This window comes from Gossypium hirsutum, chromosome D09 (genome assembly GCF_007990345.1).
Source record: "Gossypium hirsutum isolate 1008001.06 chromosome D09, Gossypium_hirsutum_v2.1, whole genome shotgun sequence".
Lineage (NCBI taxonomy): Eukaryota > Viridiplantae > Streptophyta > Magnoliopsida > Malvales > Malvaceae > Gossypium > Gossypium hirsutum.
In genome coordinates, this window is record NC_053445.1 from 39060475 (window position 1) to 39132563 (window position 72089).

Genomic DNA, 72089 nt, shown 5'->3' on the forward strand with positions numbered 1-72089 from the left:
TTCAAGAATTTAGTTTTTCTACTTTTTAGATTTGAAAATCAAATCAAATTGTTAAAAATGTTAAATTTTTTTATCAAATTTTTTAATGTTACATTTTTAAGTAAAAAATATTTGGTATTTATGTAACTAAAAAATAACGTTATAACGAAGATGAATTTAACAAAATATTTTAAAAAATGCTAGCAACTGAACCTGAATTTTGATATATAAAAAGTAGTACTAGCCCAAAATAAAAATGCATGGACTAAATTTCAAATTTACGAAGAGTATAAAAACTTATGACATATTTTAACCTAGTATAAAAATATGTATTATTTAATTAAATAAATATGAGTATTTGTTTAAATAATGCTTAGCTTCATTTATCTCTTACAACTTTAATATGTCAATATATGCTCTCATATATGTAATATATATAATTTAAATTAGGTTTTAATTAAGCATTATTTATTATTAAGTTTATATATGACATTGATTATTACAAAAGATTTTCTTATTATAAAATAAATTTTGATTGTTAAAAAGAAATTGCAATATAATATTTTATAACAAATATATTTATGTCGTATTTATTTCCAAAGAACAATGTAAAATATAAATTTATAGATATAAAATAAACTCAATTAAACAATGAAAACATAAGAAAATCTCAAATGTATATTTTTTTAATTGAAAACAACTTTTATGAAATATTTTCAGGAAATCTGTCAAACAATAGAAAATATTTTACATAAATTCATCTAAACAACAAAAAATATTAATTTTTCCAAAAAAAGTAAGTTATTTTTCATAAATTATTTTTCGAAAATCATTTTCGATAATTGCCAGTGGCTTATGGCTAAACTATAGTTTGTCATGAAAGTTAGAGGAGAAAGGGTGTATTAATGCAAAAGCGAAACGGGTTACTTTAAAAAATGAAATTCAATCTATATAATTAGCATGTAAGCTAGTGTTTCACTACTCTACCATTGTTTAAACTAGAGAAGAAATTGTGAAATATGTGTTTGTCTCCTCTTTTCATGAGTGCTGTTAAAGTCAAGCCCTTAAGCTCCTAAAACTGACCACACTTCACACTCATATAGGAAGATCTCATCGAAAGTATTCCCGTAATTATAACACTCTAACATATTTATGTTTTGAGTCCATAAAGAGAACATTACTCATCATTCTCTTATCATTACGAGTACCAAACACTCCAATCCTAGGATGAATTTATTTATAGTGCTAGCAGTCACATACTAATGATGTACTTTGTCTCATTGAACTCAAGACTTAATGTTATACCAAGCATTGAGTCGAGTTTCCATCATGTGTGACTTTAATTGATGGGCTTGGGTCTCATCCCTTTTGAGGTCTTGTTGACTACATCTCTAACAAGACTTTTTGTCAATGGATTCACCAAGTTTTCACTTAATCTCACATAATTAATAGTGATCACCCCATCGGAGATTAATTATCGGACATGGTTATGTCTTAATCATTTGTCTAGACTTTCCATTATATACTTGGCAATATGCATTTGTTAGATTAGTCTCACCATCATAACAAATAGAAATAGGTGAAATTGGTTTAGGCTATAGAGGTGTATCATAAAGCAAATTTCTTAACCATTTTGCTTTTTTAGATCTAGCAGCTAATACAATAAATTCAGCTGCCATGGTGGAATCAATAATACATGTTTGCTTCTTAGAACTCCAATAAATAACACCTCCACTAAGAATGAAGATTCATCCACTAGTAGAAGATGATCTTCCAAACTTGTAATCCAACTATCATTTGAATACCCTTATAAAATTGAAGGATATCCATTATAGCACAATCTATAGTACCTAAGTACTCTATTCAAAGCTTGCCAATGTAAACTACTTGGATTACTTGTGTACCTATTCAAAGCTTGCCAATGTAAACTACTTGGATTATTTGTGTACCTATTCAATGTCCCAACAACATATGCAATATCTGGCATTGTACAAGTCATTATGTACATAAGACAACCAATTAGACTTGCATATTTCAATGGATCAATTTTCCTACCAACATTAGATAATAATTTTATTTGAGGATCCATGGGTGTAGATGTTAAATTTGATTGCCTAAGTGTAGCATTTTTGTCTATGTTCACTTGTAATTTTTCAAACAGATTGGTTAATAAAACAAATTCATTGATTACATTAATATATTTTGTATAATTATCCTCATATGATTTTTGCGCGCAAAGAAAAATAAAAGCAAATGTTGTTCACTGGTTGTCTAATGTTTAACTAATACTAAGCGGTATTATGTGGTCAGATTATAATACGAAAAGACAACTTATATTAGTAGACGAATCTAAACATGCCATTAGTCTAATAAAAAATGAGTAAGCCGATTAAAAGACTAATATGTCATCTATCAATTCCAATTGGGGAGATGCTTTGTCTTGGACATCGGAGCAGATGACTCCCAGAAGATAGAGACATATATGTAACTGGCTGGACTGACAGTACATCAGACAGGACCCAAGAAGAATAGATTTGTTTATAGATTTATTCACATGTAACGTTCATAGTGTGACATGCTTAAACCCTGGGTGGATGACGGACTATGTATGCATGACTCGTATATTTTAATGTAAGTAAAAGCTTGAGTTTAAATAGATAAGGAACCGAAAGTTGGTGCGTTAGCTTTTGTAGTATGTAGCGTCATTCGCAATAGTGACATTCATAACTAGAGACATGGGTAAATGATATCCTCTCATTGATATTACATGATTGATGAAAAGTAAACGTGGTCACTGGTCGTTCGTTTTTATGATGAATGACTTTATTACTATTTGATAGTAATTGACTTTTTATGAAAGAAGATATAATGATTACCATGAGATAAATTAGGATTATATTGGGAGCACAAATATTATTCCAAAAAGATTAAGGAAGTCCTATGAGGGTAACACACTTATGACAATGTCATTGGACGAGCACTAACCGAGTTACTTTCGTAATGGTATGTCGTTAGGGAGAGCTCAATCACGATACTATAGTGGAATGACTTCGTGACTAAATGAGTTTATAATTAATAGGTGAAAAGCTGAAACTTAATTATAAATCATTTGAGCCTTAATTGCATATATCCAATCAATCCCTTTGTTAACTCGTTGAAAACAGAAATGAATTGCATGTTAAAAGAAATGAATAGAAATGAATAGAATTAGTGAAAAATGGAGAAATGGGAAATCATTTGGAAATGATTATGTCTTTCTCCAAAATGAAAATGGAAACGGAGAAATAGAAACATTTGAAAATGATTATGGTTTTCTCCAAAATGAAAATGAAAATAGAGAAATGAAATTATTTGGAAATGAATATGGTTTTCTATAAAATGAAAAAGAAAAATAAATTTATGTTTTTCGAATAAAATAAAATTCAAAACTGGAAATAAATCATTTGGTTATAGTGAACAATTGAATACAGAAAAATTAAATATATTTTCTCATAGATTCTTTGATTGGAAATATATTGAGACGTTTATTTTGGGAAATAGAAAAACAAATATTGGGTTGGATCAAATTATAAAGTATTAGGTTAAAAGTTTGGGAAGTACTTGTATTTAGACCCGATATAGAAGAGACCCAAAAGCCCCTCATGTTAAAGGGGTAGACGGAAAACCCTAGTAATATTAACTAGGGTTACTGCCACTTATACTTCTAGTTGACTAAGAGTCCATTTTTCTAGTTGAAATAAACTTCTACAATTCAATAAGGGTTCTACCTTTTCTCCTTATAAATAGATGGAACCGGTAGAGCTATTTACACAACTTTAAGATATGTTACTCTGCCCGAAAATAGAAAGAATTTATTTCTCCTTATAAATAGATGGAACCGGTAGAGCTATTTACACAACTTTAAGATATGTTACTCTGCCCGAAAATAGAAAGAATTTATTCTCAACTATTGAATCTATTTTCTAGAATAACAATTCTGTCGGCTTTTATTTGAGAAGATATTTTTTGTTTTCACATTTAAAGAAAAGAAAAGTATTATTTTTAGTTCTGCGTTTTGATTCGAATCGTTCGAGCTCACACTCGAAACAGTTCGTGGTACGAGAATAGCGGAAAAGATTGTTTGGTTGAAAGTCGTGAACGACAAGGATCCGCCTATTTAAAAACACAGGTGCAAATTCGGTCTAGGGTTTATTGCTATAAATATCACAAATTAGATCGGTTTTTAAAATATTATTTTCCGCAACTGTTTTTGAATTGTATTTTTTCCAACAGTGCATGCTGGCATACAATTGAAAAGATCAAACTTTTTAAGCACATTTTCAATGTAATGTGATTGTGATAAACCTATAATACTTTCCTCTCAGATTATTTTAATCCCGAGAATAGTATCTGCTACACTCATATCTTTCGTAGTAAAGTTGCTTGACAAGAACTTCTATATTTTCTATTTGTTCCAAATTTGTGCCAAATATGAGCATGTCACTACATATAATTAAGCAAATTATGACACCTTTTTTATTTTCAAATTTGCTATATATGCACTTATTAGATTCATTTATTTTATAGTCATTAGCTAGAACAATCTTGTCAAACTTTTGGTATCATTACTTTGGTGCTTGTTTAAGCCTATATAAAGATTTAACAAGCTTACATACATTATGCTCCTGTCCTGGAACACCAAATCCTTCCGATTGTTCCATGTACACTTTCTCTTCTAATTCACCATTTAAAAAAATCCAATTTTAACATCCATTTGACGAACAACCAAATTATATAGTGAGATAAGTGATATTAAGAGTATAATCATAACAACCTTTTCTACTAGAGCATAAGTATCAAAGTAATAAATATCTAGTTTTTGTGTAAAAGCTTTGGCTACCAATCTTACTTTAAATTTATCAATGGTTCAGTCAACCTTCATTTTCTTTTTGAAGATCCATTTACAACCTATTGGTTTGGAACCCGGTAAAAGATAAACTAAGGTGCAAGTTTGATTTCCTATTATTGAATCCATCTCATCATTTATAGCTTCTTTCCAAAATGTAGAGTCTTGAGATTTAATCGTTTCTTCAAATTAATAGGATCAGATTTTGTATTATAGCAATAAGGTATCTTATTGCCTATACTTTCACCTTTACCTTCTACGAGGAACATAATGAAATCTGGTCCAAGATCTTTGACCTTTTTAATCCTTTTACTTCTTCTTAATTCTTGACAAGGTTCATCATTATTATCAATTTGTTCCAATGGAATCTCATTCTCATTTGAAGAATGAATTAATTGTTGTGATTGTAATTGTCTTGAAATAAAACAAAATATATTTTCATCAAAAATAGCAAATTTTGATTCAATGGCAATATTAATTGAAATTGAACCAGTTGATTCAATTACCATGAACTCATATGCCTTGCTATTATGTGTATATCCTATAAATATGCATTCATCTCTTTCACCTAACTTTTTACGTTTAGGTGTTGAAACTTTGACAATAATTCTATAGCCCTAAACCTTCAAATAATTAAGATTTGATTTCATTTTCTTCCATTGTTTATAAATGGTTATTTTAGTTTCCTTATTAAGAACTCTATTCAATATGTGACAAGCTGTTAGAATAGCTTCTCCCCAAAAACCTTGTCCAAGACCTGAATATGATAACATTGAATTTACCATTTCAGTTAAGACTATATTTTTCCTTTTAGCTGCACCATTTTGTTGTGGTATGTAGGGGTGAGCATTCAGTCGAATTGAATGAAAAAATTTCGAGTTAATCGAGTTGACGAATCCTATTTTATCATCCTAACTCGATTTGAAATTTTCTCGAATCAAGTCAATTGAGATGGAATTCGAATCAAATATATTTGTTCGAGTTAAATTTACAAAAAAAACTTTGGGTCCTTGTAACTACTATTACCCACCATAATCAAATTTATTATTAACTGTCATCACCTCATAATTTATTTATTAATATTTTATATATGGGTTAGTTTCTTTGCTTGCTAGTTGCTTCAATTATCTTCTGATTCTTGTCACTATGTATTTTGAAATTAAAAAATATATTAAATGTAAAAATGTGATTTTTTAAATAAAATTTATTTTAAAGATAAAATGTGAAATTGATACCAACATAAAATTTTAACACGAATATTTTATGGCATCATTAATAATTCAATTCAATTTTAATATAAAGATTTAATATGATTAAAAATTCAATAATATAAATAATACAAAATGTGAAATTTAATTTAATAATATAAATAGTAAATATAAATAAAATTAAAACTATTTAGGTTTAGAGATTTTTTTGGATAATTTTGATTTTTTTTTGGGTAAAGGGTGAGAAGTAAAAATTTAGGAAGAAAATAAAAAGTTTTTGAGAGAATAAAATTTTGGGGAAAAATAAATGGGGGGAGAAATTTTGGAAGGACAATATTCAAAAAAATTTTGTGGGGGGGGGGAATAAGTTTGGGGTAGATGGGGGGTAGGATGGGATAGATGGGGAAATGGTTTTGGAGAAAAAATATTAAAAAAAATTAGGGGAAATGGTTTTGGGACAGATGGGGGTGGGATAGGAAGAAAGTAAAAGTTTTGTAGGGAAAGTGAGAATGAGTAAAAATTTTGGAGGAAAAGTAAAAATACTTGAGGATTTGGTGTAAAAATGTAAAATATTATAGTTTGATATTTGGTTTATTAAAATTATTCAAATTCAAAAACTCAACTCTATTTGAACTTGAAATTCGAAAAAAAAATTGAGTTGACTTGAATAACTCAATTCGTTTAACTTGAAATTCAATTTTTTTTCGATTTTTTCTAGTTGAATCGAGTTTTGCTCACCCCTAGTGGTATTTAAGGGGCTGAAACGTATAATCCCAGTGGATTCAAAATAACTTGGGTTATAGTATTATTCACTTCTATTCGTTTTTAAGCATTTGATAAATGATTCACACTGAAGTTCAACTTCATATTTAAAAAATTTAAATTTACCAAGCGCTTCATCTTTTGAATGGAATAAATATACATAACAATATCTAGAACAATGATAAATAAAAAATAACAAAATATTTCTTTCCACCTAATGTAAGAGTATTATGCATGCCACATAAAGTACTATGCATTAAATCAAACATTTTTGTTTTCCTTTTAACCTTAGAGAAAATGTTTCCGGTAATTTTGGTCAACATACATGTATTGTATTTTTTAATAATATTATTAAAAACAGGAATTAAACCTAAGTTATGCATGTTATTCAATTTTCTATAATTCAAATGACCTAATCTATAAAGCCATAAACAAAAATATTCAATCATACAAGCAAAAACAATATCTTTATTTTTATTAATAATATTGAGTTTGAACATACCCTCATGCATATACCATTTCCCTCCACAAATTCATCATTTGGACAAAATAAACTTATCTATCTCAAAAATAAGTTTAAAACCAAATTTATTCAACAGACTTCCAGACACAATTCTTCCTAACTTTTGGTACATAATATACATCATTCAAGGTTAAAACCTTTCCAGAAGTGAACTGTAGTTCAACAAACCCTTTGCCTTTGATTGTTGCGGTAGAAGAATTTCTCATGTACAAGTCATTTCTATATTCACATTGTGTGAACTTTGTGAACGTGCTTTTATCTTTGCACACATGTTTGGTTGCTCTAGTATCAATCCACCATGCATTATCATCTTGTGCCATATTAATTTTAGAAATTATAACAACAAACTTTTCGTTATTATCAACCTTATAAGAAGATTTCTTCTTTAAAAATCGACATTCATTCTTGAAATGTCTCGGCTTACCACAATAGTAGCATGAGCCCTTTTATTATTATTATTTTTTTGAACTTAAGTGCTCTAATAGTCTATTTGAATTTTCTCTTGGATGGTTTAGTAGTCTGTACTTCCTCCATAACATGCACTTTGACATTTTCAGAATTTAGGTTTTGATCTTGCTTTGGGTATTCTTCTTTAATACGAAGATGATTTGCCAAAGCCTCAAGAGATATTTCTCTTTCTTTTGTTTGAGACTTGTTTTAATGCCCTTTTAAGATAGAAGAAGTTTGTCTATAATGACATTAATTATTTTATAACTACTAAAACGACTAATAAGAATTTCTTACTTGTAGCATATTTGGTCATGTATCTTGTCTCCAATTTGTCCCATAGTTCTTTAGCGGTGACCTCATTTTGGTAGGTGTCGAATAAACCATTCAATATGTGGTCTATGTACATGTAATCAACATTTTCCCATTTTTGCCTTTCTCAAGTCATAGGAACATATTCGTTTTCATTCTCTTCCAGTCTTAAAGTATCCAAAACAAAAACAATCTTCAAAATTAATAGTAAGAAGTGCATATTTTTCTGCCATCTTTAGAAATTGCCACCATCAAACCGATCAAACTTGACAAAGTTGGAAGACAACTCCTTTAGTGTTCCACTTTCATGTGTTGTAGTAGCCATCATGAAAATAATAGAACCTTAAAATTGTTAGTGCGGAACTTGGTGAGGAAAATCTCGAACACACGAATGAACACGAACAACTTGAACAAAAAACGAAGCAATAAGACAAGGCTCCAAGGTGTGTATTAAGCCATTATCTTTAAGGTTCTATTCACTCTCATTTATACTCGGTGTGTAAATGAGTTTCAAGCCAATGAACCTCGAGGATACAATGAAGTTCGGTGACTATTTGTGTTTTGCGCTGATGAAAATAATCCACTAGACACTGAGCAAAATATAACAAGAACAATCTAATAATAGTAGAAGATGAAGGAATGATAGAAAGAACTTTTGAAACTTTTTAGTATGTTTTCCAAATGAAATCTCACTCTTATTTATAGGAAATCTTTTGTATCTTCGTAGAGATATAACTTTCAATAGTTATATTTTCTAAATAATCACTCTTTAAAGGAGATAATTATTCAACTAATATCTCATAACTATTCAAGTAATATTACTTGTATAGTTATATTTTTTTGTCAAAAATCAAGTAATATAACTCTTGATCAATAACCAAAAGACATTACATCATTTCATTTATAATTATTAAAACACTATAAATATTTAAAAATGTTTCAACATAAAATAGTTTTGAGTTGAGATTGATAGGAGACAAATAAACTGAAACCTACAAAAACTCCATCAAACTCATTCCAGACATAATGGAAATGATGGAGAAAAAAAGTTTGACGATTGCCTTTTGGGACCTTCACCTCGTAGAGGAAGTAAGGAGCTTTCTAATGCAGCTTCTTCTGCAACCAATTAGAGGTTGTATTGTATGCATGCTATGTCTTTGAATGACAAGGCAACTTTAGTTCCACTTGAGAAGATCGCTTTGGATCCAAACATTAATATTCTCTTATCTTAATTTGTTATATAGAGTTAAACGTAATTATAACATTTTTTTTTCATATTTCACTTACCATAAATTTTAATCTCAATCTCTTTCTTGGTTTTTAATCTCAATCATGTAACTGGTTCAGACTCTCTTACCACGAATCGACGTAATTCATATATTCTTATATTTAAATTCTATAAAAAAATAGATACTTTGAAATTTTAGGTAATTAAGTTTGTTTCTGTATTAAGGGTCTGTTTGATAGGGGGAAAATATTTTCCGGAATTGATTTTCCCTATTTTCCAGTGTTTGATTGGAGGAAAATATTTTCCTTTTGGAAAATCAATTACAAAACACGGGAAAATGCCTTACAATTTTTGGGAAATTGTCTTACCGATTCAATCTCCGTAAGACATTTTCCTAAAGCTCTCAGGCATTCTTCTCCCTTCATCCAGTAAGCTCCCTTCATCCATTCTTCTCCCTTCCTTCATTCCTTCAAATTTCTGTTATTGAAAGCTTCATTTTGGTTCAGAACTGGAAACCGCTGCTGGTACGTTGCAATTCCATTTCCATTTTTCGACGGTTACTTCATTTATTTTTCATTTCTTTTTGGCTTTTATGCTCCGTTTATTTTTCATTTCTTTTTGGCTGCTACTGCCGTTGCCATTTCTGCTTTCAAATGATGGGTAAGCTTCCTTCTTCTTTTATTCTTCATTCGGTTGTTAATGCTGGAAGCCATCTTTCTAATTTCCACTCTTTCTTCTTCTTCTAACACTATTGCTACCCACATCGACTGCCTAAGTAAGAAACCAATGTCCATGCCTGTTAGAGGAAAGGGAAAAACAGACCACCACTTCGATAATGTTGATCATGCTTTGAGTTTGTTCACTTCTTTTTTTTTGTCTCTGGTTTTCTGAGATTTTGTTTAGTTTTTGTGTTTTTTTTAATGTGATGGGAAATTGGGTTGGAATTGAAGTTGAGGGTCCTTTTGCAACTTTCAATTCTAAAGAAGGGGAAAAAATTGCTTGCAAGTTTTAGATATGGACTGACGGTATCTTTTAGAAGTTGTTTATGTAGGAAGTTCTTATTTGATGATTCAACTGCAGTTCCCAATTGATCTTCTATAGGATTATCCTTGGATCATGCTAAAGGATATATCAATCTGTGATTTATTTTGATTCTATTGGAAATTTGTGTCTGATATGATTGATACTATTTAAGGTTATTATTAGATTTGTTCTTCCTTGTTCATTTAGCAGCAATAGGAATTCTCAATATGAAATGTCATGGTTTGCTTTGTCTATAGTAGGGGTGTAAAGGTGCTTGCAAACTACTTGAAGAAAGACTCGAACTCGGTCGAGCTATCAATTGAGTCAAATTTGAGCTTTGTTAAATAATGGCATGTCTGGAAATCATGGACTGGGTAATGAAGTTAGTTGCTTTGTTAATTTATGGATTAATGGTTTTATAGGAACTTAAGTTAGTTTCTTTGTTAATTTGGGTAATGAACTTTGTCTGGAAATCAAGGACTGGTTAATGAAGTTAGTTGATTTGTAGCTTTATTTTTGTTTTTGTATGGTCTAATGCAAATCCTTTTTTTTATTATGCCATGTCGTCGTTGATAATCGCGAGTTGTGTAATTTTATGTTGTTCTTTCTCCTCCTCCTTCAGATTGGAAAAATTGGGAGCCTTAAAATGGGACAAGGTAGTGCATGGCAATCAAACGTGGAGGCTTATCACTTGCATCTGGCTGCACACTGGTGTTATTCATCTTCTTGCAAACATGTTGAGCTTGATCTTCATTGGAATTCGCCTTGAACAACAATTTGGATTCAGTACGTTATCTGTTCCCTTTTGCAGTGGTAGCGTACTATCGTCTCTTTTCATTCAACGTAGCATTTCTGTTGGTGCCTCTGGTGCTTTATTTGGCCTTCTTGGAGCAATGTTGTCAGAGCTGCTGACTAATTGGACTATCTATACAAATAAGGTAATATTAGTTGCCTCGGGTTCCTATCTACTTAGAAATACAATGAAGGGAAACCAGAGTTATATGTGATTTCTTTTTTCATGTGGCTTGAAAAGTAATAGAGGATATTGATTTTTTACCTTAATTTGTAGGCTGCAGCTCTGATCACACTCACGGTCATCATTGTCATTAACTTAGCAGTGAGGATTCTTCCTCACGTCGACAACTTTGCGCATATTGGAGGTTTCTTAACCGGTTTTCTCCTCGGGTTCGTTTTGCTGCTTCGTCCCCAATTCGGGTGGGTGGGACGTAAACATCTTCCTGCCAGTGCTCGTGTAACATCTAAGCATAAAGCATACCAATACCTATTTTTGGTGATAGCTATGGTTTTACTCATTGTTGGGTAAGTTCTCTCAACCCTACATTACTAGTTTAGCAGCTCGTGTTTATAATTTTGGTCCCGTTTGTTTAATTTCCTCTGTTTTCCTTTTTCGAATGATGACAGTTTCACAATGGGGTTGGTAATGCTGTTTAGAGGAGAGAATGGACATGACCATTGCAGCTGGTGCCATTACCTGAGCTGTGTTCCTACATCAAAATGGCACTGTGGGAACTAAGCAGACCTTTATTACATATCGTTCCCTGATTCTTTTCTAGTTTCCTTTACATTTTTTACATTTTTTAATTTCTTGGTGTTGTTACGTGCCTATGTGTATATATATACATACATACATACGTACATGGTTAGTTTTTAGACTTCGAGTTATTTTATTCACTGTTGTTATGTGATTTGACATTTTATACACAAGTTGGTCTAAATATATATAATAAGCGATTTTACTTGAAGAAAATACGAGAATATCTTTCAGTTTTTCCCTATAGTTTTAGCTAAAGGTTTTGGCTTTGCATTTTTGTGTGCTGAGATCAATATTTACTTTCCCTGAGGTCGTATCTATAATCTAACTTTGTCTCTTTGGACATTAAAGGATGAAAGTTTAATTATTAGAGAATTAAGCTTTGCCTTTGCAAGTAATCAATATTAAACATATAAATACCTTGTTTATGATATATTAAAATGGAATTAAGTAGACATTAAGCATTAAGATTCTCAAAACTATTTATTATATGTTACTCATCAATTCACTAATAAATTTCACTTACCATTTCATTTTAGCCCAAATATAGATTTATAGGACATAACGATATGTGGATAGAACACTGAATCACTAGAACAAATGTAAAAACAACTTTTCCGGAAAATATTTTCAGGAAATCTGTCAAACAGTAGAAAATATTTTACACAGATTCAATCAAACACTAGAAAATATTTTCCAGTAAATCATTTTACAGAAAAGTAAAACATTTTCCAGAAATCATTTTACGGAAAACATTTTACTGGCAATCAAACAGACCCTTAATTTGACTTGATAAATAGACAGAATTAGTTGAGCTACTTGCTAGTTGCCACAAACCTAGCAAGCAAGAAAATATCATTTCCCTTAAATTGCAGTAATATATAAACTCTAATCCAACCTGCTATGCTTTAAATGTTATAAATAATTTTGTGAGATTTGAACTTAACTAGTTTTCTTTCCGAAAGAAAAAAAAGTCTAACAAATGAACAACAACAAAAAAACGACTAAACATACGTAAGTACTGTACATATCTTCCATATTAATTGTGTACATATATCAACTCAAAACAACATTTAAGTATTTCAAACCTATATTAAATATCTTATATTCATATTGTATTATCGTATTATTATGAGATATTTGTATTTGTTGGTATAATCGTACCGATAGACAAAAGAAAGTGACACCATTTTAGTTTCACTAGGAACTGCCTAATTTATAGAAAAGGCAAAGGAAAGTTATTGTAAGAGGCAAATGAAGTTATTTTTAGAATTCTCAGTATAATATACCAAAGGCAAAAATTAAATGAATTCTATAATAATGTGATTTAATCATTACAATAAAAATTTGACAAAAGCCTATTAGCTTCAAAATCCATGTAGTCTTTGTGTGTGTAAAAAATTCTTATAAATCTAAACCCTTCCCACCACTTCTCAAATGAAAAAACCAAATGAAATTCAGAGAAAGCTATATATACGAAAATAATGAAGCAGAGCTCTTCTTTACAACTAGCTCTAACTAATAAGACTCTCTCCCTCTTATCCACCCACCCACCCACCTAACCAACCAACTCATTTCTCCTATTTTGAAGAAATGAAGTTAAAAAAAGAAAAACTACACTACTTCATATGACCTATTAGTATCAGCATTATATCAATTCATTTGAAAAGAAAATGCGTGCGAGGATTCCACATTCCTATGTCAAATTTGTGTAGCACAAAAAGCTGGGTTGAGAGGAGCAAACCTTAAGCCTGCTGAATTGTTACGTCTGCGCCTTTTTCTTTTAGTAGCTTCCATCTCAAAATAATGTCCTCTCCATCTTGCAAACTTGATCAAAAACAGAAATGCAGGATTAGGGGTTAACTAATCGTCGTCCTCTGTTATCAACGCAAACGAGAAAGGTTTGAACTTGTATCCATCACCATGGTAGAACTTATTTTGAAATTCTACCCAGTGAAGACGCAAGGCGTGTAGGAAGGCACTAAGGGTCTCCATCATGAGTAGTATGAAAGCAGTTGCAAACGCAAAAACTGCTAGCCCAGTTAATCGAATCACAACGTTGTCATACCTGTAAAACTAAACATGCGTCAGATAAGAGAATAGTGAATATGCTTATACACGTTAGGCAACTCAAAACATAGATACGTAATAACATATTGGCAGTATTAATCTTGCTTCTAGGATTCTTAAAAGAAAATTATGCACGAAGTATTCAATGCCGTGCAAGATATTTTTGTTGTCCATTAACATACTGACCAAAGTTCCAACTAGAGAATTTATTTTGAAGTTATTCTGCGTTAGCATTTATAATTCTAATTAGTACTGAAAATTCTCAATTCAAAATCAAACTCAAGCATAAATAATTAAATTTGAAGTCAAGTATAGGAGTTGAACTTATTTTTTACTAGATAAACTATTAATCGAGCCTAAATGAGAAAGCTCGAATGGTTTGATTTTAATCTCAAATAGGGCTTGAGTTTTAAAAAATGAAACTTGATCGAGTTTGAGCTGAGCTTAGAGCATCGATTATTCAGCCAATCTCAAGCTTCTTACAACTTGAGCCTTTGCTCATCTGGATTACACCCCTACTTTATAGTGGTTTATTATGATTTTCTTTTTCTTTTTTCTTTGTGAAAGAGGGTTACAATGGAGTAATTTAATTTTCATGCATCCAACAGTTACATACATTACAAACCATAAACTAGAAAGAGAACAGGGAAGGATGGGAAGGAGTTGGAATATACACAAGACTAGCAGGCAACTTTTTAGAACACTAAATGAACTCACCCCCAGGCAAGTAGTAAGACTTTCTCGTAGAAAACTGTCGATAATTCAGAGTGTGCCAAGCTGTAATGTATTAGAAGCAGACATTAACATAACATTTATTTAAGAAGCAGTGGAGAACATTCTAACTGAGAAAACTATAGGTCTACCTTAAAGCCCAAAGCCGAAGATATGATGCAGTGTTTGAGATAGCACCTAGAACAAACTCGATGGAATGTATCATTTGGTGTACAAAAACCTCACTAAAGTTGAACTCCTCATGATGTTCCCGTGCTGAATCTGGTTCCACATCAGGATCAAACTCAGAGGAGACAAGCATGCCGTAGTTGCGACCTTGAAATCTCTAAAACACAGTGAAGGAAAAATATCACATAAGTAACAAGACATTCATATGAGCTCTTCTAAATTTATTCTAATAATTGGGGAAAAAAGAGAGAAAAACTAATGATTCTAGACAATTATAGTAATGGCCTAGAAAATGTTCCAAAGGGTAACCGAAGTGTGCAGTAGTTCAAATAATAACTTTCCAAGAAATTTCTTGAATAATTATATGCTTATCCCTTCAGTCATTGGAATTGCACCTTACTTCACAGGGACTAAAAGAGCATTTGAGATCAAGCAAGATTATGGATTGCTGACTATTACGCTTTTTGTATTTCCACTTTACCATGAAAATTTGAAATAACTAAAGGTCGTCTAGTGCAATAACTAAGCACAAAAAGCATCCAAAAACCGTTCAAATGTGCAATAAGGAATCTAAGAATTCTTAGTTGTCATTATACAGCCCTAAGTTAGAAGCCTGCCATTATACCTTGGAGAAGAGGAAGGATCAGAAACACCAATTATCTAATAGAACATCCAGAAACTAAGACACAATTATGGGTTCCCATGTTATGCTCCCAATTTTAAAACAAGGTACTCGGTTATCCAAAACCCCACATCATAGCCTCATAGGCAACACTTATCAAAGTAAGTGAAGTGAGAGTTGTCCAAGTAATTGCTTTTCTGAAATATACAGTTTGTGTAGTTATAATTTTTAAAGCAATTAATGTTCGACCAGATGCTAGCAAAATCTGGAAAGGGTTGTGGTAATCCAAATACTTGGAACCAAAAATTATGATCTGAGGAGCATATCCAATGCTTGTTTTATACCGTACGCAATTTATAGTCCTGCATACAGATTGCAGTGGAGAGGAATGGGCATGCCCCCACATAGATGAAAATGTTTACAGTTTGATTACCATGCATAGACACAATTCTTCACTCATTATCTAGGGGAGGAGGGACGTATTGAGAAATAACAAAGTACTACAGGATGAGAAGACAAGTCAACAAGATTTACATGAGAGGTCAGCCATTCAGTTAGACAAATCTGGTTGGCTCAATTTTTTAGGGTTTTTTTTAGCACAATGAAATCTTCGAAGTATACTGGTTAAATATAAGAAATAGCAAATGTTAGACAGAAGCTATAAAAAATAGCAAAATTGCTTTAAGAAGGAAAGAAATTTCAGCAACATAGTACCTCAGAATGAAGCTTCTTCAAAATAAAAGGCTTAGGAAACAACATCCATGGAACAGCAACTAATGCCAATAGAAGCAATACAATCTGCACAAGTTAAGCAATTACTGCTGTGAAGACTTGAAACATAACATGGCAAATAACAGTCTGCAACAGTAACCAGAAGAGAGAAAATCACACCTGAAGCGGTCTCTGGCCCCAGAACAACTCATTTTCACCAAGATCATCAGTGGGACTCAGAAACATATAGATCATCACATGATAAAGGTCCGCTTGAGAACCAATGCACCACTTGATTATAATGAGAAGTGAAAGATAGCCAAAAAGGGAGTTAAGAAATATCATCTGTGGTACAAACTGATACCTAACAATAAGATGCGAAGTAAATTTCAGTTCCATCACTTAAAGAAAGCAAGTGGAAAACAGGGTATAAGTCGGAGGAAGAAAGAGGAAGAAAGAGGAAGAACAGACCTAATATCCAGGGAGCTGCGGAAAAAGCGTGCATTGAAATAACTTAATATGATTCCTAGGTTCATCTGGGCCACACCCAGTAAAATTGACATCTTCATTTTAAGAGAGTTAAGAAAAGGCAACTCTGAACGACTTCCACGCCAACTTGGATCTACACCAAATGGGTATGGATCACGAAATTTGATTAAACCAGCAGAGTGTGCATCACTGAAACAAAACATATAACAGTGGAGTAACAAAATTAAGTGAAGAATTCTGCTTTTCAGTATGTAAGAAATTGTTAATCTACCCCACTATTGCAAATCTGAATCTCTAACATTTGCTCAAAACAAATGCCTTAAGCTAGTATATGGAAACCAGGTAGTCTCCCTTTGTTAACACGTTCAAGTTACAGTTACAACCAAGGTATATGCACATGACTAAGAATTTCTAATTTAGGGTTGACCAATATCGTAAAGAAAACATGAAATAAGGCTAATTGATCTATTATAAATAAACATAAAGAAGATCAACAAAGATCGATTCACTAGTGCGGCCCCAAAAGCATAAAAATCAAATTCTTTTTTCAACTGCAGCGCAAAGGTGGCTGCAAAAACTATCAACCTATTCTTGCAAAAAGAAAGAAATAGAAACCCCCCCAAAAGTCAAAACCAAGAAGTTTACATAAAAAATCGCAGTTATTAAAATAAAAAAAGGGGTGCTTCCAAAATTGATTTGTAGCACAAAGGAAGCCATCAGAGGAAACAGAACATATTATCATTCTAGTAAGTAATGAGATTCTACTTTATTTCGAGATCTAAAAAGTAGTTATATGAACCTGCAGGTAGCATCTCGGCATTTGTAAGCAGAACCACCAAATATGTGAAAGGGAACGGAGAAGAATTCATTGTAAATCAACCCGCAATAAATTGAAAAAAGTGACATTAAAAGGAGCACATAGCGCCCCCCAAATAGCATCTCCATAAAGCTTCCAAGTTTCTGTGAGGTATCAAGTGCACAACTTAAATTACAATAATTACATGCTACAGATAAATTTTGGCTAAGGCTACAAGTGACACAAGCACTACACCCATTTTGCAGCAACTTACGGAGTATGAAAATTTATCATATTAATTAATATTGATTACTGAAAGCATGTATATATAATCTAAGCATGCCAACAAGAGAGCAAGAAATATATATTTATCACACTCAGAGTCCATATTAACTTATTAATGCCATCACATCAATCCCGTTCTGATTCCCTCTCTCACTTAACCGCTGTGTCAGTGTTAAAGCCTCACTTAACCGCTCCAATAAGAAATCCTACCCTTGAAGAACAATTTCCTCTCCGGAATTCCTACCATAACCTTAACAGTTTCTGTATAATGCACATAAACGTAGTCGCTAGTTTCAACTCTAAACATGATATGTTCGTGCACATGCCTGTGTGCTGAGTCGGCTTTCTCGAGCTATGAGGACCAATGCTCCTAATAACAAGCATATTCCATGACCCCAGTCACCAAACATCACCGCAAAGAGAAATGGAAAAGTAACAACAGTGTAAACTGCAGGATTTGCCTCCTGATATCTAGCAATACTGTGAAAAGTTCTCATGTTAGTATCCTGCTAAAAATGTAAAAATTTCAACAGTAAACATATAAAAAGTTTATCCTAAAGGCAGTATGATTCATTTAATTGATCAAGAACACATGAAGCTGCAGTCAGAAAATGGACGAGATACTTCAATTTTGACATATTATAGTGCCATTACATAAATCTTCTAAGAACTAGCTTCACGGTTAGGAAGCAATTCATGCCCCCCCCCCTCCCAGTATATCATATTTACCATCTAAAACATAAACCATCCAATAAACCCAATAAGATTCTTAATACTGGACAACCGTTCAATTTAAAGTGAGTAGCTTATACAAATTTGTCAAAACTATCAACAGAAGCATGCCATCCATGTGTTAAAGCAACATAGCATCATGTTAGAACTCACCCATATGCATCAACAATCTCCTGATATGCATTTGTAAAATGGTTGGTTCTAAAATATGTAGGAGGTGATTCTACAGCATCCATCACATGAAAAATTGAACCAACTTGCGAATTGCTATCAAATGTTGCCCGTTGCAATGCTTCTTGAACCTATAAGGCAAGGAAATCCATTTCCTCAATTCTAAGGTTGCAAAGTTCTAACAGAAGATCTAGAGGGGAAGGAAAAAATAACGATGAATGTTAGTTACATAGAATTTAGAATGATGATGCATAAAAGATACCTTAGCTTTTGCAAATACAGGGCACCATCCTTCCCCAACAAGACATTTCTTAGTAACATCAAAGTTCAACATGTTCAACGTATCATATACAGCTTTCTCCCTTCGTACCTGGTTTAAAACAAAAAAGAAATCATAAGGGTTTTAGTTGATAATATTACACAGCATCAAATATATCAGACTTATGGCAGTTTCATATGCTAGTTAAATATTTTGCACGCGGAGGAGATGTTCATTGCCCCAGCAAAGGAATCAAATATACAAGACAAGGTGCATTCACTAGTACATCTTACCATGCTCATCCATTGTGTTAGATGGTAACCAATTGAAGTCAGAGCTTTATTTTGATGGCGAATGCCAGCATCCAATGTGGTTTCCAATTCAGAAAGACGTGACAAGATCTGTGACCAAAAGCCAAAACTTTAACCAGAAGAATACAGATTTCTATAATTCCATCTAATAACAAGCATGTGAGAGATATTGATAGGCAAATAAAAAGATAAAAAGAGCCAACTCGAATTAAAATTTGTAGTTGCTTATATTACAGAACAAAAGTACCAAAAATGAAAAATTATAACTGTTGGGTCATCTCCTCAAAGAATCAAGAATATCTATTTAAGTCTTGGTTGTGAAGATGCATGCTTGTGATTCATTTTTCAGCTGGAGAAACAAAATAGTTAATCTCCATGGCCCTGCACTTACTTCTCTAGTTATTTGCCTTTGTTTACTGAAGTCATCAGGAACAGGATAGCAATTTGCTCCAAATGCTTCACAAATTTTTAAAATCTTTGTTCTAGCTTGTTCCCCAGAGAAAAAAACTACAAATACTGTTTTTTTAACCTGCAAAGATGATAGAAAGAGAGAACTGTAAAGTTGATTTCAATAATACGACAATGCAGTTATCATCAAAAAGCAATACAATAAACCTCTTTGATGTAGACAGCCCAGAGTAAGAACGTACCAAATAACAGTAACAATTTCCAAATGAAAAGATAACTGAATAAGATTTAGCGACATAATAGATGATTATGAGTAGGGAAATAAAACCATTTCGGCAGATAATGGATCCATGATTTCTTCACCAGCCGGTGCCTGATTAAAAAGCATATTGCCTCTGGTAGCACGAAATAACATCCTCTCAAATCTAAGAGCCTTAGATTGAAAAATAATCCCACTGATGAATCTCAACCCAGACTGGTCTGCTGTCCTCATTTGCTGTACAGCGGATAACCATATAGTAGATGGAACCAAAGATATGGATTTGAAAAAGAAGAGTAATTAAATCACAGGGTCAACAAATACCTGTTCAAGTAATGACGATGCCTCGACATAACGATCACTAGAGTATACATTCTCACTTAATTCCCATTCCTCGGCAACTGCCTGGTTATTATTTGACACAAGAAAACTACCGGCCTGAAATTGGACCATTATGCATCAGAAGGCATTCAATATCCAACAGAAATTTGGGTACCTAAATCTTCCATAAATGCAGCATTCAGAATGTAAACTGAAAACAGTTTACTCCTTAAACATATTTGACAAGGTTAACCACAGATAAATCATTCACTTCATATTGTTACTTCCCTTGTTATCTTTACTATGTTCTTCCTATTTCTTCCCTTCTGGTTTGCCTAGTAGTTTACTATCATGTTTGAATGTGCACAGCACAGTAGGATAATCAAAGAGCTTAATTGCTTGTGAACAATGACTTGAAGAAACATGTTATAAAATTACAATGGCATTTAGGGGAGAAAGAAAAGCAGAACCTCAAATGACTGTTTGCGGTGAAGATGGAAAAGAAGTCGATAAAAAAATGCTATAAATGATATGTTACTCCGACACTTCTTTTTTGTTCAAGCACCTGTTTCTCAAACCCTTGTCAGACACATATATGGACATGGGTATGGGGTTATAACCTTCTAAGGATCCTCCAAATACATGGGGAAACTTAGGAAAAAATAAACATACTCGTACCTTACACACAAACCCGAATCCAAGTAACATTAATAATCGTAAACAATAAAAGAAATATAAATATAAGTGTAAGAAATGAATCCAGAAATTCACCTTTATCAAAACCATCTTGAACTCCAGGAGTTCATTGTATGTTTGTCGAAGTTTTTCACTGTTGGAGTTCATTTCAATTAGCTCATGTTCATGCTCGGCAAGTTGCATCTGAAATTGTAACAAAAATAAAATTTGATACATCCTCATTCCCAAAAAGGCCAGTAATACTGACACTAACTGTTATAGCATTCAATAAATTATCACTGTATGTAAGTGAAACTGTTGGCATAACAAAGAAAACACGAGGCAAGTCAAAGTGGGGAAGGAATCATTATTTAGTGGGAGTAGAGCAAATGAACCTCTAATTCCTCCAATTCCACATCTGGCTCCACAACAGGGTGTATTGAGGATAGTAGACCAGCTTTAATAATTTGATCTTTGAAAAAACGTAGCTTTCTTGACATTTCTCCACAACGCTTCACCTGTTAAGACCTCTGAGAAATTAAAGCAACTGCAAATTTTTTTTTTTAAAGAAAGCGGCTACAATATTTGGTAATCAGAAACTATAGTTAATGCTCTTCTAAAAAAGAAAGATATCAGAAATAAAGTTGACATCGTTGAGGCATGATTAGCAATTTCTTTCTGCTTTTGTAAAAATTGAAATACAATCACCAAGTTTTGCCATTTGAAAACAAAAACATGTTCACTTAAATAGGTTTTAACACAAACATAACAAAATTAAAAATCCATAAGCTGAGTACAAAGGGGTTAGATTGCATAATAGAAAAAGAAAATACTACATTACTTCTCACAATGTCACCTTATAGCTAAGCTAGTCATGTCATTTGGCAGATACACCAAGAAAGCAAGATCTAGGGACAATTCCAACATCAGCGGGAAGGTTAACTGAAAGGAAGGGAACGGCCAGCCTCTAATGAGACGGCCAGCCAGTGGAGATAACAAAAATGCTGCCTTAGTCATTCTCCTCTCATAATTACAAGGAAAGAAATTAGAAAGCAAAACTGATGCTTAATATGCAAAAATAAAACCAGTATTCATCCTAACCATTCACTACAATCCCAAGGGGATCAGAAAAACTGGCCAGATATATTCTGTTTGATTCATTCAAAGAAAATCTGTAGAAAGAGTCACTTATACAAGGAAAGATAATACTAAGAATCAGAAGAATGGCTTACTTCAACTGACCATGCAGAACTACTAATTAGTACTTCATATTTGATCATTAGAATACAAATTAAAGAATTGAGAACAAGGGCACATCCTAAGTCACAAAATTAGGCTTGATAGTACCTGATTAACAAATGTTCGTTGGAATGGACTTTTCTCAGCGTTTAGCTGCCATAGACAAAAATATACAACCATTAGCATATTTAATTGATGATTACAAAAGCAACGTCCTAAACATGTTTAACAATTAGCAGATATACCTATGGTTATCATATCAAAGGCACATTTACCAGAACAAGGCGATGAATGAAAAATAGTCTTAAAACCTTCCAAGGCAAAAATAAATAAATAATTAAACATCTAGCAGAATAAGTATTCTGAGAACATAAAACCAACACCCACTCATGACTTTAGAGATATTCAAGACCATTAAATATTTGGACATATTTTCATCCCCAAGAGACATTCCCTGATATCAGAGCACCTAGTACCATAAAGAACAATCTATTTCTTTCCAAGAGTAGATAGATTGTATAAGATATTTTGACAAGCATACTGCAAAGTCCAGAAAATGGGTTATTTCCAAATTATGGTCAGCAAAAATTTTCAAGGAGATTTGGTTCTATCCTTTAGCCCTTTTGCAGCGAGTCTCAAGCTTCTATCAGTTATCACCTAAATCATACTCCTACACTAATCCTGACAGGCGTTTAATAGAACATTTTCACACTTGTCAACTGATTTAATAGAAGCATCTCTTCATCTATCAGTAACAATTTTTGCATCCCATTCCAAAGTCAAAAAGAAGGCAAAAAGCTTTCTTCCTTTCACCTGTATCATAAACAATTCAGCTAATAGTGCTTATCTTTTGGTGGATCAATGGTTCCAAGTCTCAACTTTTAAAATCCCTCCATCCTAAATGATGGCAAGATAGTATCTTTAACAATTAGCAGTCATTATCAATATTATAACCCAGAAAACCAGAAAAAAAACACCCTTTCACAAAAAGGTTTACCCTACAAGCTCCATGAAATGCTCCAAGAAATAAAAAAAATAAAAAACAAACATGAATCTTAATGTAGATAGAAAGTCATCTTAAATGCCAAATCAAACTCTCAGTCATTATCTAAGTACAATCCCTCAACATTTTGGCATGAAATTGCTCCTCCAAATCCAACAAATCTTATAGCACCTGCCTGCCAACTTGATAGCTGTAGTAATACACCCATCAAAAGCTGGTTATATTTTATACTCCCAAATAGAGAAAGCTCATTGAAAATATTAAATGTCATTTTCATTTATAGGGCAATTTAATACTAGGTATAAAGTTATCATGGTATTACCTACAAAAGAAAATATTAACTTCTACAATAAGTTCAAGCCGAGTCCTAAATATGCTCAAATTCCAAAATCTCTCCGATCAAACCATAAACAAAGATTCCTTTATCAAAAATATATATACTAGGATAACTTCCTTCCTCTGAGTAACGCCTGTCACATCTTAACTAGATCCATCAATTCCAACACATCTCAAATCAAATACTGGTACAAAAAACTAATTCAGCGAAAGATCTCAAATCCTCTAGAAATTAAACCACCGAAACAACACCTAATAAATTATCAAATTCGCATCGACTTCAATAAATTTTCCAAATGCAGGAAAACATTAGCAACTAAACTTTCGAATAACAAGCTCTCCCGCTACATTGAACATAAATCCAACTACGTAAAATGCGAAATTCCATTTCTAATTAATGCCAAATAAACGAATCAAAATCCTAAATCCTTTTCAAGAATAATGAAAGAAATGCTTGGAAACAAAAGCAAAGTGAGCACAAAAGAGAAACGGGTCCAAGTAAAGAAAAAAGAAATAAAGAACATACATCACGGAACTGGAGGAGACCGAGTTCGCCGAGATAAGAAACGGCTCGGTGAGCGGACTCGACAGGAATAATGAGTTGAACAAGCGACATTTTCTCCGACCGCATCAGATCCATTGGAGACAAGTTATCGATGAACTTCTCCATCGTTTCCGTTTTTCTCTCTCTTTCTCGACAATCAAACGGAAATAAATGAAGTTTGGATTTTAGTTTTCAGATCTGAAGACGGTTGTTTGCCTTTTTCTTTTTCTTTTTCTCTTTTTGGGTGGTCTTCCTGAGAGTGAGTGGGTTTGTTTTCAGTTTCCCGATCGCAACTGTCATTTAGAAATGTGTAAACTAGACAGATAGTTATTCATCTATAACAAATTTTCATTTCAGGCACCTAAAATAAAAAACTTACAATTTAAACATCTATATTTCATAATTTGTTTATTTTAATCACTACCGTTAAAATCTTTAACGGAAATATGACGTGGCATTCTTTATTCTTTTCTCATTTTTCTTCCCATCTTTCCCGTTCCTCTTTTCTTTTCTTTTTCTCTCTATTTCCTTTTTATTCTCCTTCCTCTAACCTTTAACCGCCGCCCGTCAGAGAGCTCCACCACCGGTGTTCTGACGGATACAAAACCACCACCAAACGACAGATTTCCAGAACCTCTATCCTTCTTTCGGTCTAAATTTTCCAAAAAAGCTACCAAAAGCTACATAACCCCAAGTAAAGATTCGAAGCTGAAAACCCCGATCCGCCTGCGTCCACCGTTGGGTCGCCGCAAGCCCGAGATATGTTGTTCTCGTCAACCCTTTCTATACCTTCACCGTTCGGATTGTTGACCGGAGCTTCGATGCCTAAATAACCGAGAAACCCTAAAAGATGAGTTTCCTCTCTATGCTTTTATTCCAGGAGGTGAGTGAGCTTGCAGAAGCTAAAGCTCAGCAATTTCTTGCTTCTAAATGTTCAAATTGTAGAGTCATTTGAATTTAGAGTTGAACTGGCCTTTTGATATTTGTTGGAGCAGCATAGGCAATTGCTCCATATTTAATTTCACAGTATATTTTGTGATAGCTATTTCTTCATCATATCTTTAAGTTAAAATGTTGAAATAGTGTGACCTGATTTGATAGTTGCAGATTGTTGGCAATTTCCAACCTTCCAACTCCAATAGTTTGAAATTTACTTCCATGTCCGTATCTCTGATTCTATCCTAACCTAGGTATACCAATGAGAATAGCATTGAAAGCAATATTCTTATTGAGGTTTTGCTTGTTAATTCAAGAAATTATGTAACGTGGCTAAAATAAAAGAAAAGAGGAAATTGGAAAGATAGAAAATGAATAAAAGAATGCCATGTCATATTTCTGTTAAATATTTTAAAGAGTGAGTGATCAAAATGAATAAATTATGTAATATGGATGCTTAAATGGTAAATTTTTTATTTTAGGTACCTAAAATAAAAAAATTATAGTTGAGTGACTATCTTTAGAATTTACCCTTTGGAAATTTGGAATTCTCATAATCGGGAAATTCGCTCTTTTTTTCTGTTGGTTTAAGAATGAAGTAATGGTTTGTTAATTAAAGGTCAGACTCCACGAAGGAGTTTGCAGGGGTAACACGGCGCAGTTTTGGATTCTTTAGCTAAAAGCAATTGACTTTTTTAATGGGACGTACGAGGATCTGAGTTTGACTGACAGCATTCCAAATCTCGATGTACACTAAATCCAATTATAATATTCGCTACACAAAGCTTTAATTAGAAACATATTATTGTTGGCTTGGGCACGTAAATTTTTTATATTTAATTTATTTTTCGTTATTTAAATTCATCCACGACGTTAAAAAATTAAAAATAGACTTCCATGTCAGTTATCTTTTATTTTTATTATATATATTATATTGGTTAAAGAAGTAAAAATATCATATATATAATATAAATAATACGAAAATTGAAAAAATTTATTTAAAAAAATAAAATGTTGTAAAATTCTAATATATATTTTTACATTTTAAATAGTCAAAATAATATATAAAATTTTAAGCCGATTGAGTTTTAACTCAATTGATATGAGTATTATTGTTAACAAAGGAAGACGAGAGTTTGAGTATCCTTAATCGCATTATCCTCCTATTTATGGGTTGGGGAGGGGCTATGGGTAGTTCTAACATTGTGTCAAAAAGAGCAGTATGATCAGAACCTATAACGAGATTGTTTAAATATATATATATAATTTTAAAACATATGTTTTGAATTAATAATAAAGTTAAAATATGTTGTTAGTCTCTATACTTTGGAAAATTTTGAGATTTAGTCCTTATACTTAAAAAGTTAAAAATTAAGTCATACATTTTTTTATTTAAAAATCTCAATCCAACCATTAAAATTGTACGTATTTACTTCAAAAATTGTTAACTTGAAATTTTGATTAGGTTATCCTCATATGACATGGTAATTGATTGACAAAAAATAAATATGTTAAATTAATAAATTTTGACAGAAACTACTAACGATAATAATGATTGAACTATAAATTTTAAATTGAAAAAATGAAAAAAATTTAAATTTTAACTTTTTAAAGTACAATTACCAAATCTCAAATTTTATACAAGTACAGGTACTATCAACATATTTTAACCCAATAATAACATATATATATATGCAATAAGTGAAAAATTAAATTGTTCTAAACTAATTAAAATTGTAGGTAACAAGAAATTTAAATAGGTACAAAGATGGCCTTTTTTACCTAAATGTTATAAAAAATAAATTATTTATTTCAATAATATGTGTTTAAACTTATTTACTAAAATGATATGAAATGAACATTATTTTAGTAAATTTAACAACAAATCATCATTATTGGTGGCGATTTGATAATCTTGAGACAAGTAACTACTATTGATGGTGATTTGAGAATATGAAACCTCAAATCACCACCATTTGAGATCTCAATTTGGTGGCGATTTGGAATCGTGATGTGACAGGTCAAACATTAGTTTGACAAGACAGTGAATCTCTATCACCTTAGATTAGTGGCGATTTGAATATAAAAAAATATAATTCAAGGGATTGTTCAAAATATATTATTTTGATAAATAATTTGAGATTCATACAATTTTGGTAAATAATAATTATTTTCATAATATGTTAGTAAAACAACCTACAAAGATCATATTGAAAATATTAAATACACTCCAATTTCTTTTCTGCTTATATTGTCATTTTTCAGTAGCACTTAAAAATTTGATCATGTTAGGAAGCTTTATTTAAAATGCTATCAAAATGTTATCATGTTGGTGAAAGACAAAATTAATGTTAAAAATATAGCTATAAATATTTATTTAACAAGTGAATAATTGATAGAGTGTTAACTTACTATAAAAAAAATTCTCTTAAATTTTGAGTTGATTTGTGATATCAACTTAATCAACAACATTATCTATATACAAATGATGTGGGGGAAAAGATTTTTTTTGTGTAAAAATATTAAAATTTATATATAAAAAAAGATTAAAATGAAGTTTTGGTTGAAGTCCTAAATTTATTAATGTTGATGTCATGAGTTCAAATATTATCATATTTAATTTTTTATTGATTTGTACATAAAAACAGTATTTTAGTCATTTTCCAATTGAGTTTATTTTTTGTTAACTCATGACACTAACTAAATAAGAGGTTTAAAAAGTTAAAAGCATGTGATGATGTCACGAGCCGCACAAAGAAGCTCACGATTAAGGCACACTCTAATGCTCCCTCTTCTTCATTAGAGGTCTTTCGGCCCGACATGACCGACTCATTGCTTGGAAGAGACTTAAGGCTATCTAATTGGATTTTGGCTAAATTATAAACATTGTATTTTACCAAAGTAATTATTGTAAATCCTAAACGATAAACATGTATAGAATTTGAGTCCCTTAGAACTCTCTTATTGTAGATGGGAACTAATCTCAACCATTAATATTATTTGATATGTATCGTTGGATTTGGGGGAACTCAACTATAAATAGTCTTCCCTCTTCATTTGTAATCATTTCAAAATATGCTGAGAGCATTTACTCAAACACTTGGTAAGCAATATTTCTCTTTGACTTTTCTGTTCCTTTTTTGCTCTTTTCGTTTCGAGTTTGCTTTCACTTTATTTTTTATACCTTGGAAATTTTCTATTAAAAATTTTCACTTTGTGAGAGTTTTGCTGATTTAGGCGAATTTGAACTCAAGAAATCACCTAAGGCCGCACGAATTGCGAGTGACAATGATGGTAATTGGGAAGTTAAAAAAGGCATGATTGTAAAATTCACCCTCAACATTTTAGGATATTTTTCCTTTAGCCCTTAATTTTTTTCAACCTTACTCACAACATTGCAAGCCAAAATTGACAAAAATTGTCAATCAACCGATCAACATTTTTGGTTGATGTGGCATGACACATAATATGACGATTCTGCTGACATGACATGACACATCATCGTTGATGTGACATTTTTCAAACAAATTTCTTAAAATATAATTTTTTTTAAAAATTATTAAAAAATGCACAAAAATTTATAAAATGGAAAAAATTCAATTTGTTAGTTTATTAGATTATTACTTTTTCTTGCTTTCCACTTATGCTTTCTTTCATTTTCTTTTTACTCCCCTTTTCCCTTTCCTTTCTTTTTTTTTATTTTCTTTTTATTTTCTTTCTTCACATTTTCTTCTTTCTTTCTAGTTATACTTTTTTCCATTTTCATTTTCCTTTTGTTTCCTTTTATTTTAATTTTGTTTCCTTTTTCTTATTTTTTCTTTTCTACAAAAACAAAAACTCTAGCTACCTTCTTTCAAGGTGCCGTTCTATTTTCGGCTTTGTTCACACCACCAAAGTCTTCCTTCTTTCTCTCCCATTTCGTTTCTTCTTTATTTTCGCGAGAAGACTCCAACATCGCGGCGAACACCGCTAAGAGCTGCCATCTCTGGTGCCGAAACTCTAATTGGGCACTAATAATCACTTTTTTTCTTCCTCTCACTATTTTCCACCGCGCAAATCTATGAGAATTCAACATGATCTATTCAAAATTGAAACTTTAATCTTGAACTATTCTCTTTTTTATCTCGGGGTTCCACGATTGGATGGCCACAAGTTTCCAGTATGTTGCCCCTCGCATCACGGACTTAAGTTTCACCATCCAAATCGTTAAGAAAGTGACCAAATTTCCACTAGTTAGACCTTGATCGAAAAAAGGTTAACTTGGTATGGTTAATCTTGCGATGGAATTGAATGAGTCTAAGGGACAATCCCTAAAATAAACTATGTATATGTATTTCTAAAGAGGAAATTCGCCAAAGTTAATTGTCAATACAAGATATAGGCGTATTCATTATTACGAAAGGTATAGGTGTTAGATGGTTTGAGGCTGTCTACACTATGTAGGGTTGAATATGAGTTACTTGGCATTCATCATATATGAATAGTTCCATGTCTCGTTCTGGGGTTATTTAGAATCTGAGCTGAGTATCAAATTGGGCGTTCTTGTGTTATGTAACATAGACGTTAGGATTCTTTTTGAATGGTCAAGAATGTTTCATCTCAAAATGTGTTTATTTTGGGTTTAAATTAGGGTATAATCTGATTGTTGGTTTGACGATGATCAAACTTAGTAGGGGAATTCGCCAAATGTAAGATTAGTTAGTAAATATCTACTAAGAATTAGTATCTGTGAACAACAATTCTAGGAAAAAGTGTTAAGTGTTATTTGAAGAGGAAATTCGTAGGAAGTGGGTTTTTTATAGATATTCTGCTGAGTAGTATCTTGTGTTATGAGAAGGATTAAGATTTACATCGACTAGAAAGATCTAGAATCAGTCAAGGTGTGAAGTAAGAGTGACGTTAAGTATGGAAGTTGACGTATGGGTATATATCCAATAATATGAAAGTACTCACCAAAGGCTTCAAGGTAAAATGTATTAAAACTCATTAAGTTCACATGAACTTACAAGCATTTTGTTAATGTTTCAAGTTTTGCTATAAGAAGAGTTCGCCAAGAGAGACCAATAAGCTAGGGATGCACCAGAGAAATGGTGAGATGATATTATGCATACAAAAGACATCTTAATAGAATGACATATAGCTCTCCACGCTAAAAAGAGTTTGTGTTATCAAACTTTTATGTTGTAATGTCTTATAGTATTTTTAAGAGTCTGTTGTATTTTTTTGTTCTTTTTCCTTATACCTTTTGTAATTAAGTAAAATAACAAGAAGTATGTTGCAAAAAGGAAAAAAGAAAAAGATTATTCACAGTTCGTTAAAATTATGCTAAGTGTTTGTATGTTGTAACATCCGATATCCAAACTCGGTGATTCGGGTCGAGTAAATAGTGTTACAAACGGTATAATAGATTTGTTCAATTTTGATTCATCAAACTATTAACCGTTTAGATTGCCTACTAATACAAGTTGTATTCTTATATTTTGATCTAACCATGTGATGCAACCTAGCAGTAGTTACATTAGATAATGAGTGAGCCAATATTTGATTACATTTTACATTACGTGTAAAAAACCGTTGAAGACAAATATAAATAATATTAAAGTGAATAAAGGAATTTTGTTTAAAGTAATATGTTTGAAAAATTACAAATATAAATAACAAATAAACTACACTTAAAACACTAGATCCTAACCATGGCTTAATTGATTATTTCATTTTTTTCCTTAAGCGCTTTTCTAACATATAAGCCTTGATTATAATTCATTTTTAAGAGCTCAAGTGCTCATCTTTTCATGTTTGGATAATGGGTTCAAAACCCTACATTAATGTAGCTAAATATGAAAACCAATTGCAGTTGTACAAACAAAAGTTGAAGCTTCATATGAGAGCTGAAGAATTAGGCCAATTTAAACTTGATGCGTGCCTCAACTTCTTTTCATGATGGTTGGAATGAGAATTATAATATTTAGCTAAGGATTATTGAGTGAGTTATTGAGTCAATAGCACGATGGCTGAACGAGTCCACCTAGGCGACTCTCCACCCACCTCCGACAAACACTTGTGCTAAAACCAACAACTTCATCCGTCGAGAACCTACTCAACAACCTGGGACTTACATCATCCAAATTCCCAAGGACCAAATCTACCACACCCCTCCGCCAGAGAAAGCACGTCGCCATGCGCATCTATCCAAACGGAAGCCTTGTCAGAGTACTTATCGCAGTTGATGTTATTGCTTGTTGACCACCATCCTCGTCGCCGCCATTACTGTTGTTATAGAACCGACATAGCTTTGGTAGAATCCTTAGCTGTCGCTTTCTCGATTTTTCTTCTTGTAGTGAGTCACTAAGTTAACAAAGGTGGAGTGAGTCCACTTGGGTGACTCTCCACCCACCTTGATGAACACTTGAATTTCAAACGAGACTTGAAATATTAATTAAAATATTAATTTTTAGTGAGATTGTTATGGTAATTTGGATAGTAATTTGTATATGTTGTATATTCACGATATATTATTTATCTTTTATATCACATTGATATATAACTTAATAATTATAAAAACATTTAAAATATAAAAAATTCATAAAATTTATACAATTTTAAAAATTAATATGAAATGTGATGCGAGTAATCATATTTAAAATTTTAAAATTTTAATTAATATTTTTTTAAAAATAATTATTCAATTTTTTTAAAGGTTGATGGATTTATCTTAAAAAAAATAAAAAATAAAAATGACAAAAGAGTCAAATTTGTGATTATGCGTTTATGAATCATGATTGGATTTGTTTTGTTTCATCTGTAGCACCAGCTTTCCAATCGTGAAACCTTGGTTTTGTGAGATACTAAAGGAAAACAAATGAATGGCGTGGAGAAGCCAATTATCTCGAAATCTCAAAGAGCTACGAATTCTGTTTTGCCAAACTTCCCCTTCCAGTGCCTCCGCTAGGTTTTGTTTTCATCAATCTATATCCTTTTCTTTCTGGTTTTCTTTTATTTAATTTCTCTTCCCCCCCCCTTCCTGATAGATCATTCGTGGAGCAAAATTCCAAGGATCTCAAGACTTTAAACCCCAAATTTCCGATCCTCATTCCTGAATGCCGTGGGATTGAGCCCCAAATTTGGGCTAGATATGGTATTTTTCTTATATCCATTATCCATCATTTATGAAGTTTGCTTTTTTCATTTTCGAGTTTTGATCTAGGAATTGAAGATCACTGCTTAAAACAACTACTTAGTTCAATATAGTGAGATTCTGGGGAATCTTGGATACGCATATGAACTACGGAATGCTTGAAAATTTCGACGGAGTGAATAATGTACTGACCCTTCGAATACAAGAAATTTTGTTCTCGTCTGTTATTATTATAACATGATAAACTGTTTGGTGGGAATAGATTTCCGTTTATGATGAATTTTGGTCTCTATTCCAAAGTTTAATGTTCATTGGGTGATGTATGACAAATTTAAGATAATCTGTCATAGTGCCTTTAGGTGGGTTTGGAAACTTAGGGATTTTAGGTTTTTAGTTATGGTAGAAAGTAAGATTTCGGGTATGTTTCTTATAGACTGTAGATATGATCACAAAATAGTGGCTGAAAACTAGACCTGAGGTTGTAGTAATTTCCTGTCAGCTGCTGGGTCATGTTAGTTTTGGGTTAATTTGGCTGCGTGATTCTAGGTGGAAATGGGTTAAGAATAACATGTAGAATAAGTTTTGTGAAAGAATACATACAATTGATAAGATTTAAGAGTGAATAAGGGAGGAAGTGAAGCGTTCTATGGTTGATTGTATAATATGTTATTGCTTTATTATATGTTTGGTTAAACCGCATGATATAAAAGATGCTTCATTCTAGATTCTTCACTGTGAATTGTGGTATTTGTGAACTCGAATCTCTTTCTTCTCTTTGTTTTTGATCATTCTTTGATTTTGCATGACATTGCATACTTGCCTGTTTTCTGGTCTTGGACAGGGGACTTGAAATTAAATTACTTAATTACTATATATTATTTCTCACCATTAACTCTTTTGTGTTCCAAAATGAGGGGGTTTTGATTTCTTCATGTACCCGAGCCACAAGCCAGTGGAGAGTGTTTTTTTAACATATTCTTTTTGGACAATGATTTGTTACTACTTGCTTTTGTATTTGTTTAGTCCACGCTTGTATTGTTTGGTCTTGTATTTGGTAAAGCCATTTCTTTATTGGCTGTGAGGTATCTGAAATTTTGTTCTCTACACTGATAATACTTGTCAAGGGAAGCATTTAGGTTCACCGTTATTCATTTCCCTAAGGATAGACTTTTGTTTCGTTGTTTACCATGTTTTATTATATGAATGATCATGGGATCTGTGTGGGAAGTCTATCTTCCTTCGCACTTTTTTTTATCACAAATTACATTTGTGTCCATGCAAGATCCTTGCTAGCTACCTTAGGTAGTATAATGGGCGACACTGAGCTCATTGTCTTCCCCATGCTTTGTTCTTTGCCTGAACTGTCTGAACATAAATACATTTGTGGTATCAATCTATTGGATCCAATTTGATTTAAATGTAGATATGGGTGTTGAGAGGGGCATTCGCTTGGAAGGTTTGACTGAACCACAGATATTGAAGGCACTAGAAGACCTTGTGAAAGCAGGTGCATCCCTCAAAGCCTAATACATTGCTGGTATTGAATCGAATTATTCGAAATAAGTTGATCTTCTCTGAAAAGTTTTCCCTTTGAAGGTTTTCCTTATATTCAGCTGTCATGATGATAGTGTTGGATGGTTGTTGAAAGTTCAGAAGTTATGTTGTTCCCTTGCCATTTAAGGTTCAAAGTTCAAACACTGCAGAAACTTCCCCTGATTATAGAAATATTAAAATAAATTACCAAAATTTAACATGAAGATAGCTTTTGTGTTTAAAAATCTATATTTTTGTATGTGGTTTAAGACGAGAAATCAATATTAGTAATACCGATAGGAGAAGATAAAGAGAAAACAAAGTGGTAAATTTTGTCATTATGTTTATTGTTTTTTATATTTTAATTTTATTGAATTGTATAGTTGCTGCAATTATATTGATGATGTTTGACAACCTATATAAAAGCCAATAACCTGTTTGAATTTTATTTCGTATTTATTTTTGTATGAGGTGTATAAAACGGTCGATAATTGTCATAGAATGTATATCATATATTTATCACCACGTGGCTTGGGTGATGGACCTCCTTTATGATGAATAAGATTCTGGCTCATACCATTGGATAGCTACCTAGAACCCGTAAAAATGTCGAAAGCTCCTGTAAATGAAATTATTAGCCTCTATAATGCTGAAAGGTATTGAAATAGATGATCTTGATGTAGAGGGAAGCAAACCTTGAGATGTTTGAGAGCAGTTTGTGTCGTTTGATCAGCCATTGATGCTTCAACGTCCGCGTAGAAAAGGTAATTGAAGTATCTACCAACCAAAAATAACATACCAATTCATCTCACTGAAACTGTATATGTGGATGTCATACAATATACGTACCCATTGCTTTTACTGTTATTCTTTGATGCGTGCAAAGGTTGGTTCTTCAATGGACGACTTTCAATCTGGTTTCAAGCAAACATTGAAGACGTGCTGTCAATTGCAATATGACTAAATATATAATAATGTTAATGTGTGTGTATATATATATGTACCTTTATAAGTTTGATTTGATTCGAGATAAAAACAGAAAGTGCATCAGGAAGCGCAGAAGAACCGTCCTTTAATGTGAAAACGATACTTGTCTGTAATTTTTCATCAGGTAATGGCAACTTATTAATAAATATAAAGCCCTTTTTTTTTTTTGGTGAATAACAAAGTACACAATAAAAAATTAAACTAACTCCCCTAAGAGGGAATCTTCAAACACTCTTAAGCCTAATCTCCTGTCATGAACCATCCACTTTTGAAATCTCATTTTACCTTTTTTTAATGTTTTGAATGATTCTTTCAAGTGACACTTGACATTATTTTTCACATGGTATTATGACTTTTGAATATATAATTGTTTTGATGTAAAAATAATGTATTTTGAAATATATATTAATAAACATTGAATAACGTATTTCAACATTTAACACAATTCTGAATAATGTATTTCAATTAATGCCAAAATAATTGCATTAGAAATTCTGAATAATGCATTTAACACAATTAATGCCCGTCATCTTTTGAAAAAGGTAATATATAAAAGTCTACAAAATGATACTTGATGAGTAAAATTAAAAAATGTCATATATTCTTTTTTTATTATTTATTTTACTATTCTCACATTCATTTCTTATCCCCTCAATCTTAATTATAGAGTTTTTAAACTAAAATGATAGTGTATCAAATATATTCATGCTATTTTAGTATAATTACTTGATATACAACTGGTGGAGTTTCTAAACTTCATAAGCATGATTAAAAATGTGACAAGTGTCTCATTTGTTTATATATTAAATATTTTTATTTTTTATTATACTTATTGGACACATGTCAGTGTCACACCTCTTATTTTAGTTTTTTTGCTATTTTATATATTTTTTATTTTGAACTTTTTCAAAAATGTTAAATTGAGTAAATCAATAATATGGTAAACTAGTATCAATATATTGCGATATGATTATAAGTTTCATCCTATAAAACTACATTGAGAAGTTGTAAAAAGTTATTTTCAAAAAAAAAAAAAGTTTTAAAAAGTAACATATTTGGGTTGGATACACTACAGCAAAGTAGGGACGTAGCAGTGTTTTTCAGTAAAGCGCGGCTAGCGTGAACACACTAGTGGCGATTCTAGCTAAAAACGCTGGAAAAAGGCAATTAATTAAAGCGGGAAATATGATTTCCTGAACAATGGGTTTGGCGAAATCTGTGAAACAATTATGGCGTTTCTAGTAAATGTGTCAAACAGAGAATAATTTTTTTTTTTTAAAAAAAATCCTATGTATTTATACAAAACAATTAGCAACGTTGTAAGTTGCAAAAAGAAACGCCACTATTTGTTCTGTATAAATAAATAATATTTTAAAAAATTATTTTGTTGTTTTTTTTACATTGATATGGCCGCATTTCTTCCTAAAATGCGTCAATAGGCTATGTTAATGAATTATTATAAAAAAGTTTCTAATTACTTAAAATTATATAATTAGAGAAAATAATATAAATTTAGAAGAAATTAATATGAATAATAATATTCATTTAAAATTTTTCTTTTATAAAAAAGGAATAAATGGTAAAATATATTTAAATTTAAATTAGCATTTCAATAAAAAATATTTTATATTAAAATAATAAATTATAATTTAAAATAAATTTTATATATTTATATTGTTTCTAAAAAATAAATTAGGTTCCAATATATAGCGGCGTTTACCCGAAATCACTGCAAATTGTGTATATCTAATGGCGTTTTCTGGATAAAACACCGTCGTTTTATAAGACCCAAATAATTGGATGACATCGTTTTGATTTTAGCAGCGTTTTTTTGTGTGAAACGCCGTGAACGCTGATCTTTCCCCTCCCAGTCCTCCCCTCGATTCCCTATGTGCAGCGGCCCTCCATCCGTCCCGTCTCGAGGCTCCATTGAAAACTCTTTTAAAGAAGAATTAACATATTGAAAAGTTTTAAAAAATTAACATACTGGGGTTGGATATAGATCGGTTTTGTTCGAAAATCCCTTTTAAGGGTCCATAATACAATACGGTATCCAACAATATAATGAACAGCAAATACATGCTGACCTTGAAGGGCGTATCTGTGGCAGGAGTAAGGGGTTCCCTGGCTAGCAACAGAAATCGAGTTACGTTGTTGCCATCGTCCTGCAATAAACATCTAATTAAACAAAGCCAGACTCAGACCATTTTGTGTGTGTGAGATATAGGAAGGTTTTGTGGTGAAAGTGGAAACTGACCTGAACATTTGAGGCAAGAATGTTGAGTCCATAAAGAAGCGCAGCAGATGAACTAGCCAAGGCTCCTGTGTCTCTTAGCTTTTCGGCAGCCACTTTCTATATATACACATGTTTATCATTAAGACCCATCAACTGTAATGTGGCTCATCATTAAGACCCTTTACCTTTGCTGCAACTGCAGTACTAGCCACTGCTTCTCCCTCCAATCCCAACTTCGTCAAGCTCTTCTCACATTGAGCAAGTGCCTCAAATGTCGTATCATTCAAATTCAGGGTTAATATGTAAATTCAATAAGGTAAATAGAACCGATACAAGCATAAGAAATAGCATACTGTTATCCCAATCAAAAATATCATTTAGGTATCAAATTAACGTATTAATAAAAGTACTGTATATAGTTGAGATTAAATTACATATATATTATTAAGCCCTGAATTAAGTAGGTTGAAGTAGGTTTTAATGGATCATACTTGAGGATGGCTAAGAACGGTTTTCAAATCATGAAGGTCAACGCCATTGTTGGCAAGCAAGCAATGGGAAACAGCAAACCGAATTTCACCAATTATATGCAGACTGTGGCGAAGCAAAAGGTCGTAGTTTCCATGGATGCTTCCTCCTAATGAATTCTCTATCGGTATTACTGCCCTGTCTGCAACCCGCCTTGCAACTGCCTATAATAAAAAAAGAAGAAGAGTATATGGCATGAATCAACTAGGAGAAATATATCTTATATAAATACCAAGTAATTTTTAACTAAATATGACTTTCTCAAAAATACATATATACCATCTTTAATTTTTTTTGTAAAAATAAAATGATGTTACGATGATAATTGTGGTAATGATTTGTAAAAATAAAATTTACAAATTCATAATAATTTTATAACAAAAAAGGAAAAATAGAAATGTAAGGATCTAATAATTAAAACAAATTAAATTATTTGAATATATAGCAACAAACTCTAAAATAAATGACTGGTTATGGATTGTTTTAAGAGGAGTGTAAAGGGTAAGTCACTTGAAAAGTTGAATGGAAATGCTGGCAAGCAATAGTTTCACAATTGGGATATGCTTTCTCTGCAGCTGATTCACTATATGCCCCACGAATTCCCTTGCAAAAATTAACAACCATTAATACATCAATGGGTCATTTCAAGATAAATATATGTGTTTAGTGATAATTATATAATAATAAATAAACACCTGATGTGCAACACGAAGGCTAGGCTCATTACAACCTCCTGAATCTGAAAATGGCGTTGAAGACAACGAGGGCGCTGTAATGAAAAACAAATTATTACTTGTTTACACATCGGTTAAGTACTTGATCGTGTGCATATGTCTAAATTACATTTTAATCTAACTTATAAAAATTAATCTATTCAATTTTTTAATAAAAAATAAAATACAATTTAAATTATTTAAATAAACGAAACTGACTATTTTTTTAAGCAGATTGAGAGAGAGAGGATGTGATAGGCAGCTTTACTTGTATGCAAAACTTGATATTTAGAGACGGTATCATGAGGCAAATCAGATTGAAGGTGGCAGCGCAGTTGGAAGCCATTCATGTCGGCTACCGGCGCGGCGCAGTTTTTGGTGTTGCCACTCTCAATAGTATTACTAATTCTGGCTTTCTGGTGGAAAGCAAAATCCAAGTTTAAGCTGCGAAGGTGTTTTGAATAAAGATGGGAATGGGGGTTTTTGAAGCTAGTCGTTTGCCGATAATTAGAAAGAACAAAGAGATAGCCGCCGGAGAACAGCGCCATCGTCGAATAGTGGACTGTTAATTAGCGAAAGGAAGGATAGTCTTTGGCTTTACAAACTCCACCGGTGTTGCTCCGCTCCCTGCAGCCTCTTCAGCTTTTTAAAAGAATGAATTGGGAAATTAATGGGTTAATTTCATGCTTAGCCCCTTATGCTATATTAGCTTTCTCTGTTTGGAACCAAATAAAAATTAAAACTGTCATTCAAGTATGGATAGTGGTATCATGAAATTATGATTCCTTTAAAACTTGGCTAGTTAATTACACCAATAGACCTGAGTTTGTGTAGATCTTTTATTACCTATATTTCACTGGGAATAGAATAGGTGTAATCTGGGAATCTTTTTTGGGTGCGAATCTAACTTATTTATAAAATATAAAATATTAGTTTAGCTTAGGCTTTTTCTCATCTACTAAAAATATAGTCGTGATTTGCCTGTGATAGAATTTGGAATCTCAATTTATAGGATATAGGTCACTAGAGGAGAGGCATGGTATTACTTGATCTCATTTATAATCTTTTTTGATGTAGCGATGTAGCGATGTAGCGCTCTCGTTTTATGAATTTGTGCTTCAAACTTGATCTCATTTACAATCTTTTTTGATGAAGCGCTCTCACTTTATGAATTTACGCTTCAAGAGGCCTCTTTAGACACTTAGCTCTTCACATAGTTGGGAGACAACATCAACTCGTCTTGGAGACAACATTAACCCGCTGAGAGGTTTGTCAGCAGGGGCGAAACTAGAAAAATTTTTTAGGAGAGCCGAAATTAAATTGTAATTTTTAATAGCCTAAATATTTATAATTTTTAAAGGATTAAATCAAAATCTCATCATTTTTAAGGGGCCAAAAAAAATTTTCATTTTAAGGGGGCCGGGGTGTTGCCGGCTTCCTAGATATGCCACTATTTGTCAGCTCTAGACAAACGACACTTTAAAAATTTCTCTGAAACAAATCAGCCTCATCTCAAAAATATTCTTTATATAAATAAAGAGAAACATAAATAATCATTTATGTCATAATATAAACTATTTTTGTAGCTTTTTAAAAATTTATAAATGTATAACATATTTATTTATATTAATTTTATTTTTTTATTTCTTCCTATATTATAATTTTCTTTTCTCTCCATTAGATAAAAGAAATGTTTATAATATTATAATTAGATTAATTTTTTTATAAAATGAGTTAATGTACTAGATATCCTCAAACTATGACCTTTATTCTAAATTGGTCCTCAAACTTTCGATGTTATATAATTCGGGTCCTTTTATTATTGAAACCGTTAAGTTAACCATTAAACAACACGTAAAATTTTATATGACATAATTTGAAATGAAACTTTTAAATAAAAGTAAAATGTTGTTGCGTATCTTTTAAAATAAAAAACTAAAGTCAAAGTAAAACCTAGAAAAGAGATAGTGGATGATCATTTATATAAAAGTATCAAAAACCTCAAAATCAATATTTTTACAACATCCATTTTTACAATATTCATTTTTTATGGATATATTTAAATTATATCACATAAAATTTAGCGTTTCATTTAATGTCTAAATTAATGATTTTAGTAACGGAATGACCTTATTTATAGAACATCAATAGTTTGATGATGTAATTAGAATACTTTAAAGTTTAAGGACCAATTTAAAATGAGGATAATAGTTTGGGGATATTAGGTGTAATTACACTAAAAATATATATTGTGCCTTTTCTACTCCTTTTTCTCTTTTTTCTTTCCTTTGTTCTTGATGATAAATAAATAATTATAATTCATTTTATAATTAAAATTAATTTTTTTAAAATAAATACTTTTTAATTAATTAGTTTATAAAAATAAAGTAATTATTTTAATTATTTAAAAACTTAATTTTCCTTTTTTCTTTTCACTTTCCTTTTTCATTTTGTACAAATAAATTTGTTCTATAAAAGATTAAATAATTTATCAAATACAAATGCATATTTATAAATAAAAATATTTCCTTTTACCCTTTTCTTAAAAAAAAAATTTCTTTCTAATCGGGCTACCGAACTCTGATCAAATCGGAAACGGGGATTTGATTCCCATCGCCGATTGTACCCTTTGAATGGTTAAAAAGAAAAATTTCAAAATTCCCTAAAGGCTTTGTAACCGAGAGGTTAAATTTAATCGGTAAACAGATTTTCCCACTTCTTTTTAATTAATTTTGATATTAAATAAATTCTGTGTTTCTAAAAAATAAGTAATTTAGTATTTATCAATTTGGAGGGTGAGTATATATTTCTAAAAAATAAGCAATTTAGTATTTATCAATTTGGAGGGTCAGTATATATTTCTAAAAAATAAGCAATTTAGCATTTATCAATTTCGAGGGTGAGTATATAAAGGCAATTAATCACAATATTTTTTTTATCAATTTTACATAATTTTGATTGTTATAGTAATAAATTTAACTCTCAAATTTATATATTCTGTCTATTTATAAATATTAGAAGTTAAAGTTTTTTACATGTATTCTTTTGAATTTTATAGATTTTTTTAAAATTTATACTTTTTTTAGATAATTTTTTAGAATTAAGGCCAAATTGATAGAATATGTAAATATTAAGGACTTAATTTGTTATTATACTAATCAAAATTATGTACAACTTATGGAAATAATTAATTGTCCTTAGTTGTCAACTTTTAAAAATGATAGGAATTAAATTACTTTATTTTTATTTGTAAAGAATCAATTTACTTAATATCGAAATTAAGAAAATTTGGAGAGGTGCTTTTACCAATTTAATCATTCATTGCAGCATGTATAAATGAGTTGAGATAAAACAAAAGTTACAAAATTAAGAAAAAAATAAAAATAAATATTTTTCCTTTTCTTTACAAGAGATAGTAGTAGGAGATTATTTAGTGATTGATCTACAAATTGATGATGTTAACTAAAAATTTAAACAAAAGTTCTTTTCATGCCTATTACTATCTTCTTCCTCTCATGCCTAACCCTAAGCTCATACCTAAAATTAGCACAAGTGAAATTTAATTATTTGCAAAATAAGTCAAACCCTTTTTTATCTTTCTAGACATGATTTAGCCCCAAATGAAAATTAGTAAGAAAAAATAAATTTGATTAGTTATACAGAAGAAATATAAAAAAGTTGACTAATATTAAACTAATGGATTAAAGTGCAAATAAAAGGAAGTTTGAAGGGCTTAACATGTAAATAAATCCTAGCTACAATAATAATTAACTTAACTTGTAACACTCCGCCCGACGTAGTCTTAATTTAAGGTTTGTGTGGGCAGATAGTTTGCTAAGATCAAACTAAGGAAAGGTCGAGTTGTGTTCTATTTGCTAGTGTTGTATTTGTATTGTTTGTGGCGTCATGATTGGTGAACTGTTTGATTAATCTGGTAAGTTTGCGATGATTTTGGTTGAAAGGTTCACCTTTGGCGAAGTATAGGTTTGTGGCCTTTATGTCCTGGCGTGGTTGTTGGGAGGAACCCGTCAATCAATGTTTTTTCTTGTTAAGTTTTGTGAGATAGATCCCTCTATTTATATACGCCAGTAGAGAATTGTAAGATTGTGGACTTGATAGTTTTTGTTGAGCACGTGTGTTTACTGTTCATTTTTACTTGAGTTTTTACTAAGATCTAGTTAGAAATTAGCTAGATTGTGATGAATATTTTATTGTGTGATATGCTAAGAATGATTATGTTGGCCATAATAAATAGAGTATGAGTTAGCTTTGCATGTTAACCACGTGTTAGTTCTGAGAGAGAGAGAGAGAGAGAGAGAGAGAGAGAGAGAGTTGTGAGCTATAAATATTGGTTGGACTCTTGTTTTGAGGGTTCTTCTTCTCTTTTCTCTTGCTCTATTGTACTCTGGTATCCTACTTAAGAAGAGTTTTACGTTGGATAGGAATCAGCAAGTGATCGAATAGTAAAAAAGGGTTTTGTGTGTAACAATAGAGATGGTGTAGCAAACATGGAAGAGTTTTGGGGAACTTTAATTTGATGTGTAGCGGACAGGCGTAGGAAGTTTTCTGGAAAATCTGCATTTCATTTCTTGAAAAATTGCATTGGCATAACCATGCATGCATAGTTTTGCCATTCGAGTTTGATGAATTCTCTGCGACATTTTGATCTACTTATTATGCTATTTGTGACTCTATTTGAGTTTAGTTATACATTAAGCTTGTTAGCTCACCCAATTTTTCTGAATTTTCAGGTAATCAATAGAATTAGAATTGGGCAGTGTTTGGGAACTCGGATTGGTCTCTCACATAAAATGGTTTGATATGTTAATATTCAAATTTTCTGGACTTTTGGTTTTGGTTTAATTTTCAAATTTAGTTTTGGTTTTGATTTTTGTTATTCAATTAAAGACTTCTGCATTATTTTTAGTTAGTTAAAAATAAATGTTTGGTTTTCAAAAATTCAACAAGTTGAGGATTTTCCGTTTCAAATTTGAAATGAGTTTTACGAAGATTAATAACAAATGTTTCAGAATGTGCTCAATTAGCAAATTATATGTTTTCATTTATCGAGGTCACGGTTTTCAAATTATCAACTTTGAAATTTCTACAGCAAATTTTTATTTAGAATTACAAGTTTTTTGAAGCAAGTGACTTAAGCGCTGTAATTGCATAAAATTGGGTTTTTAAGTTGGCAATTGATAAATTCACATAAACATTTTAAGAATGACAAATTTTCCTATCAAGGAATTGTGGCGAGTTTTATAATACCTTGATTTTCATTTTCATAACGAGTCACATTCTAGAAAGTAAAGATTTCAACGTATTTTTGTAACCTTCTAGATTTGGCCATAATGTCTAGGTTGGGTTTGGAGTGTTACAATTAGTTTATTCCAAATTAGGGTAAGGTTTTTAGGCCATTATGTTACTTAAGGTACCATTACCCCAATAGAAAGATTAATAGAATTTGCAAACTATGTAAAGCCTTATATGAACGGCTCAAAAAGAATCCAAAACCTTGGACAAATATTCACACCAATATAGTTACTCAAATAAAAAACAAATCACAGAGCTCCCTTGTTTAAGTTTAGGAGATCCAGTCGTCCTTAAGATGGTAGAAACAAATGTTTCTAAAATAAGGTATGGTGGAATCTTTGAACGAGTCAAGGGAGGAAAAGAAAAGATAGTCTAATTTACTTTTAGGCACTAGACTCCAACTAAGTAGAATTACAATACAATTAAAAAGGAAATTTTATCGATCGTTTTATGCATTACAAAATTTCAAAATGATTTGTTAAATCAAAATTTTCTTTGATGAAATGATTGTAAATCTGTAAAAGAAGTTAAAAAAATGTTCATAATATGCTAAATTAAACAGATATTTTACTCACAAAGAAGTTTTACAAAATGATTTGATAAATCAAACATATTTTTGCTATATAACAAGCAATTTTAAGTATATCTCATTTTGAAATTGAATATATTAAAGGATTAGCTAATTCTTTACCTGATTTTCTCACCAGAGAATTTATCCAACAAATGCACCCCCTAAAACTCAAAGAAAAATAAAAAGGAAAAAAAATAGAAGATATGACATCCTCTAAACCAAAAATAGCATCAAAACCAATCAAATCCTATTACAAAATATGCCTTCAAAGAAGAAGAATATTAGGACTCATCCTCTCCAGAAACATCAAAAAAGTTCATCACTAAAAATTACACAAAATCCTAATAAAAAAATTAGTTCTCAAATCAAAAAATGGATTTAACCTCTTTTTCAATCACCAAAAGTGGCACTTGCCATTACTAGACTGAATAAAAAACCACTCTCAAGCATATTGTTGCAAAGGTGACCAACATTTTAAAAAATCGAGAGATTGTTTTACATAAACCTAAATCTTTCACAAAATTTTAGAAGAAACATCTCTTCAAGAAGATTACCCAAAAGATGAATTTTCTAGAAGTTTTGAAAATTCATAATAGAATATAAATTTTATAGAAAGCCCAAAATACAATGAAACCATACTAATCCAAATCAGATTAGTATTGTTTAAATATTACACATATCCAAAAGATCGCAATTTTGTTACTCATTCAATAGCCCAAATTATCAAAATCATTTTTCCAAGAGACTACGACAAAGATGCAAATACCTTCAAAATAATTCCTTACCAAATTCACCACCGAAACAAACCATCACTCATTTTTTACATATTGGAACTACAAAGTAATCTAGTACAATACCTTTCTCATCAACAACCAACATATGGGGCACTCATGACTCATATAATTCAAATGTGAAATACATTACAAATTCCCCAATTGGTTTTAGAAATGATAGAACTGGTGATGCAAGCATAGATGGGTTGAAATTTATTAAACTAAAGTCACCAAAGCTTTTAATATTCAACTCTAGAAGATCAATCAACTTACAATGGAGTTTTAGATGGGATCTAGGCATTTCTATGTTGATATGTCTTCCAACCAATGAAATATTTGCCTTTAAGCTTCAAAACGCACTTTGAATCACCTTATTTTGACTTCGGGAGCTCAAGATATGATTGTTTTAGTGAATACCACGCAAACATAATTTTTTTGGATGTGGTTACTTTGAAAATGACGAGCTTTCGAATTTGCGTAAGCTTTTAAATCATATTGGGCTCAATTTTAAGGCTTAATTTTGATTATGTATAATCCCAATAATGTATTTATTAAGTCTTATATTTTAGGGATTATTTATTACTATTTTTTTAGTATTTTAAATTAATTTAGCATAAAAAGTAAAATTATTACTAGGTCAATTAATTGGAGGCAAAGGAAGGGTTTTTTTTTCCCTTGTTTTGCACGTAGTTTAGGTCTATATATATATGAAATTATGTTTTCTATAGTCATCATATATATATTGTATCTTTGATTATTTTGGTTAATAAGTTTTCTCCAAGGGGGCAATTTTTACAAGATTGGTTTCTTGTTATTTTCTTGATAGACTTTTACTTCAATTCTTCAAGAATTATTGAAAAGGTTCATCATAACTTCAATTTGCATGATTCTTGTCAGTTGGAAGGGTTGATTAAAAGTCATTATAGTTTTTTGTTGGTTCAAGTTCATCAAAGGAGGCTAGGCTACTTATCCACCTATCTTGCCACTCTAGAAATTATTGATTTATTTTAATTTATTTGATTAAATTTTTATATTTCTTAAAGGTTTTAAAGTCCTTGTTGTCGTGGCTTTCTTCTTTTCGAAGACAACTTGTATTCCATTCGATTTACTCGAATTGATTGTTCGGGATTCAAATTTCAATCTTGGGCTTTCTCACCAATTGGTATGGATGGATCTTCTTCATTTGACATTTACTAGAAAAATCCAAAGATTATGGCCAAAATTTTTTGGCAAATTCCAACTTGAACCAAATAAAAAAAATATATCTATAAAATAATTCATTTCTTCTCTAAGTTACGCATCACATGGATTGTATCTTAGAGTTATGGTTATAAACATGACCAATAAATGGGGATACCAATGTTAATTCAAATTTTCAAAACAAAGTGGTAGGACAAATTCAATGACAAGAAGTATAAATCCCAATACTTGGATGAAATTTTAACAAAAATCCAAGATTGTGCAAGTTTGGTGCCCTAGACCAAAATACTACCTCCAAGAAAAATGTACTACCAGTGCGTTGTTAGCCCAATCCATGACCAAAAAGAATACTAGAAACTTATGGCTAAAATGCTCAACTCAATGGACTTTGATTCAAAAGATGAAAAGCCATCAACATCATCAATCAAAATGGTGAATCTTGCAAATGACACTACAGTTGTCATAATCACTAAAACCAATAAGAATTTATCTAAAAAAAGAAGTTTGGAAACAAGAATCAAAAAAATTCTACTAAATATGCTAAAGTAGTATGTTTCAGGGAATAAATTCCTTTTCAAATTTGTAATGGTGTGTGTTAGGGAATAGATTCCCCAACAAAAAAATATTCTTCACATTTGTAATAGTTGTGTAAATGAATAAAATCCCTTTCAACTTTGTAATATTGCATGTGTGTCTAAGAATAAATTTCTCTTCTCAATTTGCAATTATGTGTGCATATGTGTGTAAGGGGATAGATTCCCCAACAAAAAGATGTTTTTCACATTTGTAATAGTTGTGTCATAGAATAAATTCCTTTTCAAATTTGTAATAATGTGTACTAAGGAATATATTCTCAAATAATTTCATTGCATGAGAGGCAAGAGCTCTTTATAAAAGGCTCTGAATTGGTAATGGAAAGCATGACTCATTTTTTCCAACACCTTCTTAAGCAAATTTCTCAACACTTATATGAAATTTTCAACAAAAACCAAATTGTGTAAGTTTGTTGCCTCCAACCAAACTATTGCAAAATTTCTCCAAGAAAAATCCACTTCCAACACATTGTTACCCCAAGCCTTGACCAAAAAGGAATACCTTAAGTTTATGGTTGAAATGCTCAATTCAATGGACTCTGAATCAGAAGACGAAAAGTAAAAAACGTCATGAATCAAAACGGTCAATCTTGCAGATGAAACTACAACGACGACATTCACTAAAACTTAGAAGAAGTTATCTACAAAAAGAAGTCTGGAAACACGAATCAACAAACACCGGTACAAGCTCTACAAAAGATTCCAAAGTAGTATATGTTAATGAATAAATTCTCTTTCAAATTTGTTATAGTGTGTGTTAGGGAATAAATTCTCCTTCAAATTTTTCAATAGTGTATGCATTGGGAAATAGATTCCCAAACAAGAATATTTTTTTTCTCATTTGTAATAGTTGTGTTAAGGAATAAATTCCCTTTCAAATTAGTAATAGTGTTAGGGAATAGATTCTCTAATAGAAAAAAGATTTCAAATTTATAATAATGTGTACCAAGGAATAGATTCCTGAATAATGTCATTGTAAAATAGGCAAGAGCCCTCTATAAAAGGCTTTGAATTGGTAATGGTTGAGACATACTTTCTATGACCAATTCAAAGCCTTTTACAAATACCTCTTGCCTCTTTTACAATGACATTATTTGGGAATTTATTCCCTAATACATATTATTACAAAATTGATATATTTTTTCTATTAAGAGATCTATTCCCTACACTATTACAAATTTGAAAGGAAATTTATACCCTAAGACAACTATAATAATGTGAAAAATATTTTCTTGTTGGGAAACTATTCCCTGACACACTATTGCAAATTTGGAAGAGAATTTATACCCTAACACACACTATTAAAAATTTGAAAGGGAATTTATTCCTTGACACACTACTTTGGAATCTTTCGTAGATTTTCTACTAATGCATGTTGATTCGTGTTTCTAAACTTCTTGTTTATATCTTAGATCACTTCTTGGTTTTAGTGATTGTTAACATTGTAGTGCCATATGCAAGATCCACCATTTTGATTGAAGATGTTGATGACTTTTTGTCGTCTGAATCCAAGTCCATTGAGCTGAGCATTTCAACCATAAGATTCTGGTTTTTTTTTTGTCTTGGCTTGGGCTAATAATGCACTGGTAGAATATTTCGCTTGGAGAATTTTTGTAGTAGTTTGGTTCAAGCAACGAACTTGCACAATCTTGTATTTAAAAAAAAAGTAACCTAACTATTGGGAATTATACTTCTCGTCATTGAATTTGTCCCACCATTTTGTTCTAAAATTTCGAACTAACATTACGATACCATAGTATTAGTTTGAGTCATAACTATAATGCCAAGATACAATCCATGATATGCATAAATTGGAGAAAAAATGAATTTGTTTTGTAGATTTTTTGTTTAATCTAGTTTTGGTTGGAATTTGATACTGTGCCAAATCGACATATTTATGTGCTTTATTTTGATAAAATTTTAGGTACGATGTTACTAATTTTTGTGTTTTTTGCCTAATTTTTATGTAGGTACAGTACAAGCCCAAAATCTCGACAAAAAAGTGAAGATAGTGGGTTGCATAAAGATTTAGGCATAGGCACAAGAATTTGACGTACAAAGGCTTTTTAGACTTTGGGATTATTTTCTATTTTTATTTGTAAAAAATATATTTTTAGGAGTTCAATTAAGATTGAATTTTATCATTTATTTTTTATTTAGATAGATAAAAATTTTATCTTAACAAGTGTTTAGGAGTAAAACTAGGTATTTGTTTTCAGCTGAAAAAGAGGAGGTTTGAGGTTGTACCTCAATCACTATAATTGACTTATCGATAGGTGAGAAGATACTTATAATTAGTGATCAATTGTGAAACTGAGTCTATCATTACATCGGAGGTCGGAGCTTTTATTAATTGATTTTATTCTACTTATTTTCCAAATTGCTATTTGTTTCTTGATTTACTATCATTTCAATTTTATTTCTTTAATTTAATTATTTTTTAATCCCCCTTTCTTAATTTTACATAGGACTGCAAATATTTTGGGTGTAGCAAAGCTCTTTAGTTGTGAGAAACTCGAACTCAGTCAAACCAATCCCTGTGGGGTTAACCCTATCCCCTATATTGTGAATTTCTATTCTTTTTCAATGTAGAATTATATTTTTGGTGGATTCAATACTTATCAAATTTTGGTGTTGTTATTGGGGATTGGTACTTGCTAATTTTGTTTTCTCTTTATGACCAGAACTAAAAATTTGGGCACCCTTGAGTATGATCCAAAAATCAAAAAGACCAAATATGCCTTGAGAAAAGAGGCAAAGTTGAAAAATAAACAGATTATTGAACCGCCTCCCACTTTGTCGACTCAAAAAATCGACATAGAAGCTAAGGAATACATCATTGCCGATAACCAAACTTTGCAACAACTTGATAACGTATCAATTGATCAACAACCACTCTACATCACTTTCCCAGATCTAGATTCATTGTTCAAACTAAATTCAGGTTTGATCCATCTACTACCCACTTTCTGTGGATTACAAAATGATGATCCCCACAAGCATTTAAAGGAGTTTCACATCACCTATTCGAGCATGAAACCACAGAAAGTAACTAAGGATAAAATAAAACTTATGCTTTTCCTTTTTTTTCTTTTTCAACTTGGTTAAAAAATGGTTATTTTATTTACCGCATAGATCAATTACTACTTGTGCAGGAATAACACATTTGTTTCTTGAAAAGTTTTTTCTAGTGTCTCGAGTAACAGAAATCCAAAAGGAGATTTATGGTATCCAATAGAAGGGCTTAGAATTGTTGTACAGATATTGGGAACAATTCAAAAAGATGTGAGCAAGTTGCTCGCAACATGACATCACTAAACAATATCTTGTTTGATACTTCTATGAAGGGTTACTTCCTAGAGAAATGAAGATCAATGCTTCTAATGGAGGAGCATTGATTAAAATGACTCTTCATGTAACCCCCCAAACTTTGAGGTTAGAAGTTTTGAGCTTTGTGGTTAGGGTCAGTGAGTAAGTTGAGCTATTGTGTTTAGTTACACGTCTTGATGTCAGAATGGGCTTGCTGATTTAGTTGTTAGTTGTGTGTTAGTGTATCTCTGGGTTGCGTGTTTGAATCCTTGTATGTGCGTTCTAGAGAAATATTTTTATTTTGTTAAATAGTAGATTTGTTTTAAGTTTAAAAATAACTATTTAGTTTTTATTTTATTTTTGTTACTGTTTTCTTTCTTTTTACGTTCTCCTCTCCCTCTTTTTGGTTCCCCTTTCTCTTTTCTTTTTTCTTTTCTTCTTTTGGAAAACAGTTCTGTTTGTGGTTTTTGGAGAGCTTCGATTTCTTTTCATTGAGTCAGTTTCTAGACGTCTTTGATCGTGAATCAGGTGTAGGTTTAAACTCTCCAACTCCATTTGCGATTTGTTGTTTCGATTATGTGGAATTTGATATTATAAGTGATTTGGTGAATGTGTGGAAGGTTTCGCTTCTAAACTGCAGAAAATTTGGTTTTCTATGGCATGTTTCTGAACTATTAGAGTTTAGAGGGAATTTAGTGTGTAAATTCACGGTTAGTAGGATGTTTCGAGGTGGTTTAGGGGCCACATGGGTGGCTATATGGGCGTATGCCTGTTCACACGGCCGCGTGGAATTAAGAATTAGAGTTTTCAGGCAGGATTAGGTGTCATGCGGTTGTGTGGCTGATTTGGGGAAATTAGTCAATTTTCACACGGTCGTGTCCCTTGGGCACACGGGCGTGTGCGTTTGGGAACTAGGGTTTGGCTAATTTGGTGCCACACGGCCGTGTGGCCAATTTGGGGATTTAGGGATCCTACACGGGGGTGTGTTTTGGACACATAGCCGTGTCTGGTGGGCACACAGACGTGTAAGACCCTCACACAATCGTGTTTGCCCTGTACCCTATTTTAGCACAAACGGACAGAGAGTTACACGGCCGAATCACATGGCCATATCCTTAGGTCACGTAGACGTGTGCCTTAGCTGCACGGCCGTGTGCCTCCTTTCATATGAGCATGTGCCGCTCCACATGGGCGTGTTGACCCCCACACAGCCAGGGTAAACAGCCATGTGGCCCATTTTCACCAATTTTTAATCTATATCGATTTTAGGGTTGATTATGTTTTTGTATGTTCCAACTCTTAGCTAAGTCTTAGTAAGGGTGGTCGGAACTTTTGTTTCTACTTAGACTAGTGTGTTTTTCATAATTATAGCTTTATGTAAGCAACTCGTTTGAGTGTTATTCGATGTTATTATGAAATTGATTCTGAATCTGGGTTAGTGAGTGCACGCATTTCTGATTCTATTTGATTGGTGTGTGGGTGTTTGTATGTGGTGCACATTCTGTGGCTACACGGGAATTCTGTGATTTATTGACTGGATGTGAGCTTCTGTGTCCGTATAACTGTCTAGAAGTAGTGTATTTTGATTCTGTGCGCCTATCTGCACTCATACATTTGCATAAAACATTTAGGGTTTGGTTGTGAAGAGAAGGAAGACTGATTCTAAGTTGATCATGCAGTTTAACTGTAACATATCCGCACAGCGATTTACTGCAATGCACTGTACTGCATACACGTCAGCTTTGCTGCATATTTTTATCTAAGTAGCCTAGTCTACATATGTGGTGTGTAAGGATGGATGGGTCTTTCAAGGTCCTACGTGGTGTGTAGGGATGGATGGGTCTTTCAAGGTCCTATATGGTGTGTTTGGTTAGATGAGCTTAATTAGCTCTTTTAGGGTGTGATTGGGGGACGAAGAGGTGTCTATCTGGATAGGTGGGTTCACATTGATGCATTTTTTTCCGCATTTTGTCTAATTGTGGAATTAATTGTTTATAAGTCGTTGTGTTTCAGTACTGATACGTTTGATTTGTTTGTGATGATAAGTGTTTTGGTATCGACCCATTGATGGGTTTACTGATAGAGTGTTCTAATTGTATCATATGGTGTGCTTGATTGTTACGTACGATTGAGAGGTTGGTACTATGTTTACCTTCTGGTTTGTATTTCTCTGTAAGCGTGTTTCACTCTTGAACTGCTATATAGATTTCTATTCTATAACTCCGATGTTAGTCACGTTTCAAACTCACACTGAGCTCGTGTAGCTCACCCCCTTAATGTTTCCTCTTTCAGGTACACTTCTGTTTTCTGTAGCTGGACTCGGTATGCAAAGGTCTCATACATTCACAGTTAAAAATAGGCTTTAATAGTATTTTTTTATAATTTTCGAGTTTATAATTAAACATTTTTGAATTGTAAATACTGTTTTCAAAATTGTGCTACGAAATTTTGTGTTTTACTCACGTAAGCGACATTGGGATTGTATTTTTTTTAAATGTCAGGATTTTATAACTAAGAGTTTTATATAACTTAAATATTATTTTGTTTTCTAGCTTGTTAAACTAAAATTTTCATACGATCACTTCGGTGATCAATGTGACCTCCGGGATTCGGTCTAATCTTCTAGGCCAGATTTTAGGGCGTTACACCTTAAGCCGCATTATATCTAATCTCTACTATGGTTGCGAACTCTCAGTAATTTCAAACTAATATGGAACATTTGAGAAAGGTTAATGATATAAGTACTTTTTCTTTAGAAGAAAAAATTGCTAAAATTGTTAATATAGTTCAATGTCTAGTTGTAAGAAAACCACCACAAGCTCAAGTTTGTAGGATTTTCATTATAGTTGATCATTTGATAGAAGCATGTTTGATGCTTCAAGACAACCCTTTAATATAAGTGGCGCTGTTGGAAACTTTCTGGGTCCACCACAAAAATGATATGATCCATATTCCAATATCATTTAATCCTGGATGGAGAGACTACCCTAATCTTGGTTATAGAATGAAACCTTAGTACAATCAACAGTATCAACCAAGGCCTCCTCGTCGATAGACACAAGCTTCAGATACATCTTTAAAAAATATCGTAAATTTCCTTGCCACTAACGCTTTTAATGTAATGAACCAATTTTCTTCAGTGTCGAAAAACTTAGTTTGAGGTCAAAATTTCTTAAACCGAGCCATTGGGAAAATTTTAATTAAGAAGTTTATAAGATAAACATGGGATTAGAATTAGAATCATTAAGTGATTAATCTAGATAGTTTATTAAATATATACAGGAATTAAATTGTAGAATAGTTAGAACTTAAGTAATTAGATGATATGTCAAATCAAGGACTAAAATGTAACGGCCCGTTTTTAGTGAAATCAAAACAGTAGTTTCGGGACCACAAATTTGAAGTAAAAAAATTTATTTTAATATTATTTTTTTATCTACAGCATGATAGTGTTATCGTGTAAAAATTTTGTTAAGAAATTTTATCGTTTACATGTTCAATTTGTGAAAAAGGACTAAATCACGTAAAGTGTGAAAGTTATGTTCTAATAGCTAAAGGTGTTAAATAGCTATAGAGCTTTAAAGTGGAGGTCCTTATGTGGTAATTAGGCCATTAAATGAGTTAGTGGATGTGCATGGCTTGGTATTTATGAAAATTTAAAGTTAGGTAAGGTTAAAATGGTAAATAAGTAATAAATGAGTAAATTAAATAAAACAAAATGCCAACCCGTTTGCTTCATCTTCTCCATTGAAAAACACAAGGGAAATAGAGGTTTTTGAGCTTAAAAATTCAGCCAAGAGAAGTTCTTGCATGTAAGTGAATTTGGTGTTTGTTTTTTTTTGTTGATTTTTATGTTTTTGGAACTTTGTAGCTTAACCTAGCTAATTAGGAGACTAATTTGCAAAATGGTTGAAAGTCTAGGGTTTTTCCATGAGAACATTTTAGTTGTTCTTGAATTTTAATGGAAGAAAATGAATCATTGTTGTTAATTAAACAACTTTTGTTAAGTGATTTTTTATGAAATTGTCAAATAGGGATTAAATTGAGAAATATGAAAATTATGTGTTAAATGTGTAAAATTGTGAAATGTAAGGGCTGCTATAGGCTTATAAGATATTCGGCTAGGCTTGGGTGTGGTGAAAATTCATGAATTTCATTTTACGAGCCTAGGGACTAAATTGTAAAGAAGTAAAAAATATAGGGGTAAAATAGTAATTTTTCCAAAATATGAATTTTGGATTGAATTGAAGATAATGATGATTAAATTGGTTAAATTTGATTATATAGATCAAGAAAAACAATGTACGGAATTAGATTGGGGGAAAGATAAAGTCGTGGATTAAACGATCGTATTTCCGTTGTACGAGTTAATATAAGTTTGTGTAGTTATATTGCGTATTTATATATACTCTAATTGAAATATATACATGTGAATGATTTAATTATTAAGTATAATCATCGAGCACGTAACCGACAATGTACGAAGAATACCAAGCCCCGTTTGAACTTTAAGAATTCGTAGGATATAAATGACATGTCATTTGGGTTACCGATTTGGTTGAGGTCCTGTATGTGGTACGGACTCACCACAGCTCGTATGAGCTTTCCGATTTGTAGCTCGGAGGAGCTTACCGTTTATCTCTCATATAAGCCTACATGTATAGGAATTGATAGATTATAGTTCAGTACACCTCGCGTGTACTACCCGCGTATCTAACAAGATTCTAAGTGGTTCAACGGGCATAGTGTTCTTACGAGATTATACAAGTGCAATACGAACTAGTACAGGTATTTACATGGAGATGGTTTATATATATGATATAGGGATATATGGTAGAGATGTTACATGTACATGGAATTTTAATAATTGTTGAATTCATACATGATTCTCGATTTTTATGTGTATACATGGCTAACTTGGTGAATGGTTATGTGATAGGCTTTGGCCAAATTGAATTGAGTTATGCTTTGAGTTACTTACCTAAATTTGTGGTTATATGGTAAGTTTAATTCCATGTTTTACGAATTTACTAAGCTTAATTGCTTACTCCGTTTATTTTTTCGTGTTTTATAATGTCTCGGAAGCTCACTAGGATTGGAAGTCGTCAAGGATCGCATCACACTATCAAACAATATTTTGGTACTTTTGACTTATATATTTTTGGGTTAAATGGCATGTATAGGTCATTTTGGCTAATGGTAACCTATATGTTTTGTTGTGCATTAGCCATTTGTGTTGGCTTATTTTCTGAACATATTTTGGATATGTAAATATGTAAATAGCCTTTGTATATGGTTTATAGTTGCCGTGTGAATGCCTTCTTTGTGAATTGGTATTTTAGGTACCAAATGGTTGAAATGGATAAGTGGCATGCATGACAAGTTAGGCACATTGATGCATATATGTATTTGACCATTTAGGTATGTTTGAGATACATAGATTGCATGATTATATGTGGCCATTTGAGGTGCCTATATGTATCATGTTGGCATGTGATATTATTACATGTTATAAACTTGACATTGGTTGGTTTTGAATGCTTATTTATGCCATGGTTGTATGCATATTGATGTGTGTAGGGTGGTACAAATTTGGGTGAGAAATATGGCTTAGAAAATGACCTATTTTTTTCCACACGGGCAGAGCACAGGTGTGTCTCAGCCGTGTGTTCCCTGTAACTTCCTTAGAAATTAACTCAGTAGCTTCACACGGCCTAGCACACGAGCATGTCTCTTTGCTGTGTGACCTAAGTCAATGAGTTACACGGGGTCAGACACGGGCTGGGACATGGTTGTGTGTCCCTATTTTGAATGCCCACACGGCCTAAGACACGAGCGTGTCTCTTTGCTGTGTGAGACACACGGCTTAGCCACACGGGCGTGTGTCCCCTGCACTTTGAAAATTTTCAATGTTTTTCTAAAAATTTATTGAGTACTCGGTTTAGTCTCAAACCACTTTTAATGTTTATTTGGGGCCTCGAGGGCTCGTATTAGGGATTATATGAATATTTATGATTGGTTTTTGTTTTGAATAAGAAATGATTATGAAATGTATGATTGTTTGATTTATAAGTTCGGTAATGCTCTATAACCCTGTTCTGACGTCGGATACAGGTTAGGGGTGTTACATAAAGGGTTAACAAGGCAAGGCTTGGATAGCAATTTAACCATGATTAATTTATGGTCAGTGGGTTTAGGTGATTAATGTCACCCATTTCCACTAACAATTTGATGGACAATTTATGGCCTTTGGATCATGAATTATTAGCTTAAATTTTATGTTAATTAAGATAATTAATGAAGTGAGAAAGAGAAAAAAATCAAAACATCATTCTCATCTTCTCTACTTACTGTCCAAGCTAAGGAAAGAGAGAGAGAAAGATAGTTTTCTCTTCCATTTTCATACCTTATTTTCTCCTCCATTTTCATAGCTTATAACTATATATAGGTAAGTTTTTCCTTTTAATTTTTGTTAGAAAAATAAATATGGTAGAAAAACATTGCCCAACTATTGGATTAAAGAATTGTTAAGAGTTTGGTTGGTAACCATTTTTAAATGTTGAGGTTAGAGAGAGAGATGATGAGAAATTTGAAAGGAAATGTTGTTTTTTGATGGTTTGAGGTCCCTAAAGTATAGTTATAAAGTCAGATTTAGAATTGAACTGGTGAATTGTATGTTATGAGAATTTCAGATATTAGTGTTTGAGGGACCTAATTGAATAAATTGCATCTCATGTTTAATTTGTACGCTTCATGTTTAATGTGTGAAACTAATGAGTTTTCGTAACCGCACATATTGAATGTAGCTAAAGACGGTGTTGGGATGTCCAAAGATAAAGGAAAAATAAAGGTCATTGACAAATAAACATTTCAGTTTGTGCTTTCATAATTTGTTTTCAATTCATAACTTAATAAGTAACTAAATATAATGAAATTCTATTGATGATTGATCCCATGAAAGGCATGTTAAGTTTATTTGATTTTGATGGCATTTGTTGAAATGATACATGTGTAAATATATGCTTATGATATGGATTTTGGATATGAAATATAAAAAATATATATGAACGATATGTATATCCATGTTTAATGATGTTAAAAATGCCCTATTAACGGCGTTGGATAAAGTTATGGGTATAATTAGCATGCCATAGGGTCTATTATGTTGGAGGGAGCTTTAGCACTAAGCGCATATTATTATTGGATAGTTCTCTAATACCTTGAGGTCGAGAACGTATCACTAGATCAAATACCCTATGGATATGAGCGTATATTGGTGTGGTTGTAAGTATCAAAGCATTTATGCCCAACCAACACTTATGTGCGTATTTTGGTGTGTTGATGGATTGATTTGTGCATCTTTCCTTAAGTCTAAATCAGTTAATAGGGGTTGAAATGTAAAAATAAAATGTGAATTAGATATGATAATGAAATGTGAATATTATAATGGTATCAAGTATCGGTCGTGTTTTATGGAACAAGATGCAAATACCATGAGGGTACGCCAATACTCTAACAAGTGGCAAAAGAAATCATTCATTGATATTGAAAATGATTATGTTGGTAAGATTTGATAATCGAGATATGAATACCCTAAGGGTTAAATGGTAAAATGTCATGAGATAATGTGATTATTGATGATTAAATAAACCTTGATAATAATGTTTCATAGGACCATTCCATTATGATTTATTGTTTAATACTATTATGTATTGATTTCAAATTATATTAGCACCAATGAGTATCCAATACTCAACATATGAATGTGTTTGTTTCCGTGCACAGGTTGTAACAGCCCGTTTTCAGTGATGTCAAAAACTATGGTTTCGGGACCACAATTCTGATTAGTGAGTTCGTAAATATTATATGTTTAATATTTACAAGGTCATTAGAGTGTCACATTGAAGTTTGGTTCGGTAATTTTGGTGTTTGAGTAGTTAATTATAGTCCAAGAACTAAATTGTAAAAATTGCAAAAGTTAATCACTATTAGTTTACATGGGCTAAATGAGTATAAAAACATATTGGAAGGGTTTTAAATGGAAATTATTCCATAATTGATTTTAGTGGATGGTATAGGTATGTATTTTAGATTTTAAACATGTGTAACTAAGGTTATTTTGGTAATTAAATAAAAGGTTAAACATAAACAAAAGAAACATAAGTCATCTTCTTCCTTATTCTCTTTTATGTTTTCATGAAACCACCATTGTAAAATGGGTAGAGAGTCGGTCAAGCTTCACCACTTGCATATCAAGAAAAGAATCAAATAGGTGATAATCATGGAAAAGGAAAAACTGTAAAATAGTTCTTAAAGTTGTGTGTGTTGTTATTTGTTTAGGTAAGTTCGTGTTAGATTCATTTTGATTAATACTTATTTATGTTTGTATTATGTATATTTGTGCTTTTATAATTGGTTTGAAATAAATAATGAAATTGAGATTGAAGGATTGAATTGCAAAGTATGATATTTGTATGTGTCTGGAATGAATAGAGAGATGTTATGGAATGTTAATTAGACCATGTTTTTATATGAGAAAATGTTATAATGATGAAAAGATTATGGGAATTGAATTAAGGCCCTTATAAACTTTGTAAATGATTAGAATACAAATGACATACCATTAGGGTTTAAAGTATTAGGTACTTTGTACTGGTGATAACATTATGTCAAGTATTATGTACCAATGACTATATCGGCAGGTACTTTGTACCGGTGTTTATATTGTATTAGGCACTATGTGCCGGTGTATATATTTTATTAGGTACTACGTACTGGTGGTGGATACCTTACCGATGGCTAAGATTCAACATTTGTTTTGGATCTTTACAGGTCGTGTGAGCATCATCGAGTAATTGTTAATGTCCCTATTTATGGCTCGTGTGAGCAAAGTTATCCTGAGTATCTGATATTAATTTACTATATTTCTTTGAGCAAAACGAAGATATGGAAATGAATTGAAAGGAAAGCATATGGTACAAAGATGTTATTCATGAAATGAATGTGAATGTCATGTTTATTATGCTATCTATATGCTTGATGTTCATTATATGATCATGAACTAACCATTTTGGTATGATATGGATGTGTAAGGTGAAAAGGAATCCTATGTTATTATGTTAATTTCAATTATTACGATTTTAAACGGTAGATATATTGTGTTTAAATTTCTATGAACTTGCTAAACTTTAATTAAGCTTACCTTTGTTTTGTTTTTCTTCCTTGTAGATTGTCGAAAATCGTGCTGTCAATTGGATCATTGTCGGAGCTCGCACCATCCACAATCACATCAAAAGACTTTTGTACTTTTTGGCCTGGTTATAAATGTCATATAAATAGGTGTAAATGATTTTATAATGTGAAGTTGAAAATTATATTTTGGTTCATGTTGAAGTGATATATATATGTATTGTTGTAAGCCTTAATGGTTGTTTTGGTTGGTTGTGGCATGTGATGGTATAAGTATGCTTTAGTATTTAGGGTGCATTTTACTTTTTGAGTTTGGCACTTGAGAATAATGATTAGGTGATGAAAGTTTGGTATAAATCTTATGAAATGCTTTGTGTGAATGGTTTGTTTGAGATATGTTGTATTGCGATGGCAATTTTGGCATATTGGTTAGGTGTTTAGGGTGGTTTTATAAGTTGTGTTTTGGGTATATTTTGATGCATTATAAACAGGTCTAATGAATGATTAAAGGCTTGTTTATGGCACAAGTAAGAATCGATTGTGTGACTTGATTTAAAAGGCATATTTTGGCACACACAGGCAAGTGACATGATTGTGTGCTCTATATGATCTTGGTGGTTTTGGTTAAACACAGTCACATTGAAGTAATATTTTGAACATATTTTTGTAGAACTTCTTTTGCAAATTTGAAATCAATTCATAAAAAAAGCTTTTCATTTAACAAATTACTTTTAGATTTTTTTTTAATGTACAAAATAACCGGTAAAATTTCTTTTTTAATCGTACTATAAATTTTTTTATTTGGAGTCCAGTGCCAAAAAGTAAATTGGACTATTTGTTCTTTTAAGTTTTGGGTCTTTTTTTTATCTTACTACAGTTTCTTTTTCTTTTAATGAAGATTTTGATTTTAAAATATATTCTAAGTTCTAGTAGACCTAAAAGAGGTTCTTTGTGTTTCAGGATTTAGTTCTTCTTCTATATTTAGTTGTTTAAAGGCTGCACTAGAACTTCATATTCCGAAAGAATGTCTTGGGGGTATTGAGGGCATTCTAGGTGGCCTATTTAATGTTATTTCAACAATACAATCTTAGATTTGAGAAATTTGGTTTGATGACTTATTTCTAAAAAGAGTTGGTGCAACAAGATCTGTGGCACCTTCTAATCTCCATCTAGCAGAGAGTTGGATTTCATGCCATTGTATTATTCTAGAAATTGTGGCATGGGGCCTTGAGATGTCTATTTTGATTAAAATATTCTCTCCTTTGAGTTATGGACTAAATCTCTAGTGTTAATGATACATGCACAGATAGGGTGAAATTTATTTAATTTCATTCAACGAAGCTGTTAATTTTCAAGTTTGGGAAATCATCAAACTTGCGACGACTTTTTGGATGGGATCTAGGCATTTCTTGGTTAAGTTGTCTTCATGGAGTTCGAAGATCTATCTCTTAGCTTAAAAACCCACTTTGAATAACTCGATTTTAAGTTCGGGAGCTCAAGTTATGACCGTTTTAGTGAAAATTGCGTGAGTAGAATTTTTGGATAGGATTATGATGAGAATTACGAGTTTTGGGCGTTTAATTTGAGTTTAAATCATATTGGGTTCGGGTATGTCGAGAACCGGTTGAGAAGCAGGAGGGGGAGGTTGTTGTACAGTTGGATTTGTTCGTATATATTCTGTAAACCACTCATTCATGATTTGGAAGAAGGCTTCTTTTGCCTCTCCTCCTCGGCCTTCAGATACAGGCCTTCTACTACTAGATGCTTCTCTTCGAACTGAAGCTTGAGCTTAGCTCTCAGCTTCCTCGGATTCAACTCGGTTGGATGTCATTACTATATGAAAAACATATTTGGAATGGTCAGGAGATATCACCTTATCACAGGTTATATAATGGCATGTATAGCTAGACTCGTACATGCTACGTTATTCTGAGAATTGGATAAAACGTAGCTCTAATACCAATAAATGTAACACCCCCAACCTGTATCCGTCACCAGAACAGGGTTATGAAGTATTACCAGAATAAATAGATTAAATACAGACATTTCATATTATTATTTAACATTCATGTCGAATATTATTCATAAAGTCCCTTATGAGAGCCCTCAAGGCTCAAATTTCACTTTAGAATTGAATCGGGACTAAATCGGTAACTCAAAAAAATTTTCATGAAATTTCAAATTTTCCAAGGTGCAAGGGACACACGCCCGTGTGGTCAAGCCGTGTGGCCAGGCCGTGTGAGCCAGTGACACACTCGTGTCTTAGTTCGTGTGGTATTTGAAGTAGGGCACACGGTTATGTCCCCAGCTCGTGTAACTCTCTGACTTGTAATACATTTAAGTGCAGGGGTCACACAGCCAAGCCACACGCCCATGTGCCAGGCCATTTGATCAATTCTGAGCATTCTATTTTAAAATTTTAAGATGCAGGGGATACACAGCCAGAACACATGCTTATGTGACACACGGCTGAGACATACGTCCGTGTCTCTGCCCGTGTGGACAAAATAAGGTCATTTCCTAGCCTTATTCTTCACCCAATTTCACCTTCCACCTATATAAACATTTAAACATATTCAAGAGCCATTTCAAGAAATTTAAACCTATTCAAATTCAAGTCTTATGCATGACATATTAATACTTCTGATCAAATGTCAACTTACCAAGATAGCCTAATACTTATAAACATGTTTTACCAAATACACTATCATAAACTAATATCCAATATACTTATATGATTTTCCTCATTCACCCCTTTAAACATACTCATCAAGCATATTAAGACTATTTACATATCAAAACATATCATTTAATAGCCATTCCAATGGCTAATTTCAACCAACATTAAATTGTCATCAATGGTAACATTTAACCTATACATACCATTATAACCAAAATTATTTTACTATTTATATATATTGAAAAGTCCGGGGGATAGTGTGATGTAGCTTCGACCAGCTTCCAATTTTTACGAGCCTCCGAGTACTATAAAACAAATGAAATAAAACAAAGTAAGCACTTAATGCTTAGTAAGTTCGTATAACGGGAAATTAACTTATCATTCATTTACTTATATAATAAGCATCATAGTACATCCAAAGCAATTAGACAATTAGCCTAACACATATAACCTCAACAAACATGTTAGTCATGTATTTCATGTGAATAACAAAAACAAGGATGAGCTCATCAGGTATCGAGTTTCCAAGTATTTCATGCATATACAGATAATAGTTTCATTTTGATTTCACATTTCCTCATCTCAGAATTTCACCCGTTGAATCATTTGAAATCTTAATGGATACTTGGGTAGTACACCTAAAGTGTACAATACTATAAATCCGTCAATTCATATCCGGGAGTACTTTTATGAGCACTTAAACAGAAAGCTCTCTCTCAAGCACTATAACGGGAAGCTTATTGATCCTTGTAACGGGAAACTTATCCGGGCAATATAACTAGAAGCTCACAATGAGCCTTAACGGGTAGCTCCAAAGAGCAATTAACGGTTAGCTCTGAAAAGCAATTAACGGGAAGCACCAGATAGCCATATAACGGGAAGTTCAAGCGAGCACTAACGGGAAGCTCACAAAGAGCCTTTAATTGGGAAGCTCATGAAGAGCCATATAACGGGACACTCATAAGAGTTGCGGTGTGCCCACAACACATGTAGGGTCACAACTAATCGAGATGCTCCGAAGAGTATTTAAAGGGAAGTTCGCAAGAACACTATAACGGGAAGCTTGAGAGGGCTTGTAACGGGATGCTCTTTCGAGCTACGATATGTCTGCAACATATGTAGGAACACTACTTTTTCGGGAAACAAAACCATGTATCCATCAAATCTCATTATCCAAACGAGACTTATTTATTTATCAGGATTTTTCAATTATGAGATCAATTACATACACATATATGACATTTACACAATTTACATAATCAACACTCAATATAGGCATATAAATATACACAATTAAGTTACACGAACTTACCTCGACAATTGTTCGTGACTTGTAAACTACTAATCCAATGCTTTTTCTTTTCCATGATCTAACTCCATTTTTATCTATCCAGATCTATACAAGTAAATTTAACATCAATTTAATACAATTTATATTCAATTCAATCCAAGTCACATCTTAGGCAAAATTACCATTTTGTCCCTCTACTTTTAATTAATGATGATTTCGTCCCTAGGCTCAGAAAATGAAATTCATGCAATTTAAATCCTTATCCCAAGCCTATATATTTTCATATATATATCAATAGCAGCCCATGAATTCCATGAAATTTTAGAATTTTTCATAAATTCAACAAATTTTCAATTTAATTTCTAAATCATGATTTCCTCCAAAATCCTTTAATAAAATACCTTTAAATATCCATCAACATCTCAATTTCATCATCTAATAACTAAAATCATATAAACTTATCAATGGTATCTTCCAAAACTTTCAATAAAATCAAAAACTAATGAAATGGTTAATTAGACCTATTGTAAAAGTCCAAAAACATAAAAATTTCAAAGAAAAAGAAAGAATTAAACTTCCATGAAGCAAATATTCAAAAACCAACTTAAACCCTCTTCAATGGATGTTTTATAACTGAAAAATGATGAGGAAAATGTCTAAAATCTCAATTTCCCTTTTATTTCACTTAGATTTGGAAAAATTTACAATTTTACCCTTATTTCACATCAATTTCTAGATTTTTCTATGCTTATGCCGCCTTAGCCATCCCATGTGGGTCCAATTTCCATTTTAGTCACTATTTCTTTAATTAGCAAATTTTGCACCTTTTTCAATTTAGTCATTTTTAATTAATTAACTACAAAAACGTTAAAATTTTCTAACGAAACTTTAATACTACCTTCATGACACCACGTAGATATTTACAAAAATATTTACGGCTCAATTTATAGGATCGAGATCTCGATACCTCTTTTCTAAATCACTTAACCTAATAAAGCCTTATAAAACACAAATTACTAATTCAAAAATCTCTTAAAAACCACATTTGGCTCATAAATATTAAATAATAAAAATTTATGAGCTTATTTTCTAGATGTGGTGGTCTCGAACCATTTTTTTCAACATCACTGAAAATCGGGCTGTTACAGTTTTCTTCTTAAATTTCTTCAAAGAGTTCATTTTTCTCCCTTTAATTTGCTTAGAATTATTTCTTGGAGTGCTGATTAGAGCTATTAATTGAGTTTGTTAGAATTTATATCTCAAATGGTTTAATTGGACATTTATCATTCTATTCATCATATTCATTGGTTTATCGTTCCATCTTCCACTTTACTTTAATCTATATTTTCACTATTTAGTTATTATTTTGAATATTTATCTCTTATTTTTATTTTGTTTTCTTATTTTTCTTATTTCCATTTCATTTTCTAAATTTATTTAGTTTCTTCCTTTCAGGTCATATCCAAATCTTTCTTTTCCGAGTCGAACAACTTGAATTCGATCCTTCTTCTGCTTCGTCCACTTCAACCTGTATCAATTAACAACATAAAACATGTCTTTGAATGGAGTTGGTAAACTAATGTTAACAACTCATTCGAGGGTGCATTTTGTAATTATGAGTATGAACTTCGAGGGTCAAGGCTTTTAAAATATTCTTATTGGTTAATGAAACCATAAAATCTGGAAACCATTTAAAATGTAATGGGTTAGTACATAGGCTTGTTTCAACTATTCTTAGTAAGAAGTCATTAAACATTATGTTTTTGGTCTTTTAAGAAAATAACATTTTATGTGTTTGTTGTTGCTTCAATACTGAGCAGTTTGACACCTACTTGGAATAATCTAAAATGGATATATTTGTAATTTTTTTCTTTAAGCTTATTGATAGCAACCCTATTTAGTAATCGGATGGTCTCATGTACATTTTGAATAGGCAAAATTTTTTCTTTTGTTTTATATACCTGACTACCTATAAACGTGTTATTGTTAATAGTAAAAGTAGCACACCAAAAATATATATAATTGAATCAGCGGTGTCCGCAAGTATACGGGTCAAATTGTAATATAACATATGTGTACAACGAAACACAGGAAGTATCCTGAGGATCGTACCCAAAGGAGGATGGAATAAATCTGTAGAAAATCTCTTTACAATAATAAGTCTAATAGTAATAATTAAATCCTATATTACGATAGATCATAAAAGGGATTAATATAAAAATAAACAAATGACTAAATAGATAAAACCAATCAAGAAGATTAACTCGTTTCAGTGTTTGTAATTAACTTCAGATTAGGGTTTTAGGGTGGACTAGCTATCAATTAACCAATTATTACCTCCCGGCCTCTAACTAATTAATCGATTGGTTGATACACGCTTATCTCCTTACCTCACTTTCTCAACCAAGATAAATTACGGTTTACTCGGTTAGACTTATCTCCCGATATCCTCTAACCTATGATAACTTCCTAAGGTTGTCAAGCCTAAGGTTTAGAAACACGTAATCTATACTAACTACTCCTCTCGAGAAACCCTAAATCCTCTGTTAATCACATCCCCATCCACTCGCTAATCTCCCCTAAGGGATTTAGCTACTCATATTGTTCATAATCTTAATCTCAATTGAATAAAACATGTAAAGAAAATAAATAAATCAAAAGAGAAAAAAGATCAGAATAATCCTAGATTTTGATGTCGATTGAAAAATGGAGTAGTAAATCTCTTGATCGAAATAACGAATAACATTGCTTGCAAAGAAGAAATAAGTTGAAATACTTCCGATTTATAAAAAAAACTCTTGGATTGAAACCGATTCCAAGAGGAAAAACAAAGAGTTTATAAAAGTCAAAAGAAAACTAAATCTAATCCTACCCTAAACTATTAGGGTTTTTGAGTGCGTCTAAGACAATTTAGTTACATAAAACCCCTAAGGTCTTATTTATAAGAGTGTTGGTAGCCCAAATTAGGTCTTTCGAATGTCCTAGGTATTCGTATAAAGTCGATTGTGCGGACGAAGATAACCCTAGAAGAATTGGGCATCATGTCAACCTATGTTGTGCCATATAAGGTCTATGGCACGACACGACAAGCCTTATCTTCCTTGTATGGTTTGTTTCCTGCTTTGACGACTCTAGAAGCTTGTTCATCACTCGTCCCTTGTTCCTACGGCAATTGGGCCTATAAATCATCACTCTACACACTCAATTCAACATATTAGCACTATCTAAGGCCCGTGTCAGCCTAATAGGTCACAACACTCACAAAATGTGTTAAAAACATTTATTTTTATTAACTTTTAATGCTAACAACTAAGTACTAAAAATGTAATAATAAATACAAAATTGGCTAGAAAACAAGCTCCTTAAGTACGGAAATAACTCGAATTAGTACTTCATTTGACTTCAGGTTAATAACGTAACTACAAAAGGCATTATGGATATAATTTTTTTCATTATATAAATTTGGTTTGTTGGAACTCTAGGAAGAGTCAAATCATCACATCTTACGAGAATGTTCTCGTAATGTTCTTTTTGTGCACTAATAAAAAAAAATGAATTTGGACATCAATATGTCCTGATTCATTTGAATCTGGACAATCATTTGTCCAAGTTTGTTCTAGATGTGCTTTTTTTATTAATTTTTATATTTTATATAATTTTTTTTTGTTTTTACATATTTGAATTTTTATAATATGTTATATTTTTTTAGTAATTTTGATAATTTTAATTTTTTTATAGTTTTGCACTCATCTAGAATGAATATGCACAAATGTTCGTTCAAATTTAAATGAACCTGGACAACAATTTGTCCAGGTTCGTTCTAGATGTATATTTTCTTTTTAATTTTAATTTTTTTTATTTTTGCTGACTTGGCATGCTACATTTGTGTTGTTAACGGTCAAATCAATCAACTGACGATTTTCGTTAACTATTTTTTTAGGGGCTCAAAATTTTTTATTTGTTTACTGAGGGCTTTTTTGCCCTTAAGCCTTTGCACATAGATTCTAATATAATACAATCATCATGATTTTAACATAATTAGAATTGGGTTGTGTTAATTATTTAATTGAATTAATTAATATTAAAATAATTATTTTGTGTATAGAAAATTTAACTGTTGGGTTGAATAATTATATGGGCTTGTTTCTTGATTGGGATCAAGAATGGGTAGCACATATAATTAAATTGAACATGGAATCACTCGTCGATCCTACCAAGTTGCTAAGTGTAGCAGCACACAAAGAGAGAGTCCCTTAATGTTGTTGACTTCATGGGTAAGGGGTCCTAGTAGGACTCAATTTTCTATTGAATAATTACTTTTATAAACACTAAATTCAAGTATAACTCTTTTGATTTTCCTTTATAAGTATACACTAGGGTGTCAAAATTTACGAACATCATACAAAAGGGAAACTTTGTTGAGTTTTAGTGAAAATTTTATTTGAATTTGTTTTCTTGAACTAAAAAATAATCTATTTTTTTGTGAGTTTCTATTCTAAATTCGTGAGATAATAATTGAATAATCTAAATAATTATAATTGAAATTTAGAAGTTGAATTTCGATTTTGGCCCCTTGATAAGAGGAAGTCAACTTTCGATCTTTGGACAGTCTTAGTTTCCATCCTATGATCAGTTCTTTGAGTTAAAGCCCACACTCTAAGCATCCAAAAGTTCGAAAATAGCCAAAAAGATCAATTGATAGAAAGTTTGAAGACTTCAGACTTTTATAGGGTTGGATTAGACTAATCCGGGCACATTGCCACTCTCCATCCTAGAAAGAAAAATAATTTACTTAATCAAATTTATTACTATACTAAAATTTATTACACAATAAAGATTGATTTTAGAAAAAATACTAAAATTCTGTTATGCCAACTAAACAACTTTTCTACCCAATTTTTCCAATAGTAAGCATGTATCACAAAATGCTTCTTTTATGGATGGGTTTAGTGGTTATAACCAAATTAAGATGATGTTAGAGGTGTAAAGAATACAACTTTTAGAACTTTGTTTGGCAATTTTCACTACAGCGTCATATCATTCATGTTGAAAAATGCAAAGGCAATAACAAATGTGCTATGATAGAGGTATTCCATGATATTATGCACGTCTATATGGAAGATTATATATATGATATTATGGTGAAATCTAAAAAAGCTTATAATTATCTTGAAGACTTAAGAAAGGTACTCGGAAGGTGTAAAAGATACAAACTCTGCATGAATCCATCAAAGTGATCTTTTTTGTGTTTTTGCTAGACAATTTTTGGGTTTTATGGTGCACAAAAAAGGTATGATGTTGTCCCTGCAAATGTTAAAGCCCTTTAGTCTATGTTACATCCAGTATGTCAGGAACAACTTAAAAGTTATTTTAGGGAAAAAAATCATAAATCAAGAGGTTTATTCTACCATTCGAAGAAAACATTACACCGTTTAGTCTCTATTGAATAAAGGAGTTTTTTTTATGTGGGTTGGGAAATAAAAAACATCTTTTGAAATAATTGAGCAAATATTGAATTTCCTCTCGTTGGAAATGCATAGCTCGATTAAAGAGTTAATGATATCCTCTCATTAGCATTGTGTGGATTGATAAATATGGAACATGACCACGGATTACTTATTCTTGAACAAACAATTTATCACAGTCATTTGTTGAGAGTGAACATATTAATCATTAATAAGACACAATGGTGATACTGAGATAAAATAGGATTGTATTGAGTGAACGGATTTAACTCAAAGGAATCAAGAATATCATATGAGGGTAACATATACATGGCGAGGTCATTGGACAAAATAGCTGGATGAACTGCTTTCATAAAGAGTATACAATAAGGAATTTTCAATCATGGTACTTCTTGCCGGCTGACTCCATGATTAAATAATTATGAATTATAGGAGCGATGCTTCTGGACATAATTGCAATTACTAGAGTCGAATTGTATGTCTGATTGGTCCCTCCACTAGCTCAACAAAAGCTCGATCGGACTATACTTGAATCAGAAGAAAATTCTACAACTTTGGAAATAATTTAATTGAGTCGATTTATTTGACGTGGAATTAAATTAGGCAGTCGTGAGAATTGTTCAACTAGAAATTTTGATTAAAAAATTTTCTTGAAAAATTAATTTGAAAAATCTTAGTGATTTTTTGGAAAATTAATTTTGATCAAGTAAAATTAAATTAATCAAATTAATTAAAATAAATATGATATTTTTAAAAATTAATTTTCAAGTCAAAAAATTGGGTCAATGGGTAATTAAACTTGAAAATTGGACCTGATATCGAAAATTGGACCCAAGAACCCAAAACCGAGACTGAGACCCAAAATTGGTCGAACTAGGCTTTGTATGTGAAATTGAGTTGACGGTCCAACCAGTGGCAAAATCAGACCAATCGGGCCGTCACTGGCCCGGATCGTACTGGCAACAGTCGAACCAACTCAGGGTGCCATAAGGGTATCGTACTTACAATGGCACCATCGGACACGAAGATGCTAGCGGTTGGGACAATGACATTTCGATGATTGGCGGATGGTCAACAGTAGTGGTTCTTCTGTGGTTGAGTAATGGAAGAATTACACTCCTACTGGGACTTTACCAGAGAATTTGATTTCAGCTTAACTATTTCAAAAAATATTATTTTAATAAATTTAATATTAAATTTAATTTAATACTTATCTTAATAGTATTTTATTAATTTAATATTAAATTGATTATCTTAATATTAAATTTAATCTAATATTTATCAAGATAAGATTAAATTTAATATTAAAGTGATTAAGTTTAATCATAGTTGAACTCTCTAAACTCTCCCTATATAAAGAGAGTCTTGGATCATTATTTTACACACACTTGAATTCAAGAGAAAGTTATTGAGAGAAAATTCTCTGAAGAATTTATTTCAGAAAATTTTAGATATATTTTTCTTATTTACAATTTGACCCTAAAATTTAGAAAAATTACAAAATTGTCCCATTGGTAATTTTATGAAAAGATTTCTCATTCAAAGTGAGCCCACACTCGGTAGACGTGAGCTTGAGGATAATGGAGAAGACTACTCGGTCGAAGTGTCATCCTAGACGAATCGAAAAAGTACAATTTTGATCAGGTGTTTATTTTAGAACTTTGGCGTTTCCCTTTAAATTATTTTCCGCTGCATTTTCCAGACACAATTTTCCAACAGGTTGTGAGTGAAACTAGTCACTAATGGAGAAGTATTGTCTAACTTCTAAACTTATGATAGTAACCAAGTCTAACCCGATTTAGTTTTTACTCTTTAAGCCTATTTTATCTCGAAGGATAATCAAGTGGATTTTTATATTATGAGAGTTTGATATAACTATGTTCAGTTAATAGCCATCAAGTTTCAAGCACCATCAAACTAGCTGGCAAAATTCTATCTCAATATGATGAAGTTAATACTAGATCTAGTTCTTGATGAATTGCATGAAGTGGTATGCTTTATGGGTATAGACGCTTTGACGAATCTTCAATAAGGAGGTATCGATATTGTCTTAATACCTCCAAAGTTAGAGGTTGATTCCTTGGTGGATGGCTTCAAGTTAAGCTCATCTTCATCAAGTGGGAAAAGCTTCTTCTTAGATGGTAAGTCCATCTGAGAATGAAACTTATTAATTCTAGGTTTAGAGCTAGGCTCCGTAAGATCAGGTAGGGGACCAATCTAATTAGCATTCAAATTGGATTTTCCCTACCCTAACAATCAAGAAAAGTATGAGGCACTTGTTGCGAGGATGTTCATTACACTTATTGTTGGGGTTAATAACCTCTGAACTGATAAAGATTCTAATTTAATTATAAATAAATCCAATGGTAACATTTTATTTAAAGGCACCTATGTTGGTTTTTTACATTAGCTTCTATATAATCCCTATAGAGGAAGTTTCAAAATTCAAATGTGTATAGTCCAAGGTTACCAACAAATACATTGATGCTCTTACTACTCTGGCCTTTAGAATACATATGCTAGAGAAAAGTCAAAATATTGCTATTTTTGTGCTAAGAAAAATTCTTCCTTGTCCTACTATGATTTACTTCTACCTCTAAAGTATAAAAGTTATGAAGACTGGTGTGTACCTATCATAGATCAATTGTTACAACCTACTTTTATTAGAATTTGAAGTTTAAAGTATTTCGTGTTGATTCATGATGTTTTGTATCATACAGTTGGTGGAAAACTGTCAAGGTATGTTTCTAGTAAGGCAATGTTAAGGCTGAAAGAGGCTAACAAACAATGGTGTGGGAAGAAAAGTCCTTCTTTACATTATATATTGCAAAATGCAAGATACTTTTTGGCCAACCATGGAAAAAAGTTCTTTGCAATTATATAGGTATCATAAGAGATTATCTAAACCACCTAATATGCAAGAATTCCATCTTGCTGAAAGTGCAAGGCATTAACAAAGGTTGAATATATAGTATATCAAAAATGGTTTCCTTCACACTAATTGGAAGGTTGCTAAACAAGTTGAACATTTCATTCTTTATGGGAATGACTTATTCTACATTTTATTCTCAAATAAGTCTTTGAAGTGCACCTCTACAACTAATATGGCATATTTATTAGAGGAAGTGAGTGGTGGGAGTAATAGAGAACATGAATGAGGTAGGCAGCTATGCTAATAACTCTAAGACGTGGGTATCTTTATCTAACAAAGGAGATGGATGCTTTAAATCATGCAAAGAAATTTTATCCATGAGAAGTCTATGGTTATTCCATTCATGATCCAACAATTGCACTCTAATATTACTCATTTGCCTTTCGACATTTGGGTGTTTGATTTAATTGGACTCATTATCCTCCATCTAAAAGTTACACATGGATATTAGAGGCAACAAAATGTTTTACTAAGTAGGTAGAAGTCATCCTTCTAAGAAAATATCAGGTTAACAACGTTGAACTTCATTAAAGAGAATACCATTTGTTGGTTTGAGATATTAAGGAGGATTCTATCATATTATGGGATCATTTCATCAATAATAGTGTAAAGGAACTATGTGCTTCATATGATATATATCATGTGAAGTCAACAT

At 31.8% G+C, this 72089-nt stretch overlaps 4 protein-coding genes across 14 annotated transcripts; 2 read left to right on the forward strand and 2 right to left on the reverse strand.

Moving 5' to 3' along the window:
* The first annotated feature begins 9395 nt into the window (after positions 1-9395).
* Positions 9396-12135, forward strand: LOC107920809 (RHOMBOID-like protein 3). 2 transcript variants are annotated; one of them, XM_041100590.1, is made up of 5 exons: positions 9630-9772; positions 9851-10004; positions 10990-11305; positions 11437-11687; positions 11790-12135. In XM_041100590.1, exons 2-5 carry the CDS (start codon positions 9937-9939, stop codon positions 11899-11901), a joined length of 747 nt encoding a protein of 248 aa, XP_040956524.1. In that variant the 5' UTR covers positions 9630-9772; positions 9851-9936; the 3' UTR covers positions 11902-12135. The 2 variants fall into 2 exon arrangements, with proteins under 2 accessions (XP_040956523.1, XP_040956524.1); XM_041100589.1 differs by having other exon boundaries at positions 9396-10004.
* Positions 12136-13179: 1044 nt separating this feature from the next.
* LOC107891503 (V-type proton ATPase subunit a1) lies at positions 13180-25385 on the reverse strand. 5 transcript variants are annotated; one of them, XM_041100587.1, is made up of 19 exons: positions 24475-25385; positions 24033-24303; positions 22276-22320; positions 21324-21446; positions 21025-21132; positions 20257-20370; positions 20002-20169; positions 19657-19794; positions 19248-19355; positions 18958-19065; positions 18678-18826; positions 18119-18272; positions 17511-17671; positions 16694-16900; positions 16403-16586; positions 16226-16309; positions 14853-15046; positions 14707-14766; positions 13180-13987 (listed from the first exon to the last, which is right to left on the reverse strand). In XM_041100587.1, exons 2-19 carry the CDS (start codon positions 24174-24176, stop codon positions 13783-13785), a joined length of 2454 nt encoding a protein of 817 aa, XP_040956521.1. In that variant the 5' UTR covers positions 24177-24303; positions 24475-25385; the 3' UTR covers positions 13180-13782. The 5 variants fall into 5 exon arrangements, with proteins under 5 accessions (XP_040956521.1, XP_040956519.1, XP_040956520.1 ...); XM_041100585.1 differs by having other exon boundaries at positions 24033-24343; XM_041100586.1 differs by having other exon boundaries at positions 24430-25385.
* Positions 25386-31686: 6301 nt separating this feature from the next.
* On the forward strand, positions 31687-34665 carry LOC107891501 (NADH dehydrogenase [ubiquinone] 1 alpha subcomplex subunit 2). Of its 3 annotated transcripts, none has more exons than XM_016816334.2 (4): positions 31722-31935; positions 32015-32121; positions 33545-33628; positions 34338-34665. In XM_016816334.2, the coding sequence occupies exons 1-4, from the start codon at positions 31850-31852 to the stop codon at positions 34352-34354; spliced, it is 294 nt and encodes a 97-aa protein (XP_016671823.1). In that variant the 5' UTR covers positions 31722-31849; the 3' UTR covers positions 34355-34665. The 3 variants fall into 3 exon arrangements, with proteins under 3 accessions (XP_016671822.1, XP_016671823.1, XP_016671821.1); XM_016816332.2 differs by lacking the exon at positions 34338-34665 and adding an exon at positions 33718-33878; XM_016816333.2 differs by lacking the exon at positions 34338-34665 and having other exon boundaries at positions 31687-31935; positions 33545-33972.
* On the reverse strand, positions 34075-38890 carry LOC107891500 (arogenate dehydratase/prephenate dehydratase 2, chloroplastic). Of its 4 annotated transcripts, XM_016816327.2 has the most exons (11): positions 38387-38881; positions 38101-38174; positions 37916-38008; positions 37369-37569; positions 37063-37143; positions 36899-36994; positions 36729-36806; positions 34659-34748; positions 34504-34568; positions 34350-34431; positions 34075-34273 (listed from the first exon to the last, which is right to left on the reverse strand). In XM_016816327.2, exons 1-11 carry the CDS (start codon positions 38664-38666, stop codon positions 34226-34228), a joined length of 1188 nt encoding a protein of 395 aa, XP_016671816.2. In that variant the 5' UTR covers positions 38667-38881; the 3' UTR covers positions 34075-34225. The 4 variants fall into 4 exon arrangements, with proteins under 4 accessions (XP_016671816.2, XP_016671818.2, XP_016671820.2 ...); XM_016816329.2 differs by lacking the exons at positions 34075-34273; positions 34350-34431; positions 34504-34568 and having other exon boundaries at positions 36729-36819; positions 38387-38885; XM_016816331.2 differs by lacking the exons at positions 34075-34273; positions 34350-34431; positions 34504-34568; positions 34659-34748 and adding an exon at positions 36278-36579 and having other exon boundaries at positions 38387-38882.
* Between the last annotated feature and the right edge of the window lie 33199 nt (positions 38891-72089).

What these genes read in the sequence shown, in the direction of transcription:
- LOC107920809 (XM_041100589.1), top strand. Translation starts at nt 9,937, where the DNA reads ATGCTCCGTTTATTTTTCATTTCTTTTTGGCTGCTACTGCCGTTGCCA. An exon ending in GGACTATCTATACAAATAAG is followed by an intron (nt 11,306 to 11,436) that starts GTAATATTAGTT and finishes CTTAATTTGTAG; the next exon opens with GCTGCAGCTCTGATCACACT. An exon ending in ATGGTTTTACTCATTGTTGG is followed by an intron (nt 11,688 to 11,789) that starts GTAAGTTCTCTC and finishes GAATGATGACAG; the next exon opens with TTTCACAATGGGGTTGGTAA.
- LOC107891503 (XM_041100587.1), bottom strand. Translation starts at nt 24,176, where the DNA reads ATGGAGAAGTTCATCGATAACTTGTCTCCAATGGATCTGATGCGGTCG. An exon ending in GTCTCCTCCAGTTCCGTGAT is followed by an intron (nt 22,321 to 24,032) that starts GTATGTTCTTTA and finishes TGTCTATGGCAG; the next exon opens with CTAAACGCTGAGAAAAGTCC. An exon ending in AACGAACATTTGTTAATCAG is followed by an intron (nt 21,447 to 22,275) that starts GTACTATCAAGC and finishes AGGTCTTAACAG; the next exon opens with GTGAAGCGTTGTGGAGAAAT.
- LOC107891501 (XM_016816332.2), top strand. Translation starts at nt 31,850, where the DNA reads ATGGCGTGGAGAAGCCAATTATCTCGAAATCTCAAAGAGCTACGAATT. An exon ending in CCAAATTTGGGCTAGATATG is followed by an intron (nt 32,122 to 33,544) that starts GTATTTTTCTTA and finishes ATTTAAATGTAG; the next exon opens with ATATGGGTGTTGAGAGGGGC. An exon ending in AGAAGACCTTGTGAAAGCAG is followed by an intron (nt 33,629 to 33,717) that starts GTGCATCCCTCA and finishes TTCCCTTTGAAG; the next exon opens with GTTTTCCTTATATTCAGCTG.
- LOC107891500 (XM_016816327.2), bottom strand. Translation starts at nt 38,666, where the DNA reads ATGGCGCTGTTCTCCGGCGGCTATCTCTTTGTTCTTTCTAATTATCGG. An exon ending in ATATCAAGTTTTGCATACAA is followed by an intron (nt 38,175 to 38,386) that starts GTAAAGCTGCCT and finishes TTTTCATTACAG; the next exon opens with CGCCCTCGTTGTCTTCAACG. An exon ending in ATTTCCATTCAACTTTTCAA is followed by an intron (nt 37,570 to 37,915) that starts GTGACTTACCCT and finishes TTTTTATTATAG; the next exon opens with GCAGTTGCAAGGCGGGTTGC.